A 72089-nucleotide genomic window follows, 5' to 3' on the forward strand; every position below is an offset into this window, starting at 1 on the left:
AGAGGCTGGCTATAGTTGTGTAGTCACTCAGGAGCTGGTTGTTTAATGTCCATAGGGGCTGGCTGTTGTGAGGTTGTCTTGTCCATAGGTGCTGGCTGTTGTCCATAGGGGCTGGCTGTTGTCCATAATCCATATAGTGCTGGCTGGATGTAGTCCATAGGGGCTGGCTGGCTGTTCTGCTGTGTTGTCCAGGGGGTGCTCTGTCCATCAGGGGTGCTCTTCATCCCCAGTGTGAAAAAAATAAAAATATATTTTTTTATTTCTGTGTGTGCGTTAGCCACACTTATTATCAGAAAGGATATATAAATGTGCTCAGAAACCCCTATCTGTCTTTATGAAGAAAAACTAGAAGGATGTGAAATAAAAAAAAATTACTTGTTATTTCTAAATATCAAAAAGGTGAGTCTCCACTTCGTATATATAGGAATTGTTCACATGAATGTTAATAGTCACTTTGGGTATTAATTTGCTCCCCTTTGACAGGAGAGCCAAAATTTACAGGTAATTCTGGAATCTCTCAGTATATGGCACTGGAGATGAGTAGTTATGTTATATCAATCCAAAAATTAAGTATGTCATATGAGAATGTGGTCACACAAACATGCGACGTCCCTCTTGGTGACGTGTACCCAGAGTGATTAGGGGTTGGAAAAAATTGTTGCCTGGGAAGGTCTTCCTGGGAAAGAGAGTACTGCTCTGGAGTGAAGGGGCAGCATTCTCCCAACAGAGGGACCCACGGAGAGCACACATGCCAGCAGCCGCCTGGTTGAACAGACTGCTCCCATCAGCGCGCTCCGGTACAGGTCACTGTCATCCTAGGGGGAGAGGTGCCAGAGGAGCAACCACCATATTTTTTGTTTGTGGACCTTGCATTCCTTCCCAAATGCAGAGACTCACCTTGCCCTCACTGTCGCAGTGTGCCAATTCTGCCCCTCACCAGCCTGTGTTGCTCATGGTCATTTTGCTTTCCTTCTGGATATCCCGTGATCGAAGTCAGCTGGTGTCTGGGTGTGTATCAGCAAGTTGCGGTGGTATGATGTAAATTCTCTGGATTGGAAGTAAGTTATTTCTGGTGCTGCTGATGCTAACACGTTTTAACACACATGGGGTCTTCTCCTGAGCAGTAATGCATAGGTCATGTTTGGTTGGAGCGGCTGTATATAATGGAGAGGGAACACGCTAATGATTGGTCCTCACAGATCTCAGTGTGGTTGGCTGGATGCCTTTGCTGATTTCAGAGTGGATACTAAATGTGTCAATCACAGACCAAATGATCATGTTTGCATTGCACTGAGGTGGAATCAGGTGTCTTGAATTACATTAGTTTACATTATTCCGAGGGCCATGGCACTCTATGGCCCGTGTGGACTCCCCAGCCATTGACAATATGCACTGGTCACACAGGTACATTGGGCCTGGGGGAGATATGTAGCAATTTGACATAAAGTATTAAACAAGGACATTGGAGCTTGGGGAGATACTTCTATTCCAGCAGAGATACTATGCAGTATATACATATAATAAAGGTCACAATAAATTTCTGTAATCTAGTTAATTGAGCTTGCTAGAAAAAAAGAGCGACTGAGAAGTTTGTGATGAGCTAAAAAGTCCTATGTACCTGAAGATATTCACAAAATTAGCGAGTGAAAGGGATGTGGGAGTGTGATGGCCGTATGATTATAAAAAAGATCGTTAATTGTGTGTGGCTTCCAGGTTGTAGGTTAAAGTACCTATGATGGTATATGGTCAGTTTATTTAGCTAGTTAGTTGCACACAATGGATCTTATCTCATTGTCTAGGTTGAGACCTCTGGGGTGTAGGGTGCCCATATAAACCATGACACGTAGTTCTTCTTTGTTAATATGTTTTATGTAGTCCCCCCCTCCAGTTGTCTTTGACTGCCTTAATGGCGGTGAAGTCCAGCCCTGTCGGGTCTGATCAATGGAACTTTTTAAAATGTAATGAGATAGGGTGCTCCTCACACCCTTTCTTAATGTTGCGTAAATGCTCATTTAGCCTTGTTTTCAGGGGGCGGATGGTCCTGCCTATATATTGTTTGGGGCAGGGACACTGAAGTAAATAAACAACCCCTTTGCTGTTACATGTCATCTTGTCCTTTATTTTAAAGACAGATTTGTTACTTGTAGACCGTAGTGTCCTCCTGGGTTTGGTACTCCTCTTGTTTGTGGTGGTACAGGCTTGGCAGGTGTCGCAATAGAAAAAACCTCCTTCCCACTAATGTGCTGGTGCTGTTCCATGTTCCAGGTGTTCATTAGAGTGTTTTGTGTGGAATTTGCAGGTGCTAGATGGTTCTTGACAATATTGGTTCCTGTGTCTGGTGCTTTCCTGAACACTATTTTAGGTTTGGGGGGTAGCACCTTACTCCAAATCTCATCTCCTAGAAGTATGGGCCAGTGTTTGTTAACTATGTGTTTAACTTGTCTGGATTGATTACTATATTGGGTCACAAAATAGATGTAATTGTTTGCGTCTGTGTTAGCGGTCTGCTTGTTATATTTTAGGTGTGGGCTTCTGTTTGCTCCCCTAACAGATCGAAAGGCAGATTCGACTTTGTCAGTATTGTATTTTTTGTCCAATAACTTTGATTTCAATATTGCACCCTGTATGCTGTAATCGTCAAGTCTAGAACAGTTGCGTCTGACTCTTGTGAATTGGCCTGTGGGTATTCCATTCAACCAGCTGGGGTGGTGGCCAGAATGAAACTGTTGACATCTACTTGCTTCCGATAAGTATTGGTGTGAATCTGGTTCTTGTCTATAAAAATGTTTAAGTCAAGGAACTTAACAATCGCCTTGCTGTATTTTGTCATGAACTTTAGATTGTGGTTATTGTTATTCATGTACTCAATGAAGCTCTTTATCTTCACCACCTCGCTAGATGAAAAATATGTCACGTAAGTAGAGTGTCCATAGGACGAGGTTTGCGCCAAAGCTATGGTTGGACCAGATGTAGTTGCCTTCCAGAAGCTCATAAAGAGGTTCGTATAGCTTGGCACAAACCTCGTCCCCATCATTGTACAAGTTACCTGTAAGTAGAATTGGTCTTTGAACCATATGTAATTATGTGTTAAGATAAAGGAGATACTCTTGAGGATGAATTCACTCTGTGTGGTGGACATCTTAGGGTCAAGTTCTAAATAATGTTTGGTGCTGTCTAGCCCTTGATCATGTTTAATAATTGAGTAAAGTGATGAAACATCACTTGTGGTGAGCCAAAGGTTCTGGTCCTAGTATATATAAGTCACACTTATTATCAGCAATGTAGGTGCACTGGTGTGCTGCCTGTGTCATTAAGTGCCCCCCAAAAATTAAAAAATTTTTCCCTGTGTGTGTGCGTGTTAACAATCCACACTTATCTGCAACGTAGCTGCCCTAGGGGTGTTGCCTGTGTCATTTAACAAGGGGCTGCTGCCTCTTTCAGGGGTGCTTGTCACAGTGTACCGGACACCAGTCATCACTTACCGGGTCCAGCAGCACTGGCTTCCTGATGGCCAGCGGGCAGGGAGATCCTGGCACCTGGCCCTAATGACATCCTCCCCTGCTGCCTGTCTTGTCCTTCAGTGAGCAGGTAGATCCTGGAGCCTGCTGCCGCGGGCTTCTTCTGTAAAATGTGCAGATGGTCGTTGCTCCCCCTAGGGGCATGCGTGCCATACTGCAAGTAGTTTAAAGTAACAGGTAGGGTGATTGGGGCTGGCTTGAACCCTGACCTACTGTATATAAGGAAGTTCCTAGGAGCACCTCAGTGCCAGAGTATAGGCTCCATTACCATACTCCAGCATTCCTGTGTATATCCTGACTATTGGTTCTGACCTTGGCTTGCTCGTGACTCTGATTCTGCCTGATCCCTGGTTCTACGTTGATTATCTGGTTCTGACCTCGGCTTCTCCCTGTGACCCATTTATGCCTCATTGCTGGTACCGTCTCGTCTGTTTGGTTCTGATCCGGCTTGTCGACCATGCTAAAGTCTCCTGCACTCCTACTAGCTAACCAGCACCTGTATAGGGAAACCTAACCTCAGGGCCGTGACCTGTGTGTCGGATGCAGCCAAGTCCATACCTTCTTGCGAGGGTCCCTGGTGAATACTGTTGGCACATTAGACTCCGCACCTCAGCAATAGGTCTAGCCAATTCCCTGAATACGGGCTGCATCCACTATTCGCCCAAGAGTTTGTGACAGTGCTGTTCACCCCCAGTGTGAAAAAATAAATAAACATTTTTGTGTGTGCATGTTAGCCACATTAATCAGCAACATAGGTGCACAGGGGTGCTGCCTGTGTCTCATTTATCAAGGGGCTGCTGCCTCGTTCAGGGGTACTTCCCCCCAGTGTGAAAAAAGAAAAAAAAAATTTGTGTGTGCCTGTTAGCCACACTTATCAGTGTGAAAAAATAAAAACAATTTTTTGTGTGTGCGTGTTAGCCACACCCCCAGTGTGAGAAAAAAACATCTTTTGTGTGTGCATGTTAGCCACACCCCCAGTGTAAAAGAATAAAAACTATTTTTTGTGTGTGCATGTTAGCCACACTTATCAGCAACGTAGGTGTGCAGGGGTGCTGTGCTGCCTATGTCTCATTTATCAAGGGGCTGCTGCCTCTTTCAGGGGTGCTATTCACCGCCAGTGTGAAAATATACACAGTATATATTTTTTGTGTGTGTGGTTGTGTGTGTTATTAGCAACTTAGCTGTGCTATAATTGCTTGGTGACATTGCAATAAGACAGCAGTGAGTATGGATGACAGTCACATGAAAGGAGAGCAGGATCCACATACTAGTCTTTTAGCTGCTGGCAGCAGTCATGATGATGATGCAAGGCCGTCAACATCATCTATGAAGGCCGATGCACCAGTTCTTAAGTCAGGCCATGTAAAAAAATCAACTTTTACACTGTTAAAGAAAAAAAACCTAAAGCTAAGTTAGAGAAACAAAACATTGTCAATATATCACAAAGTGGCAAGGAAAGGATAAGGCTTTGGCCTTTATTTATGACTGGTGGTTCTAGTGATGATTTAAGCCCTTCTGCTTGTATGAGAGGTTCAAAAACAAACTTAAATTGTTAAGATGAGTAAGACACCGGAACCAACTGTGTGCTCTGAAAAATCACAAATCCCCAAGGAGAGTCCAAGTGTGTCTGCGGTTGCCATGTGTGAGCCTGACCTTTCTAATACTGTACTTGAAGAGGATCCTCCTTCCACCATTTGTGTGCCCTCTGCAAATGTGGGGATGAGCAGCACATGTTAACATGCTGATGTAGAAATTGAGGATGCTTCTATGGAATTGCACCAGGAGGATGAGGAGGATTTTACATTGTTGGCGATAACATCAAGGTTGATGAGTGTGTTGATGATGTTGATGAGGATGTTGCCGCGGAGGATGTTTGTGTAAAAACTATAAATCAGGCAACAGTTGTTGCCCATGGTGGGAAAAATCCCATTGTTGCCATGCCTGGGCAAAGGACCAAAAAATCCACTTCCATTGTGTGGAATTATTTCCACCCAAATCCGGACAACCTTTGCCAAGCCATTTGAAACCATTGCCAAGTAACAGTGAGTAGAGGTAAGGACCTTAACCATTTTGGAACCTCATCCCTGTTATATCACTTGCAGCACATTCATCAAATTGGAAAGGGTATTTCAAATTCTAAAACTTTGGGGAACAAAAAACTGAACAACAATCAGTCCAGTGACACCTGCATCATCATCAACATCCTCATTCGTGATCAGAAGTAGTCCTGCATCCAATTTCATAAGCATGACTATCTCCTCTCCTATCCATGATTCCTTAGAAGGATCCTTGAGTGCTACATCTATTGCTGCTGCTGCTGGGGGTGGATCTTCATCGCAGAAAGGGACCAAGAAGACTACTACTAGTAGTAATTTAAAAAAAACAATTGACTATTAAACAGTCCATTGATAGAGGGAGTAAGTAGAGCAGATGTCACCCAGTTTCACAGTGGATCACTGACGCCATGACGGCTGTGCTACTATTAGATGGTGAAATAATAAAAAATGAGGATGATAGTGTGGAGGAAGTGCAAAAGGAGGATGAGGGGGGAATTTGTGTCCTATCTGACGCTAATGAGGATGTTGATGATGAAGATGTAGTTTGCATAAATCAGCCACCAGTGGCAGCAGTTCTTTCTCATGATAAAAAGAAAGCCAGAAAAGCCACGTCTTGGGTGTGGAATTATTTTAATCTAAATTCTGATAACAGTTGTGAAGGCATCTGTTCCATTTGTAAAGCCAAAGTTAGCAGAGGAAGGGACATTAACTATCTAGGCACCTCCTCCCTGTTACTTCATTTGCAGTGAGTTCATGCAATTTGTTTAACAAAATTATAATCATTTGTAAATTAATAACAAGCAGTCCAGTATCAGTTACAAGCAGTTTGGACCAGCACATGCAATCTCCACCACTAAATGAAGGTAATCCTACCAAAAAATGTTTTGTGGGGGCCCAAACAAACCAAGGAGTTCAGCCACGAAACTGTCAGTCCTAGTTGCTAAAGTGCTTAGTTTGTTAAACTGTGCATGTCCTTTTTAATATCCCACATAAGAGTGGGTGGGGGGGACAAATCCATCTTGCACCTCTTTTCTTTAAATTTTGCACAATTTGGGGCATTGCCGACCGACATTATTATAGTTTATTAAACTGCCATCCAGTCTGCCACTGCTGTGTGGCAATGTTTCATAGATGTCCTATATTTTTTTAAACTGCCGTGCGTTTGTGCCGCTGCTCTGTTGCTTGCTTTAGCCAGCCAGCTCGCTGCAGCCTTTGGCCTCTATTGGTGAAGGATAATAATACTGTAGGAACAAAATATGTCCAAATTATGTGGTTTTAGCTGTTTATATCATTTTTTGGAGAAAATACAGATCCAAAACCAAACCCAAAAAAGAAAAAAGAAAAACACCAAGGAAAAAGATCCAAAAACAGATCCTGGCCCAAAACCAGGGGAGATACAGATCCAAAACCAAAACCCGGAGGTCGGCGCACATCTCTAATATTAACCCAAAAAATAATTTTTATGTGTTATATAAAAACTAGTGATGTGTGCAGACCCCCGTGTTTTGGTTTTGGATCTGCATTTCGTTGCCAAAACCACCCCTTGCGTGTTTTGGATCTGTATTTTTTCTAAAAAAAAATCATAAAACCAGCTAAAATCACATAATTTGGGTCTGTTTTGTTAATACAGTATTATTAACCTCAATAACATTTATTTCCAGTTATTTTCAGTCAATTTTGACCACCTCACAGCTCACAATATTGATTTCATCTAGTTTAGGTCCAAAAGGTTGCATCCAGCTAGCTGGCTGACTAAGCTAAGCAACAGCAGTGGGTGGCACTAACATGTGGCAGTTCAGCTTACAACATTGCATAGAATGGCACTGCAGTGGTAGACAGGATGGCAGTTTAATATACTATATGACCCCTAGGAAGTTTAAAAACCAAGAATGTTTTCCTTAACTAGGTCAGAAGCCGGACAAAGTTGGGATATGTTTATGGACTTAAGACAGGGAAAGGACGGAAGGATTGATTAGTTTTTAATTTACTCATTTTAATGTTTTGGTTCTTAAAATAATTTATGAGGGAAGATCAATCTAGGATCAAGTTCTTCAGTTCCAAAAAGACATCGTTGGGAGGTTTTTTTAATTTTTATACATCTATTAGAAATGAGGTGACCTTGCTGGTGGAGGTGACCTTGCTGGTGGACCTGCAGAGTCACAAATACATGGACAATAAACTGTGCGGTCTGGCCGGCAGTGTCACCAAACAATAATAGCGCAGCTAAATTGCTAACACATACACACACACAAAAAAAAGCACTTATATTTTTTTTTCACTGGGGAAGAGCACTCCTGAATGAGGTAGCAGCCCCTTGATGAACAACACAGACAGCACCCCTTTTTGATGGACAACAAAGCACCCCTGCCAAGTGCGGACAGACCATCTGCAGAGTCACAAAATATGTGGAGGATAAACTGCGACAGTGTCACCGTACAATAATAGCGCAGCTAAGTTGCTAACACACACACACAAAAGCACCCCTGAATGAGGCAGCAGCCCCTTGATGAGCAACACAGACAGCACCCTTTTCTTTGTGGACAACAAAGCACCCCTGCTGAGTTCAGACAGACCACCTGCAGAATCACAAGTGCGTGGACATCTGGCCGGCAGTGTCACCAAACAATAATAGCGCAGCTAAGTTGTTATTTTTACACTGGGGAAGAGCACTCCTGATTGACAGAGCACCCTCCTGGACAGCACAGCACCCCTTTGTGGACTGCAGCCTTAGCCCCTTGATGGACAGGACAACAACAGCAGCCCTTATGTATGAACACAGAAGCAGCCCCTTGATTGACAGGACAACTGACACAGCAGCTGCAGCACCCACTGTAGCCCCCCTCTATATATATTGCAGCCCCGGCCCCTTTATGAACAACACAGCAAAATCCTTCAACCCCAGACCACAACAGGACAAGTTGGTCAACACACTGACACAGACAGTGACAGCAACACATCTGTTCAGTTCACCATCCACACCCGGAGTGAGAATGGCGCCGATCACAGGGACCTTTATAGAATGCAAAACCCAGGAGAATTCGACAGTGGAAGGATGACGTTTTGCCTCGTTTTGAGATCCAAGTCATAAGGGAAAACCCGAGCCTAGCTCGGTTCTCACCTCGGATCTGGAAGTTCAGGTGGGTCCGGTTCTCTGAGAACTGGACCCGCTCTTCTCTAATAGAAACATATAATTTGACAGTAAATAAGAACCACTTGGCCCAACTAGTCTGCCCTTTTATATACTGTATGTTAAATTCTTACACAGAAATAATCACTAAATGTAAGCAGCTCATCCAAAGGGATCCAGTCAATATCCCGGCAAAGGGGATGCCAGCGCTTAGAATATTGGTGCCAGAATCCAAACTCCTGTCAGAATCCTGGCACTGGCATCCCGAAGGTAAGTAGCAAGGTTAGGGGGGACGGTTAGAAGTTAGGGTTAGGCACTAGGGGGAGGGTTAGGTTTAATGTCTTTTTAATTCCTTCAAATCCTGGAATTAGACCCTTCCACCCGAAAACACCCCAAAAATGGCCCACGCCACTTAATGTTTAGTATTTTTTAAATAATAAATATTGTAAAAGATGCTTACATAGCATGCATAATCAATGCAGTATGACCCCAATGCTGGTGCGATGTTACACGTCTTCCTATCCCACCCTTTTAGAATGCTTGAGCTCTTGACAGTGGCATCACCAAAGTTGCACCGAGATGGATTTGCACTGTTGAAAGACGTTGCAAGCGGGCGTCTAAGTATTCACAAAATTGGCAGCAGCATTAACATAAAGACTCCGCGTCTGTGGGTGACTCAGAATCCGGCCCTTTCAGTGGCGTTTTGTTGCATCTGCGATGTGAATAGGATGCACAACTTAGTGATTTATCTCTCAAGCTAGAGTAGACCGTAATACAGGGCCGTAGCTAGGGTAGTGCAGCCGGTGCCATCGCATAGGGCACCACAGGTCAGGGGGCGCTGTTTGGGCCTGTCAAATTTCTGTTTATTATCATTCTTGCTTGTAGCTTCCTCTTATTTCATCCTAGCATCTCCTGGCCTCTCCTATATCTTCCCTGGCCCTTCCCCATGAAGCCATGGCCCTTTTTTGGGTGCATTATGTCCCTTTGAAAAATGAGGGGGCGCCAATGCTCTTTCTGGCACAGGGCACCAAAAAGTCCAGTTACGGCTCTGCTTGTTATATGCAGGTCTCTCATAGCATACTGTATGCATTAAAATGAATAAAATCAATACATCACATTTCCCATCAAAATATCTTAGAACTAATCTCTAGAGATAGACAAATAAAGGCTCATTTCCAGTTTCAAAAATGTCTATGCACCAAAAATACGTATGTGGATTTATTTTTGGCTTTTCATTGAGTTGCATCTCCTAATGTCTGGAATGGTGTAACGGTGTGGGGAGGGACAGGCAAGAATAAATTGATTTACGGAGTGTTCACATAATTACAACACAATTAGATATACACACATACACAAAAACGTCTGTCGGGAGGTATATTTGTTGCAGGTGCTGGATGGCAAATACAATGGTATTTTATTTTTGTTTCATTTTATTACACTTGTATTTATATTTAATTACATTTTGTATTAAATTGCACACATACCTCCAAATCCATTAGAAGGAAGGAAATCACAGGCACTACAAGTCAAGTATTTGACCAGACTTAAAGGGTCCCGTGGAGGTACAGTAACCACAGGGGCAGGATACTGGGCAATCCCTATAGTGGAGTGTAACAACAGTGTGGAGGGTGATATCTATTAGAGATAACTAGAGACACATAGACAGAGGAAGTGCTTAGTTTTGGGTGCTCAGTGGGGCCTACTAGGGATTTTCAGGTTACCCCAGTCAGCTAGTCTGAGTTTATTGATACCACTTTACAATCAAAATTAAAGAACAGAGGCAGACAACATATAACTCGTTTAAAGCTACAAAGATACAAAGCAACAATAGAAAAATAAACTCTACTTGGAAAGTGGCAGCATTTGCCTGGTATTGAAACTAGGGGTGTGCACCGGCCACTTTTCGTGTTTTGTGTTTTGGTTTTGGATCTGGATCTTTCTTCGTGTTTTGGATCTGGATTGGTTTTGCCAAAACCACCCTTCCGTGTTTTGGGTTCTGGGTTTTGTGTTTTGGATCTGTATTTTTTTTTTAAAAAAAGCATAAAAACAGCTAAAATCACAGAATTTGTGGGTTTTTCTGCTCCTATGCTATTAACCTCAATAACCTTAATTTCCAGTCATTTCCAGTCTATTCAGAACACCTCACACCTCACAATAGTGTTTTTATGTCCAAAAGGTTGCACCAAGGTAGCTGGATGATTATGCTAAGCGACACGAGTGGGCGGCACAAACACGTTGTCCATTTAGGAGTGACACTGCAGTGGCAGACAGGATGGCAGTTTGAAAAACTGGGCCCCAAACAGTAAATAATGCAAAGAAAAAAAAGAGGTGCAAGATGGAATTGTCCTTGGGCCCTCCCACCCACCCTTATGTTGTATAACATGTGGGCGGCCAGGATCTTGCGCCTCTCGGTGATGAGGGCGCACTTGGGGCAGGTGCGGGTACCACAAACAGGACATGCACACTTTAACAAACCAATCATTTCAGCACCAGGGTCTGCCACACGACTGTGGCTGAAATGATTGGTTCGTTTGGGCCCCCACAAAACAAGCTGGCAATTAATCTGTCCCTGCACAAACTGGCTCTACGGAGGCAAGATGTCGTCCTCATCCTCCTCATCCACCGATTCCTCACCCTCTTCAGGGTTGTGTACATCCTCATCCTCACAGAGTATTAATTCGTCCCCACTGGAATCCACCACCACAGGACCCTCTGTACGTTCTGGAGGCTGGTCTCCCTGGAAGAGTTGATAATTCATTTTTATGAACATCATCTTCTCCACATTTTGTGGAAGCAACCTCCTACGCCTTTCGCTGACAAGGTTCCCGGCTGCACTAAACACTCTTTCGGAGTACACACTGGAGAGGGGGCAACTCAGGTAAAATAGAGCCAGTTTGTACAGGGGCCTCCAAATTGCCTCTTTTTCCTGCCAGTACAGGTACGGACTGTCTGACATGCCTACTTGGATGCTGTCACCGATGTAATCCTTTAACAGACAGACGCATGCTTGTCGCTGCTGCTTTGAGGATGCAGGTGCGGCTACAGCCCACACAATTCACAAAGACAGAAAAAAAAAGATTTTTTTTATTGTTTGTGGAGCGCATTTTGAGGGTTACACCACTCTTTAACAGACAGACGCACGCTTGTTGCTGCTGCTTTGAGGATGCAGGTGCGGCTACTGCGCATACATTTCACACACAAAGACAGAAAAAAAGATTATTTTATATTGGTTGGAGCGTACTTTGGGGGTTACACCACCCTTTAAAAGACAGACGCATGCTTGGCGCTGCTGCTTTGAGGATGCAGGTGCGGCTACTGCACATACAATTCACACACAAACACAGAAAAAAAGATTATTTTATTTTGTTTGAGCGCACTTTGGGGGTAACACCACCCTTTAACAGACAGACGCATGCTTGTCGCTGCTGCTTTGAGGACAGTATCATATGCAGAGACAGTAGACTTGTCAGAAAATGTTGGCACGTCCTTCAGTCCGGACCAGATGTCCAAACTGGCCCTTGACTTATGACACAGGCGCACGCTTGGTGCTGCTACTTTGTTGATGCACGTGTGGCTACATCGCACACAAGTCACAAACACAGAAAAAAAATTGTTTTTTATTTTTTGGAGCACTTTGGGGGTTACACCACCGTTTAACAGACTTATGGGACACAGGCGCACGCTTGGCGCTGCTCCTTTGTTGATGCACGTGCAGCTACAGTGCACACAATTCACAAAGACAGAAAAAAAATAATTTTTTATTTTTTGTGGAGCGCACTTTGAGGGTTACACCACCCTTTAACAGACAGATGCATGCTTGTCGCTCCTGTTTTGAGGATGCAGGTGCGGCTACAGCCCACACAATTCACAAAGACAGAAAAAAAAATAAGAATTTTTTTATTGTTTGGGGAGCGCACTTTGAGGGTTACACCACCCTTTAACAGACAGACGCATGCTTGGCGCTGCTGCTTTGAGGATGCAGGTGTGGCTACAGCCCACACATTTCACAAAGAAAGAAAAAAAAAGAAGAATTTTTTATTTTGTTTGGAGTGCACTTTGGGGGTTACAGCACCCTTTAACGGACAAGCCAGCCGGCCCTTTACTTATGACACAGGTGCACGCAGTCGCTGAATGACAAAAGTGGCCAGAAATTTTGTGGGCCACCCAGAGCGTCTCCTGCACGCCCCTGTAGCTTTTCAGAAAATTCTGCACCACCAAGTTTATTGTGTGAGCAAAACATGGGATGTGCTGGAATTTTCCCAGATGTAATGCCAGCACAATATTGGTGGCATTGTCAGATATCACACATCCCCAGGAGAGTCTAAGTGGGGTAAGCCACTGGGCGATGATTTCCCTCAGTTTCTCTAAGAGGTTGTCGGCGGTGTGCCTCTTACTGAAACCGGTGATACACAGCGTAGCCTGCCTTGGAACGAGCTGGCGTTTCTGAGATGCTGCTACTGGTGACGCTGCTGTTGTTGCTGCGTAAGGTGATACATTTACCCAGTTGGCTGTAACAGTCATATAGTCCTTAGTCTGCCCTGTTCCACTTGTCCACATGTCCGTGGTTAAGTGGACATTGGGTAAAACTGCATTTTTCAGTACACTGAGGACACTTTTTATGACGTTTCTGTACAGTCTCTGTATCGCCTGCCTAGTGAAGTGGAATCTAGATGGGATTTGGAACCGGGAACACACTACCTCCATCAATTGTCTAAATCCCACTGCACTAATGGTGGATACCGGACGCACGTCTAACACCAACATAGCAGTCAAGGCCCCAGTTATACGTTTTGCTTCAGGATGACTGCTGTCGTACTTCATCCTCCTTGCTAAGGACTGTTGGAGGGTCAATTGTTTAGTAAAAGTAGTGGTGTTCCTACTTCCTCTCTGGGATGATGAACAACTCCCAGCAGCAACAGCACTAGGAGGAAGTGGTTCTTGATCTTTCCCTAATTTATTTTTATCGGAGAAAGTTTGGTCCTCCATTTATGTTATATTGATATATACGTGCGGCTAAGGCGCACACAAACACAGAAAATAATTTTTTATTTTTGCTGGAGACTAGTGCACTTTGTTGGTTACACCACCCTTTAAGAAATGAGCCAGCCGGCTCTTTACTTATGGGACACAGGCGCACGCTTGGCGCTGCTCCTTTGTTGATGCATGTGCAGGTACAACCCACACAATTCACAAACACAGAAAATATTTTTTTATTTGGTTTGGAGTGCACTTTGGGGGTTACAGCACCCTTTAACGGTCAAGCCAGCCGGTTCTTTACTTATGACACAGGCGCACGCTTGGCGCTACTTTGTTGATACAAATACGGCTACTGCGCACACAATTCACAAACACAAAAATATATATATATTTTTTTTTTGGAGTGCAATTTGGGGGTTACAGCACCCTTTAATGGACAAGCCAGCTGGCCCTTTACTTTTGGGACACAGGCGCACTCTTGGCGCTGCTCCTTTGATGATGCACGTGCAGCCACAGTGCACACAATTCACAAACACAGAAAATATTTTTTTATTTGGTTTGGTGTGCACTTTGGGGGTTACAGCACCCTTTAACGGTCAAGCCAGCTGGCCCTTTACTTATGACACAGGTCACACTTGGCGCTACTTTGTTGATGCACGTGCGGCTACTGCGCACACAATTCACAAACACAAAAATATATATTTTGTAATTTTTTTGGAGTGCAATTTGAGGGTTACAGCACCCTTTAATGGACAAGCCAGCCGACCCTTTACTTATGGGACACAGGCGCACGCTTGGCGCTGCTCCTTTGTTGATGCACGTGCAGCCACAGTGCACACAATTCACAAACACAGAAAATATTTTTTTATTTGCTTTGGAGTGCGCTTTGGGGGTTAGAGCACCCTTTAATGGTCAAGCCAGCTTGCCCTTTACTTATTACACAGGCGCACACTTGGCACTACTTGTTGATGCACGTGCGGCTACTGTGCACACAATTCACAAACACAGAAAAAATATTTTTTTTGCACAGCACAACACAGCCAGCCCCTATGAATTTTTTTGGAGGAGTGGACACAGCCCCTATGGACAAATGCAGCACAGCACAACACAGCCAGCCCCTATGGACTTTGGAGGAGTGGACACAGCCCCTATGGACAACAGCAGCACAGCGCAGCACAGCACAGCACAACACTACACTGCACTACGCTACACTACACTACACAGCCCAGCCAGCCCTAACTCCCACCCTCCCTCTTCACTGTCCACAGCCGAGTGAGAAAATGGTGCCTACGCGGGTACCTTATATAGAATCCAAAACCCAAGAGACCCGGAAGGCGGGATGATGACATTTTGCCTCGATTTCAAATCCGAGTCAGGCGGGAAAAGTCGAGCCTGACTCGGATCAGCCTCGTATCGGGGGGGCTCAGGGGTGTTCGGATTTCAGAAATCCGAACCCGCTCACCCCTAATTGAAACCCTTGCACAGATTGACAGATTGAAGTGCTAAACCACTGATTTTACTATTCAGCAGTTTCTGATGGTATTTTGTAAACCGCCATCAACATCCAGCTGTTTTATAGTGGTTTTGTGATAGCTTTTGTAACTGGGGTAAAACTGATGTAAAACCAGTGCATCTGCTGTATCTGGTCAACCAGAAGGAGAGGACTCACAATACACTTACAATGAAGGCAATAATTATATATTGAATAGGGAGGCAGATAACATTGATAATTCTCTTATGGGGGAAATATTTTATGAATATACTATGCGTGAAAATTATAGTTTCATTGTATTAGGAGATTAATTTTATGTATTACCGTATATACTCGAGTATAAGCCGAGTTTTTCAGCACATTTTTTGTGCTGAAAAAGTACCCCCTCGGCTTATACTCGAGTCAAGTGTAGCGCTGACCGGACGGAGTTCGGTCAGTGCTACACACTGCCAAACACACAGCCGCTGGAGCCGGCAGCTGCGTGTTTGGTGTAATCAGCAGCCGCTGAGAGTCTGTCAGACTCTCAGCGGCGGCTGCTGCTCCCACTGCGGGAGCCATGTTCCGGCTCCTGCAGTGGGTAATGGGAGAGACGTCGTCATGACGACGTCTCTCCCATACAAAGTGGCTGGAGGAGCGGACAGCGGCGGGACCAGGAGCGGGAGTTTCAGGTAAGTGATTTTTTTTTTTTTAAATTCTTACTACTTTTCTCTCTACTGGGGGGGCGATTACTACAGGGGGCACTACCAGGGGGCAATTACTACAGGGGGAACTACAAGGGGGGGATTACTACAGGGGGCACTACCAGGGGGCAATTACTACAGGGGGAACTACAAGGGGGGGATTACTACAGGGGGCACTACCAGGGGGGGAGTACTACAGGGGGAACTACAAAGGGGGGATTACTACAGGGGGCACTACCAGGGGGGGATTACTACAGGGGGAACTACAAGGGGGGGATTACTACAGGGGGAACTACAAGGGGGGGATTACTACAGGGGGCACTACAAGGTGGGGATTACTACAGGGGGCACTACCAGGGGGTGATTACTACAGGGGGCACTACCAGGGGGGGATTACTACAGGGGATACTGAAAGGGGGGATTACCACTGGGAGCACTACCAGGAGGGATTACTACTGGGGGCACAACCAGGGGGAATTACTACTGGGGGCACTGCCAGCTGCTGCCATTTCCCACACTTGGCTTATACTCGAGTCAATAAATTTTCCCAGTTTTTTGGGATAAAAGTAGGTACCTCGGCTTATATTCTGGTCGACTTATACTCGAGTATATACGGTATGTGTATTAAAGGGGCAATATTAATTTTGTGTTAATTGGTGTTTAAAATGTGTTATGATGGGGGAAACGTTTAATATTTTATGGCTATATAAATGATGCACATATCATAAAATAATAAATGTTGCCCCATCATAGAAACATTTTTTATACTTCTATTGAAAAAAACATTAATGGTGCTTCGATGTTCTATTGTATTCTAAAGTATGGATTCACTCAGACACCTTGGACTGAGCAGAGGCTTCAGACTGTACAGTCATCTCATATACCTCAGATTGGGCAGTCATCTCAGGCACTTCAGACTAGGCCATTATCTCACACACCTACAGTAGGTCATTGCAGTCATCTAAGATACATTAGACTAGGAAATCAACTCAGATACTTTGGACTGGGCAGTCACCTCAAACACCTCAGACTGGGCCATCATTTAAGATTAAGAAAGCAACATATATACTTTGGACAGCTAGCCTAACGTCATCAGAGAGACTTTGACTCGGCAGTCATCATTATTATTTTTAGAATTATTATTATTATTATTATTATTATTATTATTATTATTATTATTTATTTAAATGGTGCCACATCTGATCTCAGACAACTTTGGACTGGGTTGTCATCTCAGACACCATATACAGGTCCATCATATAAAATACATCGGACTGGAAAATAAGTTCAGATACCTTGGATTAGGCTGTCATCTCAGACACCTCCAACTCAGAAGACATCTCAAACACCTTAGGAAAAGAGGTAATCTCCTTGTTAAACTGGAAATAAGAGCATTTTATGAAAAGGGGATATTTTTTTGTGTTTTAATTTTCTCTATTTTTGAACCAAAAATGTAAAATCTGGTGGGATGATGATGATGATGATAATGGATGATGGAATTTGTGTTAACACTGAAAAATCATTCTGAGCAGTGGTGGCTCCAGAGTTGGGGCTGCAGCGCAGTCCAAAATTCAAATAGGGGAACCACACCAACTGCCTTTTCAAACGCTGCCAAACAACACCAGCTGGGACTCACTGGCAGTTGGTGTGGCTCTCCTATTTGAATCTTGGACTGTGCTGCAGCCCCACCTCTGGAGCCTCCACTGAACCTGAGTAACACACAAAAGCACACACAGCAGCATCTATTGGGGGTCGCTCGTCTGCAAGTTTATGCAAATTATGCTACAAACTTCCTCACTTGTGTATATCCATGCAGTTAAATGACAGAGACATCCTTTTGATGCTTCCTTATACTGAAATTCATCATCAAAACTTACTCCATCTGATCATGGCTTAATATGCCTATAGCTGTGCGTCTGTGAACACAGCCAATTTGCATTGACATTTGGGCCACACTCCCATAATATGCCCACTGAGCGGACCATTTTTGCTTGAAAAAGTGTTACACATTATAAATTCCCTTATAGGGTGTAATTTTCCATTTATTTCAATCTCAGTTAATTTAGTTGTTTCATTCCCTTTGAACTAAACGAAAGTCTATATGTAGGAAAATCTCTTTGATTAGCACAATTTGGTAAGTAGTGCTTTACCCATAGTGAAATCTTATCAACCATTAAATCTAAGGGCTTCTATTGCTGTGGAACATGTGTGGGATGCCGTCAGATCAAAGGGAATGGAACAACTAAATTAGCTGAGATCAAAATAAATGGAAAACTACACCCTATAAGGGAATTTATAATGTGTAACACTAAAAGTGTCATTTTTACCATTGAATGTGAATGCGGGTTGGTTTTCATCGGCTGTACCTTCAGATCCTAGGGGAGCATCTGAGAAATATAAAATAATTGCTGGAGACGCATGTATTATCATCAAATCATTTTAAACAAAACCACAATCACTCAACCTCAGCTATAAAAAGGTTGCAGGGATACAATGGGTTAAGGGACATTGGCGACAGAGGGATGTGCCAAGCCATTTAACTAGAACAGAAATGAAGAAAATATATTAATTGGGCACTTTAAAATCAGTAGGTTTAAACCTCGATTTTGAGGTTAAGTGGTTTTTCTAAGAAATGTCCACTCTGCTTTTGGTTTGGGGTTATCGTCTATAACACCTGCACTAGATTGCTGCACCATCCATTTTCTAACCTAATTTTATGTATTTAATGTAATTGTTAATGTGTTATTATAATGTGTTTTATTCTTTTACATGTATTGATACAGTATTAGGCAAAATGGATATGTAACCTCAGGTTTATCGCCACCAACTTAAAGCTGTGGAAATAAAACACAGAATGGTATTTTGTACCTTCTAAACTGAGACCTGAACGCCAGGACTTTGAGAGCTTGAGCAAATTAACAATGCTCAGAGCTTAGGTAGCAAAAGCAACAGTAAACACAACAAGTAGGTGGACTGCGGACCCATCCGGTAGCTATGACAAAAGACAGGAAGTGAGGTTACGCTACTGATACTCTGAGAAAAAGTACAAGCATTCTGGCTACCTAGGTGATGACGAGGTAAGAGGAAACAGGTGCCTCATAGCTTGAGGAAAAGACTAGTTCCCCTTCAGATACTGTACCTGGAAGTGACATGACCTGAGGGCGGAAGTGCAGTTTCCTGTCCGCAAAGTCCAGCTAAAAAAAGAAACTTGGCCCCTCGCGGGTTTGCTTCGCTTGCCACGCTTTGGGCTCGGGTGGCTCTCAACGCTCGCCACGATTGTATTCCCCCTTTATACCCACTTGGATGGTAGGAAATGACGTTGGACACTGGCTGATGATGCCAGGGTCAATCTATGTAAGGGGATCTAGCTGCTTCCCATAGGCTTGATGGCAATTGGCCTAGCACAGCAAAGAGTCATAGAATTTGTAGTAGATTGATGTACAGTATAGAGACAAGCTGTGCTAGCACCGTGGACTATGAAGAACATTCTTGCTTTGTGCTACACCTTTAAGAGACCCTAGGAAAGGGTTAATATGCATAGGTTCTTGGACAGGGACCCCAGATTATGACGATAATAAAATCTATGGTGGTTTGAAACCTTTATCCGGCAGATGACCCGAGACTGACACTGGGATATGATATCCATACATGCTCTAAAGAAATGATCGCTGTCAGCTCGGGTCAACTAGCTGGTAATTGTTGTCTTTCAGCAATTTGGGGAGAGCACTGCAGTACTTAACAATGTTATATGTTTGAAGTTGTTTTTACTTATATTAAACTGGCTTACATTATGTTGGCTTTTCTCCCTCTAATTTGTATGGACATGTGATGATATGTAATTGAGGAGGAACTGCATGTAAGTAAAAAGCGTGTCATGACTTTGCCGTAGTGAATGCCGAATAAGAACGACTACTATAACCCTGTGGTTACAAGTCACACGGGTCTATTTACTAAGCAGTGTTAGGAGTCAGAGTGAAAAGTGATAAGAAAGTGATAAGGTGCCAGCCAACCAGCTCCCAACTGTCATTTTTCAAACACAGCCTGTGAGATGACAGTTGAAAGCTGATTGGCTGGTACCTTATTACTTTTCACTCTGCCTTCTAACACTGCTTAGTAAATAGACCCTTATTTTTATATCTTGTTAGCGCTGGGAGTGATGCGCTGTCAGGGTCTTCAACAATTTTCGAGTATGCGCAGATGCAATTAATTGCACCACTACGCGTTCATCGGTATTCGGTGCGGATTACGTGTGCTCCACAATCAGGCCCATTATGTAACCATACTATAGATTTTATTAAACCACAATATACAGTACTCTCAAATTATCACTACTTAAATCACTTTTACAGTTGGTGGCTACTTCAAGTTAAGGTTCTGACGGAGTATGTGTTTAAATGTAAAAGATGTCAATATTGTTTAAACATTCCTTTTTTATCTAATATGTAAAAAGTCAAAATGTTTGCATTCATTAGAGCTAGAATCTTAAAACAAGGACAATTTCCCAGGACAGTTGAAAGTTACAGCCACGTTGGTAAGGTCACAAAAGTGATTGAATAGCCATTTATGTGTTTTAAAATATGAAGTCATTTCATTATTATTTTTCTGCTAAAAGACTGTATTTACTATAGAAACAACTGATTGACATTTTTGACAGTTTCAACTAAACAATGATGAAATAACATAATTGAGTGTATGTTTTTAGCTTGTTCTCAAAAATCCCTTTTCTATACAAAATTCAGATTGCTATATTTAATGCATGGAAGCAGGAAGGAACATGCCGTTCCAATCCTTTGTTTCTTTTACCTTTTAAGTTTTCTTCATTCTGGCAAACGGCCTTTCTGATCATTATTTTCAGCTTACTTTATGGCAAAGCGGTGTTTTGTCTACTCCTCCACGTTTTTGCTTGTGAGGGGAACATTGTATTGACTGAAACAGGTGCAAGTGTTTACATTTTGTAATTTGTTTCTATTTTTCCTGCGCTAAATGTGGTCAAATCAAATGGTCAGACGCGAGCATGTTTTTTTTCTTGTGCTCACTCACCTTTGTATACAGTACGCATAGGCAAACACAGGGGGGGTTCCATCTGCCTGGAAACCCCCGCCCTAGCCCACACCATGACCACAATAGAAATAGTAAGGTAATTTTACTAGTGCTGCATGTTCTTCACAGTATCACAAATGAAATAATTAGCACCACCTGTGGATCTTTTAACATGTATCAGTCAGTAATAAATAACCTGTGCACCAACTAGGAGATCTGGAAACAAGGGATGTGCTGCTATAGAGCCCAATATGTACATTTATGTCCAGGGCAGTGCTAGGTTCTTCTGCTGCTCCCCCAGACTCCCAGACTTGCTCTAATTCTCTGGAATGGTGCCCACATCTAAAATAAAAACATTCAGCTAAGACAGGATGGACCTACTGCTGCATTTAATGACTTACTGTGATTGCTGGTCCTCTATATGCTGGAATTATGACACACAATATACTTTGTATGATGCATATTAAAGCTGGGTAAATGCTAATTCTACCCTCTTCATGCACTGGCTACACTCACTCTAAAATCAAGCATTTGGTAACCCTCCTCTAGAAATCCTACGAATGCCACTAGTACCTGCCTACAACATGTAAAATGTTGTAAAGAATAGTCTAAGAAGAGATTAAATTTCTTGGGGGATATAATAATGTTGAGTGTAAATTTTGTATGTAATATCCAGTTTTTTATATCTTTTAAAAAATGCAGCGATACTATTACAAAAACGTACCAGTACTCACCTGAACTGCTCAAGATCATGGTGCCAAGTGTCTCCTTGCTCCATAAAGCAGTTGGAATAGTGTAAATTGGTGGCACAAGTGGCAAACAGCGTGCCATCAATCACAGCATGCTCACCGAGGGGAGTCTTCTGCTTTCTGGGTTGGCAACTGTTGCTGTCCGTATGGCAGCTGAAATGCAAATGCCAAAGTTTGGGTGCAAGTGTAGTACAGCTGCTCTGTGGTGCTTGGAAATACACCATCGCCCACCTAAAGTGATTGGTCTTCCTTCTGGACACCTGTTGCTAACTCCTGTGTTTTACTGCTCTCAGGGCCTGATTCAAAAATGTACGCAGTGTTGATTTCTACTCAGAAGAAGCGATTTTTTTGCTATTGCACATGCATCAAAATCGTACTGCAAATGTGCATCGATTGTCTTGCGATTTGAGATGTACAGAGAACTCATTCTCAGAGTGAGTAATAGGTAGTCAGCATTTGGTTGAGGTAACCATGGGTGGTTAGAGAAATGCAGGTTTGTCTTACCGTTTAAACGCCGTTACATGAATTAGGCCATTGCTTTCTCCTACACAGAATGAGAGCTCTCTGCATGTCAGGAGAGCTGCTGTATCTGAGACAGGTCAGACATGCCATTAGGGCTGCATGGCTGTTTGATGCCCATCAGTGTTACCGATATTTACAGTGGTTTGAGATGTCAGACGCCGATGAGAAGGCAGCAGTGGGCGTTCCTATGTTTCGGTAAGCTTTGGAACTATTTGCATACTTATACAGCTATGATTGCATTATCGTTCATCTCCAAATCAGGCCCTCAGAGTGCACCTTGCTGGATACTTATAGCTTGACCTGTTTGGGCTGGATTTGTAGTGCTTTTGATTGTTCTCTTAAATCACCTTGCTGGATACTTAAGCTGGCCACACATCTAAAGATTATCTGTCCAACCATCCAACTAGTTGATTGGTTGGAATGAAAATCTGGTAAGGTATGAAAACAAATGACAATCAGCAATTTGCTCCCGAACGCTGGAAAATAGACAAAAACTGTTGTTTGAACAAATGGTTTAGATCAAACATTTAACAAACTTGTCTAAACGACCATTGTCACCTGTTTCTGGCATTTAGGAGCAAATTGCTGATCATCAGTTACTCCCATATGGTACCAGATTTTTATTCCAACCAATCAACTAGTTGGCTGGTTGGACAGATAATCTTTAGATGTGTGGCCAGCTTCAGAGCTTGACCTGTTTGGGCTGAATTTGTCCTGCTTTTGATTGTCCTCTTAAAACACCTTACTGGATACTTAAGTTCAGTCCAAAGGTCAAAATCTAACTAGTTTTTGCCTGTGCCCTTAAAACACCCTGCTGATATTTGCAACTTGACCTGTGAACTGAACCTGAACCTAAGGTTACCGGTTGCTATATGTGCACCAAGTCCTGGGCTGTATCAGCCATGTGTGGAAATCTGACTTGAAGTAATCTCCCAAGTGAGAAACATTTATTTTACATGGTTGCTCACGGTTGTTGCCATATTATGTAAGAAATTCAGCTAAAGGTATCCTATCTGAGGATATAGAGTTAAATAACTCATATACATTTGTGATAGAGGGCCTGATTCAGAGGTGAATCCCATTGTGGCTGTATCTTTGTATTCATGCTAATGCTGCAGGCACTGTAATTTGTACAGAGATGGCCACTGCCTGCATCTCTAACCCACCACTTGCATACAAAGACGCACCATCTGTTCCACATTGTTTACACCATAGAACTTCTGAGCAACCCTATAGCTTCTCAAAATTTCCTTTGGAAGTAAGCTGTCGGGGACAGTGAACTGTGTAAAAAGATGAATTTGCTGGCTGCGACATGCCCACAAAATGCTCGTTACATACCCGTGTTTGACTAGACACCCTTGTTACCTTCTATAGATGCACACTGGCTCAATCACTCTGCGTCCAAACACTCACAGCAGTCGTTGTTGGTAAACCATGGCAAAACGTGCAGTGCGATTCATGCACAGTACAAAAAAAACATTGGCCAAGTGCACAAATATCTGCATAACATCCACCCCTGAATTACACCCAGAATTACAACCCCAAAAATGGATCCCAAAGATCAGGTCTTTGGGTAACTTTATAAGAAATGTCTCCTTCATAAGTGTTCAATACTTTTAGTGGATAAAGGGGCTAGCATTCTTCTGGAAATTAGTTGGCTTTCCCATAATCTCTGAACCAGTCAAATAAGAGACAGAACGATTGCTCTTGGACACTATTCAGGGTTATTTAAAAAAAATGAACCTGGATGTGGTGCATACTTCAAAATTTCTGATCATTCTTGGCATGTCACGGTTGAAGAAAAACTATTTTATAATTATTTGGCAAACTCAAGAGTTGTGCTTCCCTAGGCAATGCTTCAATCAAACATTTGTGGGATCAGTCTATGGACCATTATATACTGAGTCTCCTACATCATTAACCTAATATTATCAAATCTTTAAAGATGCATTTGATAAATGTCAAGCTGAAAGTCCTCCACTGCACAGAATTTATGACTGTCCAATTGATATCAAGACTGGGGCTGAAATTCTTTTTGGACAAATGTATTACTTTGTTGAACCAGAGTTAGAGACTTTGAAAACGTATATAGATTATAAAATTTGGCCTGGGGCTTTATTTGCCCTTCCACTTTTCCTGATGGAGCTCTTATATTTTTGTGGGGAAAAAAGATAGATCAATAAGGTCCGGTATAGATTACAGAGCTTTGAATGTGGTGGCAGTCAGAAACCGCTATCCATTATAACTAATTTCTAAACTCTTTGAACATTTATGAAGAGCAAATTTTTTTTACTAAACTAGATTTTAGAGGGACCCATAATTTGGTCAGAATCCATGCAAGGGTGGTGGAATGGATGGAAGACAGCTTTCAATACCAGCTATGGACATTTTGAGTATCTGGTCATTCCTTTCTGTTTAGTGAATGCCTCAGCAACCTTTCAACACTTTTGTGAATTATGTTTTCAGGGATATACTAGATCGGTTCATCATCTACTTAGATTAAATTTTTATTTATTCCCAAAATTTGTAGTAACACCGGTCTCATCTCAAAAGGATGCTGACATGCCCTACATGACCTATATAAATAATTTTAAAAATGTGTTTTAGAAGTAAGCAATGTAAAATTCTTAGGACATATATAGTAACACACCTAAATTTAGATGGACAGGAATAAGAAGGGAAATCCAGGGCTGGTTAGAACCTTATGATGTCAAGGCTATCCTATGCTCTTTGAGCATTGCTAACTATTATCGATTTATTAGAAACATTTCTAAAATTGTACATCCTCTAACAGCCCTCCCCCTGAAAGAGCATGCCATTTGTGCGTGAATATCAAGCACTACATGCCTTTAATCAGCTCAAGAAATCTTTTCAGTCTGCACCAGTGTTGAGTTAACCTGATGAACAGGACCTGTTTATTTTGCAAGCCGATGCAGAGACTGCAGTAGGAGCTATCACTGCTCAACACAAAGGTCCTAAACAAGTCTTACACACTTGTGCATATTTCTTCAAGAAATTAACACCTCCTGAGCAAAATGACTGTACAGTATTGGAGACCGTGAACAACTTGCAATCATATTGGCTCTGAGAGTGGAGACATCTGTTAGAGGGAACTTAACATTCAGTGACCATCTTCACAGATCATTGTAACCTGAAGTATCAAAGATCAACCAAAAGATTTCATTCAAGATAAGCTTGTTGAGCTTTGTTCTTAAACCATTTTTCCATTTTGTAGTCACTTGTAGGCAGGGCTCAAAAACGCTAAAGGCAGATTCCTTTAACTGACAGTTGGAAAACATTTTTTATTGATCATGAGCTGACATGTGCAGAATGTTGTTTTTAAGTCCAAACAGAGTGAAGGCCATTGTCTTTTAACCTCAAGAAAGTAAATAACCTTACCTCTGAAACTTCTTGCATGTTGTGTAACTACAGTATGTAGATATTGAGTAAGATAATATATGGGGCAATTGTCTTTAGGCTGTGTATAAATGTTGTCTGTGTTATCTGATGTATGCAATGGCCTCATCATGGTATCTGATGAGTGATGACAGAGGTCTAAACCTAACCCTTTCTGACCCTTCATCCCCCTTGACTGACAGCTAACCCAGCCTGCTATACTTACGTTCGGGGTGCTGGCTGTCGGAATTCCGGCGTCGGCATCTCAACTGATGTCGGGATTCTGGTGCTGATGTTCTGGCCTTAGGTCAGGATTCCAGCGATGGGATTACAACTGCCGTCATCCCGTTCGGCGGTTACTTAACTATATCCCGTATTCACTTGTATAATGTATGCTACTGTGTAATTTAATTTGTGTAAAGTAAATTTATTGGCACACATCAGTGCTCATTCAATATTTATTTCTTTTCGGAGAGCTTTCTGCAAGACCTTGCAAAGCTAGTTCAAATTATCATCTGGTTATATCACCTACAAACCAAACGGTCAAACAGAGCATGTAAATCAATGTCTCAAACAGTACTTGTGCATTAGCAACAAATAACCAACAGATTGACTGTCCAGACTATGGGCTCTATTTACTACAATCCGCATATTGAATGCAGATTGTAGTGTGATATTATCGACTGAATTCGCATTGCGAATTCAGGCAATATCACAGGGATTTACTACAAATCCCTTGCAGGGACAGAGCTTGCGATAAAGCTCTGTCCCTGCGAATCCCCTCCGCACACTAGTCACAGTATTTTCGCAAAAAATACCGTGACAAAGTGCCCGCGCATGTGCCGACCAGCTGCCGCTGCTACCCCCCCGGTGCAAAGCCCTGCCTCCCAGCGCTAATCCCTGTCCCCCACAATCGCGGCCCCCCACGACACCCCCTTTTCCATGTGACCCCCCTCTTCCTAAATAGCACTTACCTGCATGATCTGGGCCTCCGGTGACGTCCTCAATGCCTCCAGTCAGGTGATCTCCCATACTGCACTGGGACCCGATCACCTGATGACCGGGCAGCAGTGCACTATGGGAGACCAGCTGACCGAAGGGAGGACATCACCTGGAGCCCCGATCACCGGTCCCTGGAGTCAGGTAAGTAATTTTTTTTTTTACTATTTTTTTTTTTTTTACAGTCATCAGCTTGCGGTCTGTTTAGACCACACAGCTGATTACTGGGACCGACTCCCGCCTCTACTCTCCCCATTATAGAGCAGGGCAGGAGTCTGGTAACCGGGGGAGACCCTGGATAACCTCCAGGTGGCGTTATTATCAGAGGGTTTTCCCCGATATTTTTTCACATTTTATTTTTAGTAACTTTGCTCGGATCACATTCCCCATTACAATTATGAGAAATGCAATCTGATTACTAAAAATAAGTGATACTTAGGGGTTGGAGTAGAATTTTACAAATTCTACTCCAATTGCCCTGTGATAACTATAGGTGATACTAAAATAATGTGAAAAGGGTGTGAAAACACCCTTTTTCACTTTATTTTTAGTCAAAATAATGTTAATAAATAGAGCCCTTAATACCTTTAGCAGATTTTGCATACAACAATGCTCAACATTTCTCAACATTATTTAGTCCATTGTTTGTCAATTATGAATAGCATACATATTCCAGAATTTAGCAAATGGTTCCAGCTGTCCAGGAGTTTTATGCCACTTTAAAAGCAGTTTGGAAAAGGTGAATGATAATATAATACAGGCAAAGGATAAATACAAATAAACAATCAGATGAAAAACACTATTAATCAAAACTTAATCAAACACTCTTATCATTAAGTGATAGAATTCAATGGAAAATATCCTGGCCTTGTCTAAGAATATTTAAAAAAAAATCTTTGCGAGACTGGATTACCCAGGAGTTGCTTAAGAAGGAGGTGTGTGCATATTTGTCCTCAAACACCAAACCTCAATATACCATGCAGCACGCAATACCCGGCACGAGTGAGCAGCACAGAGTGGTGTAGTTTACTGACTTCTAATTAAAATTGCGTGTTATTTGCAGATGCAACGAAACACCACTCAATTTGTAAAAGAGATGCCGTGCCGATTCTTTAACCGCACAGAGCTAACCAGAGTAAAACTGGTTAGGATAAAAGTAAATACAATTGTGCTGCCTTCTAAAAGTAATACTTTCATCTGATATTACTAATAAAAACTGTATTTATCAATTAGTGCCAAATTTAAAAATAAAATAGTTGCAACAATTAAAAAAATGCCTTCTTTTAGATAAATAAATATTGTGCCACCCTATTAATATAAATAAAATAATAATAATAATAATAATAATAACAACAATAACAATAAATTACTGCTAACAGTAACAAAGTTAATGATTTGACCTATTTATTGATTGAACATTTCTAAGAACAAATGATAATAAGGCAGTTTAAGAAAAACTAAACAAAAAAATCACCAAAATAATAGTGTTATGTGTTCACTATCTAGCTATGAAAGAAGAAAGGTATAAATGACCCTGTGTATTTGTTAGACAATTCATAGTGCATTTTTCAAAGCAGCCAGTCTGGTCTTAAAATAACCTAGAGTAGTGCTTTTTTTATACCACTTTGGCTTAAGGATCAGCATTAGAAGTATTTGATCAAATAGTCGCTGAAGAGTTTAGGAATATCTATGGCAATGTAGGTTATAAGAATCTGAGTAAAATTAAATAGAGACGACCCTGGAGAATATAATGACACAGCCTAAATCCATAATACAACCAGACGGGAGTCCGTCATTCTCTATGAGGATCAAAAGTATCTTTTTATGGAACATCCAAAACCATCCCCATTTCAATCACAATTTTAACCCTGACATACAAATAGGTTTAACTAAACCTCTACAGTAGGTAAACTCAATATTTTAGGTGTAGATTCCTTGACATCCAGGAAAGCTACATATTGTATACTGACATTTCTAATCCCAAATGTTCTTGCTACTACAATTTTATTTAAAAAATTCAAAAAATTATAAATATTCAGTTTGTTGGTATACAGAATCACTACACACCTCTATTTTTGAGGGCAGAGCGCTAGCATTAAGCCAGGTGGCTACTAAACTCCAAGGATGTCATATAGTTTTTTCAAAGGCTTCAGGGTACGTTGTCTACCTTTTTACTGGACGTGAATTACGGGAGTGAAAGGTTTGTTTGCCACTGTTGCGTCTTGATGTCATGGGGTGAGATTTGTGGAGATATTTAAGCTCCCCCTTCCCTTTAGTAGTATGAGCTGCTGGATAAGGAAAGTGGTTTTAATATTATTATTTATCTTTGCCAACAAGGTCACCAAGTGAATCCTCCCCTCACAATTGCGGACCCCCCATTTGCATAGTATTCGCAAACCCCACACATTAGCCACTCTTACTTGCACTAGACGAAATATGTATACTAATGGCCTCTGTTTGCTGTGCTTTACCGGCCCAGATGAAAAAAGGACAAGACAAGCTAACAACAGACACATACAAAGAGGGGTGTTTTAGGAGAGTAGAGGGTCCATGTGCAGGCTCTCTCCTCTCTGACAGTGCAGCAGACTATGGCTTGGTGCCAGAATCTACTGCCTATGTGTGGGTCTCCGGGAAAATTGTGCACGCAGCTTATTCGCGGGGTCATGTTTACTGCACATGTGCAAGTCACTGGGAAAATGGTCACCATAATTTTCCCTGTGATTCTTTGCTACTGCAGAGCAGCACTCTGGAATCTGCGGAGAGGTATGTGCACCTATTATACATACGCCATTGCATACAAACAAAAGAACAAAAAGGGGTTGGGAGGGAGGGAAAATCCACAAATAAAGAAATCTACATCCTGTCTCCTCAAATTTATGTAAACGTTCTTGCCCTTACTATCACCCATTGGTAATCTCTGTGCCAAACAAATCCCAATTTTGCCTAGTAACAAAGCCTTTAACCCAACACTCTCTGTCCATTTTTTGTGATCATCCAAAACCCTGCCTTGGGAGATTAAACATGGCACTGTATTTAAACATTTTTCCCTTGTCTTTAAGGGTTAAGTGTGCCAGGAAGGGCCTAACCCTACTCAAGATTGGGCTGTAGATGAAGGAACCCAATAATTTTGTTGCCACAAGCAATTATTAAGAAAAGCTCTTTAAACACCAATTTTTGATGAGGGAAACAATTTACGCATATATTTTTTATTGAGTATCACAAAGGCAATTTTACCTGGAATTTAATGTTAATTCATTTTATCTGCCTTCAACTCACTAATTAAAAGTGAGCAGATAAACAAAATTATTTTTGTAAAAATCCACTGTAGTATTTTCCTTCTTTTTTACACATAATGTAAGGCAGCATTTTCCCCAGAAAATTTTGCCAATAAGGTGGTATCGAGATGTAGCCAGTTGGGTGCCTTCGCTATAATGAAATATTAAAAAACCTGACCTTATATTGATTTAAACACAATATTAGCATTTTATATATTACATTTTCTCTTCTTCTTCTTAGAGGCCCAGTTGCCTGCAGATTTTTCATTATCAAAGTCTGTAGAATCTGGTCCCTCTAGTGAAATCAGCATTAGATTATTTAGTGTGCTCTACTTCATGTGATTTCTTGAACAGGGTTTAACACATTTTATTATAGAAAAACTTCTTTTACATTCAAATTTTAGACTACAGTATTTAAACACATGAGGCAGTACATCTAAAAGCATCATAAGTGAAGCTACTATTTTGCGTGTTCGCATATATTTGCTTAAACATTCAGCTGTGATGTAATTTCATTCAGTAGCCTCTCTTTTCAGGGCAGCAATGACATGCCCCAAGGATTTTGTTAAAGTCTGTACAGCAGGTATATAGCAAAACCTATGGGGGACCAATAGCAAAATTATGGTGGATTGCTTACCTTGTCACAGGCTTGGCCAGCTCCATCTCTCCACACTGATGCTGGGAGGAGGTGTGGCCACAGGTGCAACCATAGCACAAATTAAACATATGGGGCAGTATTGGATTATGGCCATGCTATATCATACACATAAGGATTAGGGAGACAATGTAATTATTCATTTTTTTGATATATTGTTTCACTTATAATACTATATGCTAATCACCATTCAATTAATCCTTTATGTGAACTAAGCAGGCAGATTGTAAATGATCTAATGCTTGCACTATCATAATGTATAAGCAGCAAAATGATCTGCTTTTATGCAAATTATTTTGGCACTTATCCATTACGCCACTGGTTACTAGTCATTTTAAGTTTAATATGAGGACTGTTCAGTATATTTTGGATTTCAGTTAAATCAACCATTTGATGAATGTGCTCACTCCTATAGGCTGCGGACTGAGTTCTTGGTGACTCTCAAGCCTCAGGACAGCAGCTACTTATGACTGGAGAGAACTACACACAACACAAGAGTTTGTGACTACAAGTATCTCTCTGCTCTATTTCTGCAATGGTTACAATATTTATTTTATCTCAAGTTGCTATACAGTCTGCCCAAGGCATATGTTAACCTTGAAACCAATCACAAAGAGTTTTGCTTTTTATAAATAACAGTAAACTGTTATTTTGTGGTCACAGCTTCCAAGAAGTTAAGCTAAAGCATTTGAATAACACTTTATGTCTTTATATGTAAATCTGTGTATCTGTGTGTTTTACTTGTCACAACTACATGTTTAAGACAAGATGGAGTCTGTTTGAACAAGATGGCTTCTTCACTTTCACATTTCCCTCCTTTTTTTTCAAATCTGACATACTAATTTCATCTTTCTTACCTAGCTCATGGTTCACCCCTTATGTACTGACCCCTACTTCACACATCTGTCTACCTAACATGTAGGATGCATGCGGTGGTACCCATTCAAGACCACATATGTGATGAGTCCCTCAGTCCCTACAGTTCTGTGTCCTCTTTTCCATCCTCATTCTTGAAAATTCTTTCTGTTATTGCCATGCATTGTTTGCACAGCTCTCTGCCTAGCAATGATTTTCTTGCCTTGCAGATTATAAAGATATTCTGGGTGTATTCATGTAGGAGGACCATAGCTGTCTTTTAAGTTTCTTTGGAGGCTTTAAACCTAGAAACACAATCAAGTATAAGCATTTTCTTTATTAGCCATTCAACAATTCTAATAACAAAATAAACGTTTACAAGTAATGCTAATCCTTTGGCTATTAAAATTAGGATAACAAAGAGGAACAAGTATTGATAAATCAAACTCAATTAAAAATGATTTTAATATCATACACTAAACAGATATTAATAGTACATATATAAATGACAATAAAATACAGCCGGAAGATATGTATAATACTGTAACCAGCATATATATATATAAAATTATGTCAGAGTCATAAAAAGGTCATAGCATAGAAGTAATCAATGGTTTAACAGCAGGGGATAAGTCCATATAAGCTGGAGTCCTTCAGTTCTGCCCTCCAAAAGAGGTCTCCTATAAGGCTTATCTGATGGTAGTAAATATCCCAATATGTTTGAGCTGGCATAATTGGCAAGTCAATGTACCATTTGCTGGGAGTCAATAAAGGTATGAACTATAAAAGCATAGTCAGCTCTCACTGTGTGAAAGTTGAAGTAATGCAAGTGGCAGTGTCTGATGCATTTGCCTGTGGGTCCTCCCACAACTTCGTCAGATCTTCCAATCTCCAGGCTGGAGCTTATGGGAACTGCAATCAGCATTAGGATCTGGAATAGATGAGAACACCTGATGGTGGATTTCAGTTATTCCGTAACCAGTCAGATCACCATCTAAATGTTGCAATTGCTGAGGAAAGTAACAACCAAGTTTGTATGAACTGCCAAATAATATCTCATATGGTGTAAGCTTGATTTTTTCAATAGGGTCATTTCTTATGAAGAATGTGAAGCCATTGGAGGCCATTCTACCCAAGTTTTATTTGTTTCCACCATTCATTTTTGTATCTTAAGTTTCAGGGCACCATTTAGACATTCCACACACCCAGAACTTAGGAGGTGGTAAGGTACATGGAGGATGGAGACTATCCCTAGGTCACTCTTTGTGTGTTGTGCAATTTCACCTGAAATGTGAGTGCCCCTATCACTTTTATTTATTTATTACCAGTTATTTCTATAGTGCACACACATTCTGCAGCGCTTTACAGAGAATATTTGTCCATTCACATCAGTCCCTGCCCCAGTGGAGCTTACAATCTATGTTCCCTACCACATGATCACATACACACACACACACACACACACACACACTAGGGTAAATGTTTGTGGGGAGCCAATTAACCTATCAGTATATTTTTGGAGTGTGGGAGGAAACCAGAGTACCCAGAGGAAACCCATGCAAGCACAGGGAGAATATACAAACTCCACACAATTAGGACCATGGTGGGAATCGAACCCACAACCTCAGTGCTGTGAGGCAGTAATGCTAACCATAACATCATCTGTGCTGCTTTCTTTCACTTCTGGTACCCCATATCTGCAAATGACTTTTTGGATTAGCTTTTTTGCTACTGTTTTAGCATTTGCTGCCCTGCAGGCCCAAGTCTCAAGCCAATGGCTAAAAAGGTCAGTTGCCACAAGGACATAGACATACCCACAGCAGGGAGGCAATTGGATGATGTCTATTTGGATTGTTTGAAAGGGATATAAAGTCTGAGGGGTGCTTTTGGGTGGTACCTTGATAGCTTTGCCAGGGTTGTGAAGTGCACATACTGTACAGATGTGTCCACATACACCTTTCCTAAAATCTAGTCATATGGCCAAATGTACCATACCTTTAAATCTGAGAATTAGCCACGCCTTGTGATTTTTCTTAACATTTGCTACTTTAATCTGATACTTAATACAAATACTTTTGAAGGAAAAAAAATTCTATCTAATCTATCTAATTGCTACTCGTCGTGGTGCATCTTAGCCGTGCTGGCATCGCGTGCCAAATGTAGTAAAAAAGGAAAGGTGTATGTGGACACAGTACCACACACTGGAACACAAAAGGCCAGCATGGCCTGGCCGAACCCTGGAGCATACCAAAATTTACCTACAGTGTTGATCATAGTGTCTCTAGACACATGCACCTTTCCATGTAGGAGTTGTGCCATTACTGGGTAGAGGCTAGTCACTTATATGACCTATCTCCTTGTATGCTTCTGCCAGGTCTTATGCTCCTCTGGAGGAGGAGCCTGTGCCTGGAACTGAAGGAGTAGGTTTTGACTTAGGGACTTCAGGTTCTACTCCTATAAGGGCAGGAGGGTCTAGTAACTGATGTAGGGGCTTAAGGGCTGCTTCCTTGACAGCTGCATCCACACATGCATTACCCTTAGCTTCTGGAGTCAGTTCCTTAGTGTGTGTTTTGACCTCAATCCCCGCTAGCTGCTCCAGAGCCTGAAAAGCCTCAAATAACTGTTTAATCAAGTTTGCATGTTTTATTGATTTGCCTGTGAACCCTACAATGTCCCTTCTTTTCCAGATTGCCCTGTAATCTTGGGCAGTACCATGCCCATATCTGGAATTAGTGTGAATATTTACAATTTGTCCCTCTGTATATAGTCATGTTGCTTTCAATGTCTCGAATTCAGCCTCTTGGGCTGACATGCTAGGAGGTAGTGGTTCTTGTATCAATACTTCATGTGTAGTTGTCCAATATTTATACATCTCAAGTTGCTATACAGTTTGCCCAAGGCATTTGTTAAACTTTAAACCAAGCACAAAGAGTTCTACTATTTATAAATAACAGTAAACTGTCATTTTGTGGTCACAACTTCCAAGAAGCTAAGCTAAAGCATTTGAATAACACCTTATGTCCTTATATGTATATCTGTGTAATTGTGAAACAAAGTTGCTAATGATGGCTTAGTGTAAAAATGTATTGATTGTCTCTACAACTCACAGCCTTTGAAAAAGTCCAGTCACATGGATGAAATGCATCAGTGAGCTCCTCCCTTTTAGCTGGCCTAGCACTCCAGACACCTGATGGTTCTGTTTGTGTAATGCAGGTGTTGGTCCTGGTGGCGGTTAGTCTACATGTGGTACAACTTAAGTTCTTAGCTTTATTGGAATCTGGTAGAACAGCAAGTAACAAATGATATCACAGGTGTAGCAGCAGTTGGCAATCTGTGTGGAATAGAGCAGCCTGGAGTTTAGAGTAATGCTGGGCATTGTCGACTGCCAGGAGTCAGCTGGGCAAATGCACCAGAGGATGGTAGGGTATGTGAAAGATTGGGCACCTTCTTACTGAGCTCTGCTGGGTCCTAGTGACTGCAGACTCAGTGTAATTAACGGGATGCAGGAGAGAGGAATCGCAGACGCACACTCCTTCCAACAATAAAAATATTGTTTGATTATTTAGCTAAATCAGAAGTTATGATTTGGTTTAGCAGTCCATTAAAAGCATTTGGAAACATGTGTTCTATAGATGAGCAAAATGTTCTAACATGCCTGGAACATATGCCCCATTCCACTTATGGCTACAGAATTTCACACTTTATTTGGTTGAATTTGGTGAGAGGATCCAGGGGGTCATTCAGACCCGGTCGTTAGCGCCGATGCGCTCGGACCGGGTCGATGACCCCCCACAGAGCATGCGCACGACGGCGCCGGCGTGCGCATGTGTGAGACCCGCTACGACCGACAGCATCGGTCATAGCGGGTTTCAATCCAAAGAGGGCGAGCTGTCGATGTTGATTGACAGCTCGCCCCGTTTGGAAGGCGGGCTGGGGGGGTGGCAGCCCAAATGGAGGCGATCCCATGGGAACGCCTACCGTTTGGGGGAGGCCCCACTGACATCACTAGTGATGTCAGTGGAGAGCTTCCGGCACAGACAGAGCCAGAAGCGCTCCGGGGCTTACGATAAGTGAGACCCTACCCTAGGGTCTCGTCGTAAGCCCCGATGGTCGCGATGGTCTCTTACCATCGCGGCCATCACCCGAGCGGTCGTTAGAGCTGTGGGTGTAAACCCACAGCCTAACGACCGCAACAGAGGTGGCCGGTCCTGATGCAAGTGGCCGCCCAGTTTCTGAGCGACCGCTTGCATCCTCCGTCCGCCTCTGAATGAGGTCCCAAGTCCCTGCCAGCCATTCTGCAGAGCTTGGCAGTAGTGCCAATTTGAAAAATGGTAACTCAGCGTAATTTTTTAAATTCATGAAGGCGGCTGTGGGCAAATCATGGCTTGTGACATCATTGCCCTACCCCCTTGGCTGGCTTATATAAGCCAGCACGAGGCAGTGGCTGGCAGTCCGCCTGCAGGGAAGGAGTGTGCAAAGAAAGAAGACTTCGGAAGCCCTGGGGAGACAGCAGCCATGCAAAAGACCTTAAGGGCCGCCTCCCCCAAGGTGAAGACGCTGGAAGCCCCTGGGGAGGTGGTGGCCAAGCAAAAGAGCTTACAGGCGACCACCCCCTAGTTGAAGATGCCAAAGCCCTGGGGAGACAGGACAGTGGTGGTCCCCGCAGGTGAAGAAGTCAGAAGCCCTGGGAAGGCAGCGGCCATACAAAAGAGCTGAAAGGCCTCTGCCCCCCAGGTGAAGATACTGTATAAAATATTAAAGTGTATTGTGTTTACTTTAATATTTTCTTTATAGGCAGACTATAGGTGTCAGCAGGCCCTTAATGCTGGGCATGTAGGCACTTGTGGTTCTCCAAGTGCCGGTATGCTAGGGTAGGCTTGCTGGGACCTGTAGGCTGCCTGTAAAGAATAATGTTATACCATGGACCCCGCACCCACCACTACCAGAGGTGCAGGGCATAGCACTGGGCTTTTAGCCCAGTGCTGGTTGTTGCTCAGGAGGGGGGACCCCATTTTATTTTTGGGGATCCTCACTTTCCAAGGAATTCCAGCCCTGGGCTGACTAGTTTAAGGGTAGTTAAGGTGATGGCAGGGGGGGTCCCCACACTGAGTGTACCCCCAGCTATCACATTATCCCTCTGGCTGGATCAGCTTGGTGTGGGTTACTATTATATAGGGAGGGCCCTAAGATTTTTTTTGGGGTGTTAATCAGCCAGTGCCTCCCCAGCCATTGATCTCACAGCACGTCACTGCAAAATACTATCCTACAGTTAATGTCACTGCACGCTAGTAACAAACAAGGTTTCATTTTAGCTACTAGAATTATTCAACTAACATAATATACTTTAACTTCATTCTGTTCTCATTTCTGCTCATGCAGCTGACTGTCTGCTGTTCCCTTAGAAGGATTTGTGAATTATATTATGCATGATTTGTCTTTGAAACCAGCTGCATAAGTTACTAAATTCACAAATAGGTTTCCCTTATGGACATATGGAGAAATTGACCACAGCAACCAAATGGCTTTTAGTTATCACTCATCTAGTACATTTCATAAAGTGATATCTTTTCCACCTGTCTTCCTTAGAAAATTTGACACATCTCCTCTAACATCCACAACACACAAAACATGCTTCTCAAGCTTTATGCATTTCTGTACAGATTTTGTAGCACAACTCAGGTAACCCTAATAAAAACTTTTTGCATTAACATGTTCCCTTTTAGCAAAGAACATATTATGTATATAGTTTATTTGCTCAGATAAACTAGTCCAGAGGTTTCCAAACTCGGGTTTCTAAGCTCCCTAAGGATCCAGGTTTTATGTATATCCATGATTGAGCACAGATGGTTAAACTAAATTAACTGAGGTATTTATTAAGTATCCTATGCCCAGACATGGGTATCCTTAAAAGCTGGACCGAGGACCAAGTGTGGGAACCTCTGAACTAGTCATTTGCCATGTGATTCATCACCCTCTGAATCAATACACCAATTTGATGATGTAGTTTTCTTGAATAAGTTTAAAACATCTATTGCACTGAGAAATCTTATTACATGGAAAACGTTGTTGTTTTTTTTTAAACAGTCTTTACAAGTTTATTTGCTGTAGCTACAGTATTGTTAAAATGGGTTCTAAAAGTGAAAGCACACTTAATACGCACTGTATGATGCCAAGGCTCTACGTCAGAGGTTCCCAAACGCGGTCCTCAAGGCACCCCAACAGTTCAGGTTTTAGAGATATCCATGGTTGAGCACAGGTGGTTAAATCAAATTGACTGAGGTACTAATTAACTCACCTGTGGTCAAGCATGGATATCCTTAAAACCGGGACTGTTAGGGTGCGTTGAGGACAGAGTTTGGGAACTTCTGCTCTACCCAGTACAATTTAAAACAGTGTTTCTCAAACTCTGCCATTACAGTCCAAGTTTTAATGATGTCCATGCTTGAGTTCAGGTTGTTAAATCAAATTGACTGATGTACTAATCAACTCAGTTGTGTTCAAGCATGGATATCCTTAAAACCTGGACCGTAATAGGGAAGCTCTGATTTACGTGCATATTTAGCTCATAAGAAACTACAGCTGTAGCAAGAATTTGAAATCTAATACCATCTGCCCTGTATGCTACACTTAGTTCCTTTTTGGATTAGTAGCTCTATCCATAGAAGAAATATCTAGAGCAGTGATTCCCAACCTCAGTCCTCAAGGCACACTAACAGTCCTAGTTTTAGTGATATCCATGCTTAAGCACAGATGGTTTAATCAAAATAACTGAGGTACTAATTAAGTCACATATGCTCAAGTATGCTATCCTTAAAACCTAGACTGTTAGTGTGCCTTGAGGATTGTGGTTGGGAATCCTTGATCTAGAGCAGTGCTTTGCAATTCCAGTCCCTGGGACACACTAAGTGACTAGAGCATGTTTTCCATATTTCCTTGCTGGAGCATAGGTGTATTCATTACAGACTGGCACACTGTAAAAGATCCACAGGTGGTTCCAAATATTTAACTTGTGATTCTGTGAGGAGACCTGGAAAACATGCACTGTTAGTGTTGTGTCACGAGGACTAGATATTAGCAGCACTGTCATTGAGATCTTGTGTTCCTTTGGGGTGTCCCTAGGTTGAAAACTATAAAAAAATGTAAAAACATAATCATTCTTTTACATTCATATCTGAAAATATACAATATGTGTAAGGGGTAATGTGGGCATCAATGTGAAAAACATATTTTTGTCAGTTTACAAATTTACAAATACATTGTAAAAAATAGCATCCAGTCATTAAGTCCACAAAACGGTTAAATGAGAACAATATTTTTTACCTGGAATGTAATAAATTATATATGTTTACCTTTCCAAGTACATTTAGCCATTAAATGATACAATAGAATAATAGGCTCCAGTTGTATTTATTGGAGAATAAAGAGGCCCTGTATCTCCTATATTCTGTTTAACCAACAAATGCATCATTTAGTTGGCTTGATTTATATTCAAAGCGTAAGGAGGGAATTAAAATGCCATAATTTATTAATAATCCAGTAATGCTGAAAAAATGTTTAGTTTACAAAAAAGTCTAGAAAAACATTGTTTCATTTAAGATGTCTTTATTCAACTAATGTATCTAATTTCATTGTAATGCATAGGGAGATACTTCACCCTCCACCCAAACAAAATGACATTCTATCAATACAGTACAGACAATTCAATAGTTTTTGTTTTTGTTTTTCTTCATCAAAAGTGGCACATTCTGTGTTCCCCCTGTGGGTCTATGGGTGTCCTGGGTATACTGGGAGGAGGTTTTATTAATTCACTGGGCCTGATAAAAGGTTGGACATATACTGGAAGTAAATTAGGCAACAAAAAAAGGCAGCACATAAAACAAGGGTATTTACGACCAGGGGCAGCTAGAGGCACGTTTGACCAGTGCAGTCGAACAGGGGCACTACCCCATAGATGGCTCACCCGTCCCAACCATACCCAATATCAGTGGGACAGTCCCGTTTCTCAGGCACCTCCCCGCTGTTACACCCACAGGGTGAAGTGTCCCGTGGTCGGGAGGTTGGGCTCCTCCACTGCCGCAGCTGTGCGGCGATGTCAGCCCGAGAGAAGACAAAGGGATGCCATGAACCATTCAGTGCAGGAAGAGGGCTGGGGGCAGCTACAGACTTGCCCCCTGCCTTATGTTAACTGGAGGGATGCCATATGGGCACGCCCCCAAATAACGCCATTTAGGGGGTGTGGCCTATGGTAATTAGGTCACACACCCATTTTTGGCCCCAAAGAAGAGGAATGGATTCTGCGCGCCATTCAGTGCAGGAAGAGGGCTAGGCACAGCCCAGCTACTGACGTAGTGCTACATTAACTGGAGGCAAACCATACAGGCACGCCCCCAAATAATGTCATTTAGCATGTGTGGCCTATGGTAATTAGGTCACACCTCCATTTTTGACCGTGCACAGGGCGTGGCTCCCCCTGGTGCCAGTCCTGTGTACTGGTGCCAGTCCTGTGTACTGGTGCCAGTCCTGGTGCCAGTCCTGTGTACAACTATTTACATGAATAACAAGATGTGTGCAGCCCTGGACCAGTAGCATTTGTCTGAGGTTCGTGTCTGGCTTATGTCAGATACTGCATAATACACATTAGCTATTGGGCTTGAATAAAATATTTTAAAAATAAATCTTGAACACAGCAAGTAGAACATTCTCATTTACAAAAAACAAATACCAAGGATACTGTATTTAGGATATGCACCCAGCATCGTACAGCGTGTTTCACGCATAGGAGGTCCAGAACCACAGCCCACCACAGACATATTATATAAACAAGATGTTTGCAGCTATGGGAGTGTCACACATTGAGACCCTGTTACCTGACCCGGCGCTGCTGCTTGGCCACCTTGGGAGCTCCTGTGAGTCCATGCAGGGACCCATGACATTTGTATCTACCAACCTTCACAGCGGTTGGTACCATTCTGGATTGTTCCCTGATCTCAGTGCAGCATGGGCATTGCCATATTGTTTACAGTCAGATGATTTTGGATTCTCCAACCAGAGGCTGCCTTTCATCCAGATGACTTGTGCAGCTTACAGGGAGCCTAGGCATCCTATTTAAACTCCTTTGGATGAACTTCCCATTGCCAGAGCAACCTCTTCTATGACCAGTTGCCTGGCTCCTGTCTTACAGCATTCCTGAGCCTTCATGCGTGCTTGGACCTGCTCTACACTCCCATCAGTGTTACCATCTTCACTGTGCCAATCCAGCAAGTGCCAGCATTCCACCTGCTGAGTACTTATATCAGCTATACCAAATCTGCTGTGCTACACCAACTATACCTACCTTTTGGTGCGCTCACCCTGCAGAGCCTACTCACCAGTTTATGTTGCAACCAGCAGTTCCAAGCAGACCTATCTGCAAAACCAGCAGATCTTATCATCTGCTATCCATCCCCTTCTTATCAATACTTCTATACCTCAACTTCATTATATCTGAGCACCTTCCTTCTAGGAAACTTCTGAATTAGGAGGAGCTTCATTAGATCACCTAACTTCACACACTCTGCTAGTAGTCAGACCAGCCCGACGGTTCCAGTACAGAGTTTACAAGAAAGCAGTCTTCTGACAGAGAGTACCAACATTGATAGACACATGTTTAAAAGCAACATGGCTCTGGCATGTCTCGTCTGTTTGCTGCCAACTTCAGACGTCACGTTCCCCACGCTTGTATATTGTGTCTGAGGTGGGTAATGACTTGGGGCCTCCTACGAGTGTAGAGTATAATAAATGCACAAACAATGCACAAAGCACCTGTTAGCTTCAGAGGGGAATCTGCAATCAGCCAATCAGAAGTGGTTAGTTACTGTTGGTGACCATGATCATCTACAATTTGTACAAAGTCTACAAAGGGGTTAAATGAGAACAATATTTTTTTCTTGGCATGCAATAAATCATATATGTTTACCTTTCCAAGTACATTTAGCCATTAAATAGTACAATAGAACAATTAATTACAGTTGCATGTATTGGAGAATAATGAGTCCCTGTATCTCTTATATTCTGTTTAATAAACAAAGACATCATTTAGCCGGCTTGATTTCTATGCAAGGGGAAAGGAGGGAATTGAAATGCCATAATCTATTAATAATCCAGTAGTGCTGCGAACATGTTGAGTTTATAAAAATACAGTATCTAGAAAAACATTGCTCAATTTGCAGGTTGAGATTATTTAATAAATATCCAAAGAGCAGAGAGCACCCTGGTTAGCGATGTGTTACGGAACATTTCCCTCTTTTCAGAAATTTATTGAATTTTACAGTTATATAGATTTTACACCTAAATTCCGGGTCTGACCCGGAGGTTCGAACACTGGGCCTAATTCAGACCCACTCGCGAACGCTAAGTGCTCGCAAGCGGGTTGATGTTGCCCAAGTGCGCATGCGCATGACAGAGCCGGCTCTGTCGTGCGCATGCGCGAGACCCGAATATCAACGGCCAAGCCGTCGTTATGGGTCTCGCACCAAAAGGGGCGTGCTGTCGATGGTGATTGACAGCACGCCCTCTCTGGTGGGCGTGCCGGGGGCGTGGCTGCCCAGACGGAGGCGTTCCTATGGGAACGTCTAGCATCTGGGGCCGCCCCACTGACATCACTCGTGATGTCAGTGGGAGTGCTTTTGGCTCTGATAGAGCCAAAAGCACTCCAGGGCTTGCGGAAGCAAGACCCTACCGCAGGGTCTCGTCGCAAGCCCGATGGTCGCGATGGTCTTTACCATCGCGAACATCATTTTGGCCGCTCGCTATAGCTGTGGGTGGTCACCCACAGCTATGCAAGTGGCCAGGAGGCCGCTCCAAAAAGGAGCAGGGATGGCCCTGATTCAGAGCGAGCGCTCTGTCAGAGCGTTCGGCTCTGAATCAGGGCCACTGTTCCAATCCTGATCAGACCTGGAAATTAGCAGGCTTGGGAAAATCCTGGGTCGGCGCCGTTCAGACCCGGCTTTTCCGGCGTGGAAGTGGATGCTTGGAAATGATGTAATCTCCAAGCACCACTGAAGCCGGCCAATCGGCAGGCAAGTGGCACGTTCCAGGTCACCGTGACCCGGATCGCGCCGTTTACACTGCAGGGTTTCACCGGTTATTCCCGTGTTAAACCCTGCAAGTTACCTGGGTTGGATTGCCGGGTCACTCAACCTGGAAATCCAACCCTTTCCCCTTTTACATCAAGGAGCTACCCGGGTTAACCCTGCAATAACCCGGGTTTTAGCTCTGGTGTAAAAGGGGTATTACTATGTAGGTGGTAGTAATTGTACACTTTCAGTGGGGCACCTTGTTCATCTTCCAGTTGCAATTTATACAGGTACAGATCTGACCAGTTACTTTGTGGCTGATCGTGCCACAAACGTGCACACGCATCGTGCCATGCGATTCCCCGCGACTGCATACACCACACTACGCTATGGCGTGCACTGTGACCGCACCATGCGTTCCTATGAAGGCGCAGTCGCTTACGCAGTGCACAAATACGTTTGCATACACGTGTCTCGTTCTATGTATGGCTCGATTCGCCTTGCCATTGACAACAATATAGCTTGGCATATCTGTAACTACATTATCAGGTGTATTTCTGCCAATATAATAAAACAATTAAAACGTGAAAACAAATAAAAAATACAGGGCGTGATTCAGTTGTGGATGTTATAGCGATCTCAGCTGCCATCCCATATGCAGCTGCTGTGCAAAAATGCTAATGCTGTGGCCGCCTGGAAATGTATTGCAACGCCCACCGGCGGCTTTTCAAATCCAAGCAAGTGTGTAAAAATTGCGCAGCACTGGTCGCAGATCCTTCGGTAATCAACCATCTAAGTAATACTATGGTTGCGCAGAATGGCCGAGAGAACGCTGGTACCATATTTTCTGCATATGGGATCACAGATGTAGGCCGATACATTACACTCCCCCCCCCCCTCCCTGGAAACGGGCATGACACGCCTGCGGTTTTGCTACCACTCCTTATAACCACCATGTCAATCATTTTTCAATTAAATTCTCACTGTGGGCAGCATCGCAATGGTAGCTTGGCGTATGCTCAGTGCGACGGATAGTCGCTCAACTGCATAAATACTGTATCAGCATTGTGTCCACATCTGAATTAGGCCCACAGTGTGATACCCGGTTATCGCTTAGTCTCTATCATCAGAGGTGCATGTGGAAGTTCAGCAAGCAGGGTCTCGGCACATGAAATTTGATGGCGGTAAAGTTTGCATAGTGTAGCTGCAACCAAGTGTAGGGGTGTATTGGTTCTACTTAGTGTAATGATATTCTCCAGACCATCTCTCACTTTGATGTAAGTCCGAGGCTATCACCCTTTTCCCTGCATGGTAAACTAACAAGGCTAAATTAATCTGGCCCTAAAGCTCCTTTCTGCAGGGAAAGTCCATTAAGTGTATGGAGATGGTGCCCGGCCAGTTGCCCAGCCCCCCATGCACACACACACTGGCACAGGGGTCCCCAGACATAGCTACATCACCAGTGTGTGTACCACATTTCTGGTGCTGAGACTGTTTACACAAACTTTTAATTAACATCACCAGCATTTCATACTGACAATTTTATTGATATGGGACCCCACGTTATTTGCCCCCTGGGCCCCAACAAACCTTAATTCAGTTCTGAAGTTAACTTCGCACTACTGTAAATGCTTGCAAAATATGATTTCAAATATGATTGGAATAAAGTACCACAATGTGTACACTATAGGGAGAAGGAGTGTCATCACTATGGATGGTGACACCCAGTATAGCAGGTATGCAGTCGGGTAGCCGGCGGACCTAATCCTGACAGCCAGCTTCCCGACTGCTTAGTCCCGGTGAGGGTTAAATGACAGGCGTCTAAATCTAAACGTCTGTCATTATACCGATGCTGGGAGACCGGCGCCATTCTGATCGAAGGGACGCCGGGCACTGAGCGTGGATAGCCGCGGGGGGGAGGGTTAGGTTTAGAGTTCCCGGAGGGGGGACTTAGGGTTAGGCACCCCCCCGGGAGGTTAGGTTTAGGCTAGGGGAAGGAGGGGTTAGCGTTAGGCACCCTCGGGGGGGACTTAGGGTTAGGCACCCCCCCGGGGGGACTTAGGTGTAGGCGGTCGGGGAAGGGGGGTTAGGTTTAGGCACTTAGAGGGGGGGATTAGGGTTAGGCACTGGGAGGGAAGGTTAGGGTTAGGCACCCCTAAGGGAGGGTTAGGGTTAGGGAGTAGAATTAGGTTAGAGAATACTTACCTTGGACTATCGGGATTTTTTCCCCTGCATGGATGCCGTAAATCATACCGATTCCGTGTAGCACATAGGGACTCCTCACGACCACGCCCCATGTGTGACGTTTTTGGGGTGTGACCAATTCGCTTCATGCTGGGAAGCCCGCAGCCTCTCCCAATACAGTGGGTGACATGTGCTACTATCCAAGGGGGTGACACCAAAATAGCTGAGCAGCCAGAGCTGGCCCTAGGTAATTTGGTGCCCTAGGCAAAATTTTGACTGGTGCCCCCTAGCAGATAATCCCACCAGCAATCTAAGTGTTTAAATGCGGATGTAGTTATATTGCTGGCGGATGGTATGCCAGCTGTCCATATACTGATGCAAGAACCCCTAACGTCCATACCTGGGTAAGTATGTTAAGTTTCCCCAGAATGGGGCGGGTTAGATTTAGGAGCTCCTGGGGGGTAGATTAGGGATAGGCACCTCCCAAAGTGTATTAGGGTTAGGCTACGGGGAGTGGGGGTTAGGCACCACTGGGGGGAGGTAATAGGCATATTTATCAAAGGATAACTGCCCGGTATTTACACATTATGCCACACATTAATGCCCTTTACACATTATGCCACACAGCAATGCCCAGCCTTCACACATGCCAATCATTAATGCCTGGTCTTTACACATTATGCCACACAGCAATGCCCAGCCTTTACACATTATGCCATGCAGTAATACCCCTTGCAAATGATGCTGCACATTAATGCCCTTTACACATGATGCCGCACATTAATGCCCTTTAGTCCCCCTATGCAGTGCCCCAGTAGTAGTCCCCCTCTGCAGTGCCCCAGTGGCAGCCCCCCTCTGCAGTGCCCCCAGTGGTAGTCCCCCCTCTGCAGTGCCCCCAGTAGTAGTCCCCCTTCTGCAGTGCCCTCAGTGATAGCCCCCTCTGCAGTGCCCCCAGTAGTAGTTCCCCTCTGCAGTGCCCCCAGGAGTCCCCCATAGCTGCCCCTCAAAAAGGATTGACCTGGGCATTAGGCCCAGATCACTAAAGGGCAAATTGATGGGTCAACTACTGGGGACCCACCTATTTGCTTTAGTGACCTGGGCCTAATGCCCAGGTCACACCTATTTGGGGGGAGGGGGCAGATTCCTTCAATACCTACAGGCCTATTGCCTGAATTTATGCCACGGGCCTAGTGGCCGACAACCCTGGTGGTCTAGGAGGGAGGGGTAAATAACGGTGGCCCAAGGCCGCCTACCCGCACGGTGGAAGAGGCTGCGGGGGGGAGCTTCGATAGCTCTTTTGCTTTCCTCCCCCACAGTCCTCTTCGGTCCTCAGCTTCAGTCTTCTGCCACTGGCCCGTCCAGGCCAGCGGTGCTGCCTCTTCCTTCTTGATCGCGCCGTCTTCTTGCCTCTTGCGCAGCTGCCGGAACTGTTGCTGCGCCGCTCTTCACTTATCTTCGGGAGGTCTTCACTCCTTCCCTCCGCCGACGGACTGAACGTTCCCACTCAGCAGCGTCTATTCAAGATGCCGCGAGTGGGCGGGGCTTTGACGCAACAAGCCGCGATTGGCTCATCGCGTCTGCCTCCTATTGGCTGCTGGACCACGAGCCAAAAGCTCGCGGCCAGTGCCAAACCACCGCCGCCACTACTTGCTTCTTGGCAGAGAGCTCCGCTCAGCTCACGCCCGGTGCCAAGCTTCTCCCGCCGCCACTGGTGGAAGGGACCAGGCGGTCCCTTCACCAGGTACCCGCCGCGGTTGCTTACCCAGCACTGAGAACAAACACTGTCCCAGTGCCGGGCACGGACGCTGTGCTGATGCTGGGATCATACACTTGATCCCAGCACGGCTTTCCACAGCAGCAGCCAATGAGAGTCTATCTGACTCTCATTGGCTGCTCTAACAGACAGCGTTATGTCTGTCTCTGCAGGGGGATGCGCTGTGCTGCAGCCAGCTGTCAGGGATTAGCCACAGCACAGCGCGTCCCCGGGGACCCGGTAACTGGTAAAATACGCGCTATAGCACGTATTTGCGAACACTGCGGAGGGCATCGGCAGAGCCCTGGAATGCCCCTAGGCATTTCAGTCGCCCCTAGGCATTTGCTTAGAATGCCTATGCCTGGGGCCGGCTCTGTGAGCAGCTCTGCTATATTAGCGTCACTGCCTTGGATGGTGTCACCAGGCGTGACCCCCACCCCCAGCACCTCTTAGTGATGCCACTTGGGAAAAGACAAGCAATATTTCAGTCAATATATAAACATAAAAGAACACAGGCTAGGCTCTGACACTCTGTAATATAACCAAAACTTCACTTGTGCTGGAACACACAGAAATTACTTTCTGGGACATTTTTGGGGGAGAGATCTCAAACATTTACAAGAGGACAGGTGGAGAAATGTAACAACTAATTAGCTTCTAATTATCAATGTATTGAATGTACTTGAAAATTATAGCTAATAGCTGATTGGTTGCTATGGGCAATTTCTCCACTGGTCCACTTCTCTATTTTCACTGCTTGATACATAACCCCCAGAATGTGACTCATGATAACAGATGTTCAATATTGTCACTTAAGTTAACCAAATGAATATAACAAAAAAAAGAGAATGTTTAGTGCTAGCTCACTAATACCCCTTTGGTACCAGAGCTAAAACCCGGGTTATTGCAGGGTTAACCCAGGTAGCTCCTTGGTGTAAAAGGGGACAGGGTTGGATTCCCGGGTCAAGTGACCCAGCAATCCAACCCAGGTAACTTGCAGGGTTTAACACAGGAAAGACCCGTGAAACCCTGCAGTGTAAACGGCGCAATCCGGGTCACGATGACATGGAGCGCGCCGCATGCCTGCTGATTGGCCGGCTTCAGTGGCGCTTAGAGATAACGGTATCTCCAAGCATCCACTTCCACGCCGGAAGAGCCGGGTCACTGCAGACCCGGCTCCAGTGTGAACGGTGCCGATTCGGGAATATCCAGGGTCGGCGCCAGTTAAATTCCGGGTCTGATCGGGATTGGAACCTTGTTCCAACCTCTGGGTCAGACCCGGAATTTAGGTATAAAGCGGTATTAATGAAACGCAACAAATCTTATGATCAGGGCTGTAGAAACACTCTGTATGGCACAACGGTTTCTTAGAATAAATTCCTGGATTATTCCAAACCAAATGGTGAATTGGTGCTGGGAGCAAATATTCTGCACAGGAATTTACAGAATATGATTAATATCCCTGAATTAAACTGATATAACTGCATATATATGGTTGACTGGCACAATAATGCTTGGTGCCCAAAGCAACATGTCTGCAAGGTCTACTTAAGATTGGCTTAAATAAATAAGTAACAGACATGGCTTTCATTTATTTATTTAAAGACATACAATTGGTACATATGACACTAATTGAATATACACAATCAGTATATTGGTGTTTGGAGATCACTGATTAAATCTGGCATCAGTTTTGCCTGACAGAGTCTTGTTTAGTACAAGAGAAAATAACAGGCTTCTGATCAGGGTAATTAAAATTACAGGTTACAAGTGGATATCATATGTTGCAGTATTTGCAAAAATTATGTCAACTGTGCAGCCACGGGAGGGGTGGTGTACGTTACATTCTATTGATTTTATATAAATAATTAATTAAAAACAAATAATTAATAACAATGATGTAAGCCACAGCTACTTTCAAATACTCTTATTCCCTAAAATATAAATAATGATTGAAAATGATTAATTGCTATGGAGTAGATTATTATTACCCCCCCCCCCTACACACACACCTCCTTATGTAGCTGGTATGTAACATAGTTATATACATTTAAATTTGATCACTCAATTAAATTGTTTATTTAGGAATATACCTGTATGGGTGAAAATCTATCCAAAATCCAATCGTATTAATTGAATATTTTTAATTCACATGGAGCACACCAACATGGAAGTAAGAGTGTGTATTGTAAGTACATGATTAAAATATTTCATTTTACACATCTTTACCACTTCTAAGTGGAGTTAGTTGGAGTTTATCAGTTTTATATATCTCCTTATGAATATAAAATTAAAAATTAAATGGACAATGGTACCACTACTTCCTAACTTTTACCAAACTTTTTGCAATCTGATAGACAGCCTTTTAAATGAACTGAAAAAAAAAAACATATGCTGGCGATATAACCTCTGATCAATCATATTTCAATGGTAATTAATTGTTAATATTTATTCCTCAAATAACCAAAAAACCGAAAATATGCTCTATTTTTCAAAGTTCATCAAGTGTTCAATAAATCAGTTATGCGTCTATATTATTACAATTTTACTACTTCCATGTGATAATAATATATCATTCTTCCATAGTAAGTGTTCCTCAACAGTTTATTCCAGATGAGAAGATTAAAAGAAAAAGCTACAAATATGATTTGGATGACAAACGTGTACAAGTCACCACTGCAATCAATGTGTCTGCCAACTTAAGCCATTGATGTGATTGTACAGAATGCAATAATTTGTCCATAAACAAAGTAAATGACACTTGTGGCCAGATTTAATGCTGACCCTTAGAGAAATTGCTGATAGCTGATTGCCCGTGTTTTTTTTCCCACAAAAAGAAAACTGCTCTTTAACTAATATGTGTTGCCTTTTTGGTGGATTCAAAAAATAAGATATATGAGGAGCAAATACATTTCAATGAAACATGAAGGGAGAACAGACAAGGGGCAGTAAAGAGAAATGAAAGGAGCAAGAACAAAAACAATTGGTCTATACAATCTTTTTAAATCTGATTTGTTTAAAAAAATAATAAAAATATCTACAGAGGAAAAATAAAAATGCCAGCAGTGATTTACATAAACTAGTAAAAAAAAAAATACATGCATACAAGAGTACATCAATAGCAGCCGTAAACCAACACATCATGGTATCCTAGATGGTATATCCACCATGTTATGATATCATATCAGTTACATATACAGTAAATAGGAAAAATAAAATCAATTAAATGGCACCCACCACATTTCCTGATACATCCTTAATAGTGACGGCAATACCATAAACCAGAGTTTTCCAAACCCACTATTATAGTCCAGGTTATAAGGATATCCATGCTTCAGTACAGATGGTTAAATCAAATTGACTGAGGTGCTACTTAAGTCACCTGTGTTCAAGCATAGATATCCTTAAAATGTATATACGCAGAACTGGGGTATAAGGAGAGAGAGCCCTGAGTTCCTCACAGTTTTTGAGAACTTCATTAGTATACATTGGGGGAGACATAAACCGCCAAAAATATAAAGAAGAAGAATTAAAAAAGGCCCATAGAAACACATAGCGACCAAGAGTTTCAGTCTAACGACAACAATGGTTGAATTCCCTAAGAGGTGTCCGGTCACCCAAGTGACAAGGACACGAGGCTCCAGCTGGACCCCTGCCCCACCCACCACTTATCGGTAAGTAATAAAGTCTAAGCGGGACGCCGCTCTAGCACTGGAACAATGCGAACTGTGCATCCATGGAGCCAGCCAGGCTACCCCCACCTTGGAACTATTCAACCACCCCCCACCAACAGGGTATGGACTTTTCCCATTGGACTGTAACGTAACGAGCTTCACACGGTTCTGAGCTCAGGAGGGACTTGCACAAGTACTTTGAGCACTGTGTCTCTTAATTGTACACTGCAATAAACACCTGTTCACCCTGTATTCACTGTCCAGTATTTATTCATGCCAGCATCACACACCACCCCACACCAGTATAGATTACCACACACAGCCACCCCACCTCACAGGCTTCCCCCATCTCCCCATCTGCTCGCCCCCCTCTCCCTCCCATACACCCTCATTCCCCCCTACCCCTCCTTTCCCCCAGTCACCACCATCCCCCACCTATACCTTTGCAGCGCTACCCTTCCAAACCTTCAGATACACATTTAACGATGTGTACCCAGCTGGCAGGGGTCCCGGTATTGGCAGGTGCATACACACTTGCCGATGTCGGGAGTGACATTGCAGCAGCGGGCACCAGGCATGCAAGTCCGACGGGTGATGTCGCTGACAATACACTGGAGTGCGCATCGTCAGTGACATTGAGGGTACACACTAGATGATGTGCCCTATAAGTCGTCCAATCTGGATGGGTCTGGGCTATGCAGTTTGAGGATGTACTGTTTCTCTGTGTGTCCTCTAGGACTGTGATTCTGCAATTGGGAATGCAGTCGCGAGTGCAGAAACACCCCTGGAACTTCCACAACACACCTACGGACCTGTCTCTTTTTGTGAACACTTTCGGGGCACCTGCCCGACTCCACCCAGGAATGCCCTTGGATCGCAGTGGTCTGGTCACACCCTTACGATCACAGAGACATTGGCAAATGTAAAACTCTGAATTAGGCCCACAGATGATGATATCAACAGAAGTGCATAAAGAGCCAGTTTAACATTTAAAGCTATTTTAATGAATCTACACTCATAAAAAAGCTACACATTCAAAAAACAATATAAAAATAATAATATTGAAGTAGGGAAAGGTCAATCTGGACTTCAGATATTTTACCAGTCACAGATTACTCAGAGGAGGCACAGTAATGGCTTGTAGCAGCTATTGCATAGGTATTTTTGAGTCACCAGCTATGCCCCGTGGCGCAGTAAGAGAGGGTGGCAGAGAAACAGAGTTAGAGGTTAAGGATCCCACAGTTTCCCTGGCACCTGAGCAGGAGAAACGCTCCAACTGGGCAGCCACTGTGGTATTATTCTCTTTGACCATAGTGACAAGCTGTCAGCACTACAGGAAGTCCCAATTTAGGGGGCTTGAATCCCAATGTATTTAGGGAAAGTATGTATACAAGTTCAAAGCCAATAGGAGATATGCTCATTGGGTAAAAGGACCCAGCACAGGTAAGTAGACTCAATATAACCCCCCTATGGGATGATATGTTAGTACAAGGGAGACACAAGGAGTTGCCGTATTGACCAATCAGCAGTGATGGACAGCACAGCAGTCACTGTGGGAGGGTGCAGGAATGCAGTGGGGTCAGGAGGTCCCTCTCTAGTGGCAGCTGCTGGAAGATTATCTTCAGACAGCCGCCCACTGTGCATTTCTGACAGGTCGCACCAGACAGTTAACACACTGCCTGGAGTGGTCGCAAACGATGCAACAACGCCAGGCAAGTGGTTACATCTGTGTCTGTATAATTTCCAGTTTAAAAGAATATAAAATATGGCTCCTCCTGTGTAATCTGACAGCTTCTCACGGTTTTAGTGGTGTGGCACCTCAGTGTCAACATAGCCCCTTAAATTAGGTTCCTTATCCTTCAGTCTTTGTTCATCCATTCTCCCATCAATCATAGGAAACCTTCATTTCCTGGAATAGGAAGCCCATCTATTCACATCGCTGCAACAGACTCCCACTAATCCAGGTACCTCAGTCCTCCTTTCACCAGCTGAACCAACTGTCACCATCCACCACTAAGTCTGAAACTTTTTGGTTCATGCCCAGTCTCCATGGTAATGTCACTATACTTCTCCCTGCAATGTAGGCTTAGCATTAACCCCTTCCCAGCCGCAATCATCAACTCAAAATGACAGAGTGGTTACAATTGTTTAATTTGAAGTCATACCCAAAGAAGTAGCAACTGCTGTTGAAACCAAAGGTTTGGTGCCATTGTTGGCATGGTGTGTGTGTGGGGAGGATGGATGAGTGAATAAGTGAGGGTGAGAAAAGCACATGACGGAAATGGCCCTGATAGCGAGAACTTAAAATCTAAATGGGGGTTGGAGGGGAGAGACTGTGAGTGAGAAGGATATTTATCAAATCTTCTAAAAAGTATAAGTGGATGTGTTTTCCAAAACAACCAATCGGATTCTAGTTATTTTAGAGAATGTAGTAGAAAAAAAATGATAGTCACATTCTGATTGGTTGCTATGGGCAACACCTACCCTTATCCTCTTTACAAGATTTGGTATCACTCCAACTGAGTGGGCGCACACCTAGCACAAAAACCTACAGGCTTCTGTAATTACTCAGTCAGTCCACAGAGGCCCGTAGTATGTGCTCAGTCTTCTTGTCATAGAACCCGCATAGAAAATCCAGGAATTTACAATCTAAATCAGAGATGGGCATAAGGAGCAAATTGCCAAGATAACCACAATGTAAACACCCAGAAAAGCTGAAGATATAAACAGATGAGTTTTTATCTACCAGCCTAACTCATTTATTTTCCCAAGATAATACTCTATTTCTGCTTTTATTCTAATTAGCGATGTGCACCTGCCTCCGTTTTTTGGTTTTGGATCTGTATCTCCTTCAAGGTTTTGGATCTGGATTTGGTTTTGCAAACCACCCTCAAGAGTTTTGGTTTTGGATCTGGATTTGTTTAATAAAAAATAGATAAAAAGTTTTAAAAACAGCTAAAATCATGTAATTTATGTAATCCAAAACCCGAAATTCGGATTTAAAATCCGAATTTCGAACCGCAAGAAGATCAGAACCGCGACCCAGATTTACCCGGATCTCCTCAGGAGACTAGAACCAGCGACTCGGATTTACCCTGATTAACGAAATTCATGTGGATTTGGATCTCTGGAGAACCGAACATCTCTAATTCTAATGTTTCAGTTGCAAAAACATGGGTTACATTTTTCATGTGTAATTTAAAAAAATGTCTCAGGTGATTAAAATTAAAAAAAAAACTGTGAAAAGTAGACGTGTTTCCTGATATAGAAATCACTGTACAGTTCTGTGTTTATTTTCCCATCAGCAGATTCAGGAAACTGCTACTATACCTCAAAGGGTTCCGACTGTACAATACAGGCCATTGAGTAATGAAAATGTATGCAGTCTATACCTTTCATTTGAATTGTATGCTCTTTTCACAAAACACTGAGGATAAGACCCTCTAGTTCCCATGTTGACATTTTCTTACAAGTTTGACAGCCAGTGATCTCATTATATGTGGTAATATGGAAAATAGACTCAAATGTCAGCTAAACTGACTATTGAGATTGGAGAGAGAATTGACAGGAAATTCACAATTCCAGTTATATAGACAGAGCCCATTTCCTACACAAAACACCTGATGGGCCTGTGTTCAGCCTCAGGGTATGCAACGATCTAACGGAATCTCAATTTCCTTGTGTATCTACCCTACGGTCAAAAGCTGCATTTTTTGTATTCTTCTTACAAATCTTCCAAGTTGGGTATTATCATATGAGCTTTAGAATATATTTTACAGTTCACTTATAGCTACATTGACATCTTGCTTCAGATTATAATAATTTATTAATGTATGTGTTGTGTTGAGTGTTTAATGTCTTACAAATTAAATTATACCTCTTAAAACATATATGTTAAATTATTAAACAAAGGGTGCTGAATAAACAGATTTATCTGTGGCCAAGGCATGTATTGTACTGACAGGGACAGATTAACAATGGGGTGGATGGGACTACAATAATTCCAGGCCTCACCATAAAAATAGGCCCATAATTATGACAGTATGATGATGGTTGGCCACCAGTTGGCCACATATTTGGGTATGAATCTTATATATTAAACTTGTATTTATATTTCTGCACAAAATGATGCAATTTTTATACTTTTACATATTTAGGGAAACATTGGGGCTAATAGTGTAGGGGTGTAGACCATAAATTACAATGGGCAACGGACTAACTCCATCTTCAGATAGTGCTAGCTACTGGGACCAAGCTCCACAATAAAACAGTAAAGAAATATGCTCGGTTTTTGCAACATGGTACATGGTACCGACTGCATGGCATTATATATCGTAGAGACGTGTGCTGACCCCCATGTTTTGGTTTTGGATCTGGATTCATCTTCGTGTTTTGGTTTTGGTTTTGCAAAACCACCCTCAAGTGTTTTGGTTTTGGATTTTTTTTTAAAAATAGATAAAAAGATATTCGGATTCAAAATCTAAATTCCAAACCACATGGGTCCATCCCAGGTGGTACCCGGGTGAGACCCCTTCACCAACACCGCTATCACGTGCTGAGTCGGTGCTGGGAGATGAGCTTATCTCCAAGATCTCCATGATCATCTCCAAGCACTGGCTCTTCAATTGACCCAGCTTACCTGTTCACACTGTACCGTGATCCGTGTTGAACCCGTGTTAAACCCTGCTCATTAACCGGGTTGAATTTACTGGGTTGCTCGACCCGGGTTTTCAACTTTCACACTACATAATAATCCAGGTTGCTGCACGTTCACATGAAATAACCTGGATTATTGCTGGCAGTGTGAAAAGGGTATAGCATATATGCACATCATTAATTTGCAGTTAAATGCACTCTCAGGTACAGAGGGTAACATCTAGAAAAGTGCTGGCTTGTGAGGGCCACCCAACTAGGCCTTTAATTGCCTTGATTGGAAGTAGCCATGATAGCACTAGGCAACATTTTTTAACAAAACAAAGAAGAAATGTGCCGACTCTTGGTTTTTCCCACTTTGTATTTGGTGCCAGCTGTGTTGTGGATATTTTTGTTTATTACAGTGATGCACCACTGAAAGACAGAGCAGACAATACGTGGTGGACAGCCTGAAGATATAGAGAAGGTAAGTGTGGGGGCTAGAGAGACACTGGAGTCTGGAAAGACACTATGGTGGCTGGCCAGATACCGTGGGGGCTGGAGAGACACTGTGGGGGCTGGAAAGACACTGCAAGGGCTTGAGAGACACTGTGGGGGCTGGAAGTACACTATGGGGGGCTGGAGGGACACTGTGGGAGCTGAATAGACACTGTGGGGCTGGAGAGACACTGCGAGGGCTTGAGAGACACTGTGGGGGCTGGAGGTACACTGTGGGAGCTGAATAGGCACTGTGGGTCTGGAAAGAAACTGTGGGGCTGGATACACACTGTGGGCTGGAGAGACAGAAGGTGTCTATGGATGGAGAGACAGAAATGGGCTAGGGCTGGGGAGACAGAAGGGTGAATGAGGCTGAAGAGAGCTGGGGGGAAGTGGCTGGAGATTATCCATATCTGGCAGGATTAGAAGGAAAAGGCTCGGGGACAGTAATCTTCATTCTAAAGAAACATTACTGATTCAAATTGTGCCAAAATAGCAAATACAGTTTAATAACATAAAATTGCTTCATGAAGGAAGTTCACATTTTGCCCTGCACCAAAACTTCTGTTTCTGTGTATTATCTGGTCCAAACTCTGCTATATGACAATGACATTGGTTATATTCTAATGCAAACAGGCGTTTTCTGGACCAAGTGATCTCCTACGTGAAAAGTGAATTCTGACTGAAATCACTAACTGCCCAGGGAGGAACAATTTCTTAAGAGGGTCCCAATTGCAGAGAAACTACATAGGTAAGGCAGACTATCTTGTAACTGGCTAAACAGGGATGGGGGGGCTAAAAAGTTGGGTATTGCTGGCCCTGAAAAGGAGAGCTATGCAGTTTTCTGGGACTGTCCTGATAATTATCTCAGCTTCTACCAATATAATGATCAACCTTTTACTCATGCAGTGAGCTATATTATAAAGTAAGAATGACCAATAGAGAGTGAACAAGTATACATGTAAATAAATAGTATATTTAAATTTATTAATGGCATAAAAAATACAACTACTGACCTGGATGAACGAATAACATAATAACATGTTAAATTGCAATACGTTTCGTGGCATCCAGGGGTTTCCACAGGCAGTTGAACATTAATTATTGTAAGCCATGAATCCCTTCAAGAGACTAATTACAATCCACTTAATTTTCAATGTGCACTTAGAGCAACCCAATGGAGATTTCTATTCTATAAACTACTGAAATAATGGTTTAAAACAACAACTGGCATCTAGTTGATTTGGGTCTTCAGTGCTTCCCCTCCTTTGGTTTCCATTCACTAAAGCAGCGGTTCCCAAACTTTCTTGAATTACGTCGCCCTAGAGCATTTTTTTCACAGCACCCTTAGGCCAAAAATTTCTTATTGAGAAATTCTGCACAAAAATATTAAATTAAATAAATTGTGCTTACTTGTCATCTTAGGTTCAGTTATTTGGTAGCGGACAAGGTTGTGCATCTATTTGTTCATGTTGTTCATATTTTATGATTTGCAGCCACCAGCACTGGTTTTGCCTATCACATTCACTATAAATAATTTGATTTGGTCCTGGACCACCAACCTGTGGCAACTCTGCAAGTGCCTCACTGCATCCAGGACATACAAGATGACATCATAGGCATTAGAACCGAGTACAGTGTAATCACCCCACAATGTTATTCTGGATTTAATATGGTAAATTGAGGCATTTTTCACTTCTCTCAGTGTTAAAGCAAAATTTTGTTTTGAAATAACGCATATATACTTTAATATAATGTGTCAAGGCAATATACAAATAAAACACTTTATTTTTAGACCCTGATATTTGCTATGAATGTAAATTGGTCCTGAAGCTTATGCAAATTGTATCCGTAAAATAGTAAATTACATATACTGTTTACTCTATAATGGGAATTGCTCAGATAGCATAGTAAAGAATCTAAATGGCCAGACAAAAGACCAATCGATTCCATTGATTAACAATGAGCAGCAGTAGAAAGCAGAGATCATATCCAGTGAAGTTTGATTACCTTTTAGTCTCCAGAGTGTATTTGTTTTACAGCTATTTATACAGCTAATCCTTTAAGATAACTTTTTGTAGATTTAGAACTTTCTCTAATATGTTTGTTTCCCCGCCCTCAACACCAGAATCAAAATCTAGCAATTCAGCTGCCCAAACCTACAGGGACGATTGATACACAAACTAGCATACACATCTACAGTACCTAAAAGGAGATGAATACCCTTTTTTAAATTGCATTATTTCTAGAGATGTATGGTTCAATTTTCCAGAAATCCAAATCCACCAGAATTTCTGGACAGATCCGAGTGGCGGTTCGGTTTTCCGATTTAAATCTGAATTTTAGGTTTTGGATTGCAAAAATGACATGATTTTAGCTGTTTTTTAAAACTTTTTTAATTAAAAAAAAATAAAATATAAACAGATCCAAAACCAAAACACTTGAGGGTGGTTTTGCAAAACCAAAACACAAAGATGAAACCAAAACCAAAACACGGGGGTCAGCACACATCAGGGCCGTAACTAGGGTTGTGCGAGCATTGCAGCTGCACAGAGCGCTGAGCTCTGTGGGTGGCACCGCTGCTCACCCATGGTCCCTGCATCTGGTTAACAGGGTGCCTGTAATGGAACCCTGCTGCCAGAATCTCTGCAGAAGTGCCTTAGGATGCTTCAGGCATGCCCACCACTGCCCTTACAGAGGATGCTCCGGGCATTGCTGTGATTACTAGTGATCGTGGCCCCGCCCTCTCTGTGTGACGCTATGCTGAGGCAGCGTAGTCTGCACCAGTAAATGTAGTTACGGCGCTGGCGCACATCTCTAATTATTTCACACAGGGGCTGATTAAGAGTTAAACCCGATGCTTTGCGTACTGCTCCGATGTATGAAGATCTGTGCATGAGCAGGTTCTGTACTGTGCATGAGCAACTCTCATCTTGCTCGCTCCCTTGCAGTGAACGGGCACTACAGCCTGATTGACTGGCTGAAGCTATTTGGGAGCAGAGCGGGGGCAGCGACAGGCAGCGTCCCAGAAAATGGGGGCATGTGGGCCCCAGTTTCTGGGTGTGTTGAAGCCAGTGACTGTGTCCTTTTTATGTAGCTTCACTGGCATTAGCTTTGTGACATCGGCATCCTGAATGACCTGAAGGTTACTCAGATGACCAATGTTCATGCAGAGTGATGCGATGCTACACTATGTCCTCAGAAACAACATCGGATCACAGAAGCTTCTATTAAACACAAGATGCCTCCTGCTGCATCAGCATATTTTACCACAGCAGATGCGTCCAAAGACCCACAGCTACAGCGAGCGGCCATGATGATGGTCACGATGGTCAAGACCATCGCGACCATCGGGCTTGCAATGAGACCCTTGTGGTAGGGTCTCGTGGCCGCAAGCCCCAGAGAGATTTCGGCTCTAACAGAGCCGGAATCTCAAAACTGACATCACTCGTGATGTCAGTGGGGCCACCCCCAAATGACAGGCGTTCTCATGGGAATGCCTCCATTTGGGCACTCACCCCCCCTGGCCCGCCCACCAAAGGGGATGAGCTGTCACTCAGCATCAACAGCTCATCCCCTTTGGTGCGAGACTCTGAGCGACGGAGTGCCCGTCGCTATCCGGGTCTCGCGCATGCACGCTGGGCCACCATTGACCCGGTTGCAAGCGCTCAGTGCTTGCAACTGGGTCTGAATCAGGCCCTCAGTTTCTAAATCTGGACAACGCAACTCCCAGGTCCCCAGGGACTTTTTTGAAAAGCCCAATTGATCACATATGTGACAGTTAAATTGTGTTTTAATGGGCAGAAATATTATAGAATAAAGCACACGCCCTTTGTGTGCTGTTCCTGAACCCACCTGGAACTATCTAGGACTGGGCTTATAGTTCCACCTGCAACAGCGTGCAATAAATGCCTCCAGGCCTAGAGCTAAGGATCCTACTTCTTGAAGGTGGTGGAGAACAGGGCAGAGACATGGCCTCCATATACATTTGACTTGGCAGTGGTTTGTGACTGAGCAATTACTGTAGCCCCATGAAAATGAACTGAGGCCCTAGCCATCTATCTGGATGCTGGAGGTCCTACACAGGGTAGAAGAGTGATATACAGTAGGACTAACAAATGTTCTCCAACTAGCAGGAATGTGGTGGCATGAGGGAGTGAAGTATAATTTTACATTTTCTTATGACATAGAACCGGAAAAGTGTTGACTTTGCCTCTCAGAGAAAGGTAGTATGTACAGTAATTTGTACAGTAATTTGTTTGTTAAATAAACAGACCACTGTCTTGTACTTGTCCAGTGTCTGAATAAGGCTTAAGATAATATTTTCCTGCCAACAGGTAGCCAGGAACACAATATAGTAGGTACAGTATAAAAGGAGCAGATCCTATTCATTGGATAACATCTTGTAACCATGGTGGACTAATGCTAATCTACCAAAGCATCACCAGTGATACAGATAGAATTTTATTTTATTAGGAGCTGAACAAATTGTGCAACTGGTGATGTTGCGCAGGGGGGAGACTGAGAGGGGACCATGCTGCCAATTATTTGTCACAATCATATATGGCTGGCTTAGTGGCACCTGTATCTGTGCTCCTTGTTCTTTCCAGTGCCATGAGAGAGACATTATGATGTCAACAGTGCAGAGGAGCCACAGATGAGAGGAACAGAACCCCAGAGGAACTATAAGGTACGTACTAAGATCTGAGGTGTTGGAGACAACCAAGAAGTGACCAGCCAGCACAGGTTAGTAAATATTCACGTACAGCCTAGTGATGAACAATGAATATTTCACATCAAAAATCTAAGCAAAGAAAGTGCTAAAATCCATTCATAGAAAATATAATGTTTAAATGTACAGGAGGATACTAAAATACATAAAGCATTGCAATAATAGTCTTGGTAAGAACAAACAGTTCACATGTATATCCCTTAATACTGTTTTACATTGTGATACTGTGCTGTTTAACAATCACAGCTAAGAAACATTGTTACCATAGAATGAATACATGCGGAAATGTATCAAACTTTATAAAGAGGGCAAATGGAGAAATTTCCTATTGAAACCAATCAGATTCTAGCTATCATTTATCAAGTACATTCTATAAAATTATAGCTAGAAGCTGATTGGTTACTACAGTATGGGCAACTTCTCCACTTGTCCTTTTTAGGAGAATTAATAAATATCCCCATATCATGCATATCATGAAATGATGAAGGCCTCTCAGTTGTCCAATATATCCTTCAACACCTCCTATTGTGTTGCCTGACATGTATAAGTTCTGCCCAACTATAAAGTGTGTATGAATCAGTCACAGCAGCGGTGCTCAAGTCAAAAGAGAAAACAGATATGTACTGTGCAAAGTTGTAATTTGTTACTAATACTGAAGAGCTTGTTCTCAACACATTATACAAATAACCAGATTCTTTGATCGGGTTGGGTACAGGATGCCGGTGCTCGGGATCCCGGTGGCCAAAATCCCGATGCCGGCATCCCGACAGGGTTAGTATAATGACACCTGTCAGTCGGTATCCTAATCCTCCCCCTCTCCCTACACCTAACCCTCCCTCCCCAGTATCGAAAACTAACCTCCCCCCTAGTGCCTAACCTCCCCCTCCCCAGTACCTACACCTAACCTCCCCCCTAGTGCCTAACCTCCCCCTCCCGGATCCTAAACCTAACCTCCCCCCTAGTGCCTAACCTCCCCCTCCCCAGTACCTAATCCTAACCTCACCCCTAGTGCCTTCCCTCCCCCTCCCTGGATCCTAAACCTAACCTCCCCCCTAGTGCCTAACCCTAACCCTCCCCCCTAGTGATTAACCTCCCTCTCCCCGCACCCTAAGCCTAACCTCTCACTTAGTGCCTAAACCTAACCTCCCCTCCCCGCACCCACCCCTGCCCCTTAGTGTCTAACCCTAACCCCCCCTTAGTGCCTAACCCTAACCCTCCCCCTTAGTGCCTAACCCTCCCACTAGTGTCTAACTCTAACCCCTAGCTCTAAGCCTAAGCCTCCCTCTTATCCCAATACTTACCTTCGGGATGCCAGCGTCGGAATGCCAGCACTGGGATTCTGACAGGTGCCGAGATTCTGGCACCAGTATGCTAAGCGCCGGCATCCTGTATGCCGGGAAGCTGCCCGCATCCCCTTTGAACATTGACGTTGGAATCACAATCCCCCAATGGAGATTCTCTTTCAAAGAAAACACCAAACAGGCAATAGTAAATATAAAATCGTTGTGCTTTAGCAAACCCTATTACACTGTAGGGAAGGGGGAGCATATACTGATGATTACTTGTCAGAAAATAGCCACTTACAGTATGCTGTCTATGCACAAGCAAAGGTGACTTGTGTGTATATTATGTGCAGAAATAGAAACATATTTCTCTTATATATTCCCGTATTGCCCCACAACATCTCCTATATATGTTTTTTTTTATCCTTTTTTCCTGAAAAAAGTGTAATTTTACTCATGAAGATATTGCTACTTTTAGAACATTCTATCAACTTATGTTGCTAATAACTTGCAGACTATTATTTCATAACTCTGCAGAGCAATGTTTTATTTGGATAATCCATTGTCAGAATAATTCCAAAGCTAGATTGATTTTAATCCTTTGCATCCTGACTTTCTGTGATCATTAAAGGAATAAAGGTCCTGCAAACAATTCCTTATTTCTTAGGTAGATTTTAGCTGCATTATTTGTTCAATAACATTAGGCTTCAGCTAATATGAGGTCCATTTTAGACAATTTATTTGGATGCTTAAACATCATATTATCCCTAGCTCCAAACCCATAACTGCAATCCCTGAACCAATTGCTATCTCTGCATTCCAAAAGACCATTTATCATTCTTTGACCCGAATCCTAGGGGTCTATTTACTAAGGTTCACTTTTACAAAAGTCCATAGCAATCAACAGGGGCATCTTAAGAGAGGAGGGGACCAGTGTGCATTCCCTGTGCTGGGCCCCCTCCACTCTCCCCGGTGGCGGGCAGCCGACTGATGCGGTTGGCCAACCACCGAACCATTAGTAGACTCCGGGATATAGAGTCTACTGTGCATGCGCAGAACGCCAGAAATATGGCCGTGGCGGCCATTTTCCAGCATTCTGTAGTCTCTGGGCACTAGGGTGTGCCCGGAGTTTACTGAGCAGGCACAGAACATCCGACGAGTGACCACGAACAGGTAAGTTTAAACTAATATGGAAGCAGGGTGTGCGGTGCGGGGCCCCCCTGGACCCGGGGGCCCATGTACCCCACACACACTGCACCCATTATAGATACGCCACTGGTAATCAATCAGATTCTACTTATCATTTATCTAGCACTTTCTAGAAAATGATAGCTAGAATCTGATTGGTTGCTATGGGCAACATCTATGCTTTTGTAAACCTGCCCTTTAGTAAATATACCCCTTAGTCCTTAATCGCTTATCCCTAAATGTTTTACCCAATCAACAAAACTTTAATCTTAAATCAATAGCACCTTTAACCCTAATCCCTAATTTGTAACCCATTGACTAATTCCAACTCCCAATCCTGAACTGCAATCATTAATTCCTTAATCAGGATCCCTAATTCTCCCCAGAATGAACAGCATGTCCTAAGGTTGTGCCACACAAACCTAAACACTCCATTGTATCTACTTCTGGTACTTCTTGCATCTAACTACAAGTGCTCAACGGCAATATTCATTTAAACAGTTTTATATCATCATTTAAAAAAAATGTGCAAATGGATAACGTAAAATAGAAAACTGTCCTCCTGTCAGATAACTTGCACTTTAAATAAACCAGCTGCCCAATTAAACCGGCACCAAAATGGTTAACTTCAAATGTCAGTGTCGGGGGAAAACTACTGCGGTGGATCTATTCATTTTATATTCAGGGAGGGTGGACTAAGGTCTGAGCTTCCCTAATGTATTGCTGCAAATATCTATTCCTGGTCTTTTTTTTTTTACTTTTCTTCGGAACCCAGCAAATATTTTTTTCCTCCTTAATATTTGTAAATATTATAATAAAATAATAAGTGAACCATTAAAATAAAATTACTTTAAATACAATTTCTCTATGCCCCAAAATCAATATGTTCTTTAAGCGTTAATCAACCATACCGCTGCAAAAATATACTTACTGTTACATGCTTCACTGTGTTCATTTTGCACACATAAAGGAAATTTCGCCAAGAGAACTCATTGCTTATTAGATAATAGTACAAATTAGATGCCCAGCTGCAATCTCCAGACCCCTATTTAATTTTACTCCTCTTGAAAATAATATATTCTATAAATAAATTATAATAATCATCACTACACATCCAGGGTCATTGAGCTTTTAGCTGCTATGTCATGTTCGCTGTGCAGCTTGCATTTAAATCCCAGTGAGTTTCATTATTTCATGGATGTAACCTATGACCTGAGCCGCGTATATACTGTAAACAATAGGTAGGGAACCATGCAGAAATACACATACACAAACCCTATTTCCATTCCTTCATACCCATAATTTTAAAGTCACATTCAGAAACAGTGAATTATAATATACGTATAATCATTCATTTCTTGTTTATGCGGAAATACAATTATTTTTTTCTGTTTCTTCATCCAAAACCATAATTGTGGCTGCAGGGGAATCAAATTCTATTGCAAAACTAACGTACCAGAGATGCAATAAAAACATGGGCATCGTTTTTAATCTAAAGTTATATTGCTTGAACAAGGGAGGGAAGTATAATTCAAAGGTGTAATAAATGCAATTATGCCATGGAAACATAATAACATTACTAGAGGTTATGAGAATAACGGTATAGATAGTTTGCATTATGATTTAAGACTTGTGCTATTATCTCAGACTGAGGACTGAAAAAGTTTACACTGATTATCAATATAGATTTATACTATTATCCTGCCATCATAGGGGAAAAATGTAATAAAAAAAATATGGATTATTTTACAATGAACTGTAAAACTGAAGTTTGACCTTCATCTAAATTCTGCTAACAGAAATACTGGGGACCCATTTAGAGTTGGACATATGTGAGTTGTTTTGTTGAGGAGGTGTTTGCATAAAATAGGCATTTCTATACTGTGCAAGTCTACAAAAATAGGTATGCTTGCGTCCATGTAGATAACTCCCCCCATGTGTGCACGCACACACACACAAAAGTGTCTGAGCTGGTTGGTGCAATTGCCAGGGGGCAAACAGCCTAGGTTCCTCGGTAAAAGTAGCAACCAGCATTAGGCTATAACAAAATACTGAGCAACTCACATTATAACAGGGAAACTTGGTACTTGGTGTCCCCGTGTCATAATGCAACACCACCACACCTATTCAGCATGGGTTGAATTCACAAAAGGGAATTGAGTCTACAAAGAAAAGCACCTCCTTCTCTAGAGAAAAACAGCCACGTGCTGGAAGGATGGGTACCCCTACCGGCACACCTAGTCATTTGGTTTTGGGGTAATAGTGTAAAACAGTAAAAATATATAGAATTTTTGTATATGGACACACAAACATATAAGGACATTTATTTCAGGTGCTAGTAAGCTCACAATGCATGGTATACATAAATGATAATTTACCACAGCTAATACATGCCCCTGGATTAGTGTTGTTGGCTTCATATAGAACTTCATATAGAAAAAAAGAGCAAAAAATGGAAACAGTGCTCAGATAATGTATGTGAATAGAACACAATAACAAACTGTGGGTACAAAACAAAAATGTATTTATACTAGAGATACATTTAAAACCTCTAAACAACAATAAAAAACGAATAAAAATAAAATATAACACTACAGTCACATATCATATTCATCAATAAATATGTAACCAGTCAGTATAAATATGTGGTATGCAGTCACCAAGTCATAATGTCAACACCACGATGTTGACACTTAAGATGTTGACATTGCTGAAATATCGACATATGCAACATGTCAATGTGTTCACAATGCTGACATCTGAAATGCCGACATTAGGGTTAGATTGTGGGAGGGTGGTTTAAAGCATACTTACCGACATTCTGGCAGCCCCCTCCGAGAGGGGTTTGCTAGGTAGGTGCAGCAGGAGACTCCTGACAGTCCCGGGAGAGTATGGTCCAGGGTTACAAAACCAAATATTTGAACTAGGTGCAAACAAATATAGAATTTAGCCAATTATAAATTCAAATCCCAGCAGCCTCCCAATAAGTAACTCTGAGTTACCATTTGTTGCTATAAAAAAAAGGATGCTAGACATGTAAACATGTCATAGCAATGGGGGCGCTTATAAATCATTAAATAGACATATGTATATAAAAACAAAGGATATTTTATTGCACAAAATTAATTCATAAAATATATATAGTAAAAAGCCAATTTGACCTTCAAAAAGGACACACCACCTGAATGTATCTAACTCCAATAGAGGAAATAACAAAGCAGATTATCAGCAAAAAATACTGTAGGCTCCGTTAGGGATACGGAGATGATAGTTCCCCTATATGTAGACATATAATTTGCTTGAGCTAAAATAAAAGGAGTTTTAGTTTTGCCTTTCGCATATAGGGCAGAGTCTGTGTGATTAGGACTAGAAGTATTAAACCCACATCCAAATGAGTTCAATTGCAGAGCGTGTTTATAATGAACTTTCCAATCCTGTATAGTGCCAATTAGCCAGCAGCATGATTCTGAGCAATCTAGACATTAGGAGAATCCACATAAGAAAACTGCAGACCATACAGTATGTAGGTGTGATTCCAAATGGCAATGGTAATAATGATAAACTAAATAGATTCAGAATAGCTCTTCAATTCATCATACAGCAGAGCAAAATCCACTGTACTAATAATAATGGAAACATTAGGGCAAAGCTCACCCACATGAAGATCTGCACCAATTAAGCGCCATAATAGAGGAATCAACTCTTGGTCTGCAATAGCTGGAAGTGGATCTCCAACTACAATAAAGTCTAGCTAATAGTTCAATTAGCCACGAAGTCAGTCCAGCCGCAGCTACAGTATTACCATGGATTTTTTTTCGGCCCTCAACAGGCTCCGAAAAAATTCTGCTATACTTAGACTGTTTTCGCGATCACGGCACTGAAAACACATATGTCCGTGAACTTATCACAGAAACAGATCATTTTTGGGTCACAAAAAATAGCTTCTAATTGAATTGCCGAAAGAAAAAAATCATTGCGAAAAAGTGCCGTTTTTTGTTCCTGAAAAATTATCGGGGTTAATTGAGTTCCCCCTAAAGAGTTCCAAACAGATTACTCAAAAGTAATATGTACTTCTTATTCATATTTATGACATATTGATATATCATTATTTAAAAATACTCTATAGTGATTAAAGAAACTAAACATATGATACTCATTAGTCAAACAATAAAGCGATAAAACTTAACATATGAAGGAGGATTACACAACTAAAAGGAGAGATGACTACAAATCATGAGAACAAACCTAACAACTAGTACTAAACATTCTAATAACCAATTGGCCTCTAAAAAGGGTGTGAGGGATGGGGTCATATAAAAAACTAATTCTAATTAATTCAAAATAAGCATAATGTAAAAAATTATATATTGGAAATACCATTACAGAATATAAGAAAATATAAATATTTTTTTATATTTCCCTAAAAGCCTTATAATTACTAAAAACAAAACCCTTAGCTCGGAATAAAAAAACAATTAAATGAGACAATTAACCACTATGAACTATCCACATTTTTTTTTTTTTGAATATATTAATTTCTATTTTTTTATTCAGTCCTACTACATTATGATACTGTTTAATTTAATTATATGCTTCAAAATAATTATGTTTTAAAAGCATGTGCATGCAGCAAAAATATTTAACATAGTACTGAGTACCGAAAATCTTAAGATATTAGTAATGCAGCCCATACAGCAAGAATCAATCTGCACAATTCCGCATTTGCTGGTAATTGTGTAAATGAATCGGCAAAATCCAACATTTTGGACATACTCAATTTGCCCATTCCGACCCAAAAATGGTTTTAATTGGTATGTAGATGATTTCTAACATGTTGGATTTGCCAATCAACGGAGAATCAGAAATTGGGGATAGGGGAGTTTGATCAGGGAATCTGACTTGTTGATGTGTGGGCCCCTTAATTCAGCATAAACATACATTTTACAGACTTAGGGCCTCATTCAGACCCACTCGCGAGCGACTGTCCGCTCACAAGTGGGTCGATGGTGTGCACTGCGCATGCGCACGACGGAGGGAGCTCCGTCGTGCGCATGCGCGAGACACGACGAGCAAAGGACTTTCCTTCGCTCGTTGTGTCTGATCAAAGGGGGCATGCTGTCGATGTTGATTGACAGCACGCCTCCTTTGGTGGGCGTGCCGGGGGCGTGTCTGCCAGATGGAGGCGTTCCCAAGGGAACGCCTACCGTCAGAAGCCGGCCCCACTGACATCACTACGGATTTCAGTGGGAGTGATTTCAGGGCCTTAATTTACATGTACATTGTGGGTACAAATACATTCAAATCTACATGTTGGCAAACCTGTAGAAGAACTGAAATGCATTATATGAAACACAAACAGTACATATACAATGCATACAGTAAGAGATTTTGATTAAGTATAATACAGTAGTCACATTCCTGTAGCTACACTATTTAACTTGATTGAGATCAGTAAAACTCTCATTAGATGATTTATTATATTATTTTTTAAGCACCTAACTGGCTAATATTTTTTCCAAAATCTGTTCTGAAATTGTCGGGTTTAGGTCAAGAGCATCTATTTAAAAATGATCCAACACATTTCTATTAAAAAAATATATATTTTTTTTAAACACACATACCATAAAAATAGCAATTTGCATGGTATACTGTGCAAGAACTTTGTCTTATTATTTAGGATAATTGGTGATCCGTAATTGGAGGTCCTGTATCAATATTGTTAATCGATACTGGATCAACTCAATTAAAAAAATCCTTGAAAGCAGGCTTCTTTTTGAAAGTGATATTTATTAATATCAGTATTTCTGATGTAGTGATAAATCCATATTTAATGATTATATGGAGTAAACTGTGGGGGCCAAGATATTTATATGTCCTCCTGCTGCTGCAGTGGAGCAGTCGCTGGGGGCATATAAACATGTTAGTCAGAGGACAAAGGCGCTACTGCCTTTACATTTCCATGGCAGCTGCTCCTCTCTGCAGCCCCTGGATATGCAAACTGGGGGCAGCGCTGGATTTACCAGCATCTTGCCCTATCTGCAGCCACCAGATATGTTCACTTGATACAGTGCAGGAATAACTGGTGTCTCCTCCTCTCTGCAGTTGCCAGGTATGCACACAGGAGGCAGTGCTGGATTTACCGGCAACAGTTCCTCTCTGCATCCACCGGGTGGGTGTGTTGCCAGGTGGCTAATTACAGTTTTGCTGATCAGGACACACTGGGAGATAAGCAATCGCTACCATGAGCCAAAACTTTACAGTGTGGCTGCTTTGTAGCAACCGATTGGGGTGTGCCACCAGGCTGCCCAAACACTGTGACCAGCAGTGATTGGGACACACTGGGGGAGGAGCCAAGGATTCGGAATAGCTGAGAGGTCCCTCTGTGATTGGTGGCTGCTGGATGATTATATTCCAGCAGCCACCCAGTGGACATTTCTAACTAGTTGCATCAAATGCGACCATATCAGGGAAAGCCCAGCCTGGTGTGGTCACACCTGATGCCACCACGATATGCAAGTCATTAATAAAGTGATTATGGCAAAATGTTTTAATCATTGACAACCAATGGCGGCTCCAGAGGTGGGGCTGCAGCGCAGTCCAAAATTCAAATAGGGAAGCCACACCAACTTTTCATTGAAAGCCAGGATGGGGGTAATCTTAATACAGTAGGTCAGTAGAATTTCCAAGTAAACCCCAATACCCAAAGGAGAATGAACTGGAAGTGATAGTACAAGCTGGCACCAGCACTGACAGGAGGTGAACTGAGCAGTAAGCAGAAAATAGGTGAGCTGATGGTGGCACAAGCATAATATTGGTGATCCTGATAACAAGGCTGAATACAATGCTGTTCACTTATTCAGGACCAATTATATTAATAGACAATGGGCATGCAAGGGAAAAGGCTGCAGACATGATATAAAATACAGGCCAGAAATGATAAGCTACTGTACAGGCAAATTGGTGCACAGGAAGAGGTAAGCAATATACAGTATGTAGTCTAATACACAGTCCAGGGTCTGATACAAACAATGGTGTAGTTGAGCTTAGCAGAAATGTAGTTAGGGCACTAAGCAGCAGGATCAGCACACAAAGATGCAGCCATAAATATACAGCATACTATACGTGAGGTACAGTCTATCTTCATAATCTATCCAGGTTTACAAGGAAAGAGCTTCATTTTATCCTCTGGAGTGAAAGATAACTAAGAGTAATAATAGAGCCAGGAACTGGTGTAAATACACAGATTGTATATGCGGATACCAAGACTTGGGCCTAGTAATTAACTCTCCATTTTATCATCTTGTTGATGACAGCAAAGTACTGTGAACAGACTACTGTGCACAGCAATTAAAGCAACAAGAGCGAAATGCATATGAGGGGCCACATGCTGTCTAGACTAGACCCTGTGACAATTGGTTACTGCAGTGATGGAATCTGTGTGTGTATGGGGGGAAGGCGTCATCTTGCAATTTGCAAACCATTACAGAGCCACACCTTCCAAACCATGTGACTGGTTGAGCGATTGAACGGGAGATAATTTTTTTAAGCGTTACATGAAATTTTCATCTAATTGCTTATTTGGCCATGACATTTTTGTAATTGTCATTAATTTGTTCTGAAGTGTTCCAGACCTACCCAAACCACAACACCCAATACAATGGATTGCCCGTTGGCATCTCAGTTCTGTTTCATAAGCATTAAATTGCTCAAAATGCTAAGCAAATTACTGAGAAATATAACAATAGTATTGAATTTTCTCAATTTGTCGTACTAATTTGTGAAATGTTTGGTGAGAGCTAAGGTATTTAGTATTTATTTTATAACGCTTTCCTACATGAGTAGACACAACTCTTTTTCTGAGCTTCTAGGAAACTTCTTCATTGGAACATGATACATTTCCATAAACCTATGTTTTGAAGCAGTGACTATGAAAGCATAATGGGAAAGTGGTTGTATTACTTATACTTGTAATATCATGGACTGGAAATTTCTTCTCAAGTAACCTCTTAAATAGAGATGATTAATCCAGGGGATCCCTACAGATTGTAAATTTGCGAGTAGGGCCCTTTTATGTCTGGCCCATACAACCCAGTCTTGTTCTATTAATGTTGTTTCAAATTATAAAGCACAATGGAATATGCTGCGCTATAAAAGTAACTGTTGATAAATAAATAAAGACAATGCTTGCTTATGCTGGCCATACACGCTACAATTATCGGGGCAATTCGCCTGATATCGACGGATCGCCCTGATAATTGTAGCGTGTGTGTGGGTGACCGAGGGTTAAATATTGCTCGGTTGGGCATGCCGGATTGTCCAGCATGCCCATCTGATGCGATATTTACCCGGTAAACTGTTGGCCGCATCGCGCAGTGTATGCCCAGCCGCTGCCGACAGACAGACATTTCCTGTGTTCCTTCCTACGGAAGGAACAGGGAAATGTCTCCTCCCCCGGGGGTGGAGCGCGGATGTCGGACTGATATACTGTGAGATTTCTCTCACAGTGTATGCCGGTGACATCTGCGGCTGGCAGGCTGCCAGATAAAATGTCTGTCAGTCTGACAGGCATTTTATCTGGCCGTGTATGCCCAGCAGTAATAATAATAATGATAATAATAAACACATGATGGTAATTCTTGTCACATTAAGAATTGAGTGAATCATTTAGGATGATGCTAAGATTCTACCAAATTTGCTGCTGGTAAAAAAAATTTGTGAATTAATTTTGATTTCCCAACGTAAAAAAAATATTCAATAAATAAAACCTACTGGAGAATAAGTAATGTAATTCCCAAGTGATTACTTGTATACCACTGCTTTAATAATATTTCCTATTGGGCCTGGTCCTGCAGGTAACTTTTGCTTGTCTTAGTTTAACAAAGAGAAAACACTGCTGCTGCAGTCATGCCAAACAGCCCCTCTCGTCGAGCTAGGTCCTGTGCGACTCTACCTGTAATGAGTGTATTTTATGCATCTTTTTCATCCGAAAGTGCGTTTAGTCGCATGTGATACTGACTCCCGGCTCCTTCTTACACTGTGTATGCTTCAGACACTTACGGATCCGAACTTTCACTCAGTTCACGTGATGATGGTAACAGCTTGGTAACCTCTCACCTCTGCCAGCATCATTAGGCCTTATACCAGTCTGTTACACTGCTGTGCCTGCACATCTGTATACTTATACAAAGAATCTAAGTCCACATCTATTTTATTTAATCAATTAGATAGATAGATAGATAGATAGATAGATAGATAGATAGATAGATGGATGGATATACAGGGTGGTCAATAAGTTTATAAACAACCTTATAAAAAGAAAACAAGTAAGCAAATGGAGTATGTCACAAATATGGTGGCCATCTTGAAGTCCGCCATCTTGGATGCAACTTTATTTTTTCATTGGGAAGGTAGTCATGTGACATCAAACAGATGCAGAATATCATAAGAAAAACAATGGTGTTCTTTGTTTTAACTTAGGAGCTCTCATTGAGAGGGAAACAGGACAGATTTAAAACCATAGAAGTGGAAGATCTAGCCGGCCACCAGGAACAGGGTAAGCATGGAAGGTAGGTTGCTGTATGGGAGAGAATGGTGTGGGAGAGAGGTGGGATTGGATAAGTAGCAGTGTCAGAAGGGGGTGGAGCAGGGGATAGAGTGGATTGGGCCTAACAGAGTGGAGGGCAGAGCAAGGTGATGGGGCAGCTGAGGAGCAACTGTTTAGTAAGGAAGCAGACTTTTGTATAACATAC

Source organism: Taudactylus pleione, unplaced genomic scaffold (genome assembly GCF_031769625.1).
Source record: "Taudactylus pleione unplaced genomic scaffold, aTauple2 ptg000135l, whole genome shotgun sequence".
NCBI lineage: Eukaryota > Metazoa > Chordata > Amphibia > Anura > Myobatrachidae > Taudactylus > Taudactylus pleione.